This window comes from Cynocephalus volans, chromosome 7 (assembly GCF_027409185.1).
Source record: "Cynocephalus volans isolate mCynVol1 chromosome 7, mCynVol1.pri, whole genome shotgun sequence".
NCBI classification, from domain to species: Eukaryota; Metazoa; Chordata; class Mammalia; order Dermoptera; family Cynocephalidae; genus Cynocephalus; species Cynocephalus volans.
The window spans coordinates 58630898-58702986 of NC_084466.1; the positions used below are offsets into that span (position 1 = coordinate 58630898).

General features: G+C 42.5%; 1 protein-coding gene across 1 annotated transcript; it reads right to left on the reverse strand.

The window, feature by feature from the left end:
• Positions 1-2352: 2352 nt before the first annotated feature.
• On the reverse strand, positions 2353-29078 carry OLFM4 (olfactomedin 4). The gene is made up of 7 exons (XM_063101532.1): positions 28887-29078; positions 24168-24320; positions 17763-17975; positions 16608-16767; positions 8786-9596; positions 6856-6930; positions 2353-2473 (listed from the first exon to the last, which is right to left on the reverse strand). Exons 1-7 carry the CDS (start codon positions 29076-29078, stop codon positions 2353-2355), a joined length of 1725 nt encoding a protein of 574 aa, XP_062957602.1.
• Positions 29079-72089: the final 43011 nt, after the last annotated feature.

Sequence of the window (72089 nt, forward strand, 5' to 3'; positions counted from 1 at the left end):
TTCCATTATGCCACATCCATGTGTTAAGTGCCTGCTGTACTCTGTGTGTGTGTGTGTGTGTGTGTGTGTGTGTGTGTGTGTGTGTGTGTGTGTGTGTGTGTGTGTGTGTGTGTGTGTGCATTCTCCAAACACCCTGGGATTTGAGCAAACTGCCCAGGCCCATGCTTCATCCACATTTCCCTACTTCCAAGAGTGCCTCTCCCAGTGAGGGACCAGGACGAGTTATCAGCTTTCATCTTACTGCTGGAGCTGAGAACAAATGCAACTGTGTCCTCCCCCAAATTTTAATACCTCTATCACAGCTGCCCCTACCGAATAGCTGCATCTTCAATGTATTGTACCTTAAAAAGTTCCATTCAGGCCCCTGGGCCATAAACAGACTAGTCCACCATACCACTTTTCTAGAGCCTTCTTCCAGCTGCCATGGTACAATAGCTTTAGTGTTGAGCAGTGACCACGGCTGGCATCAGGGGCCTGAGGAGGCATCAGAGACTGCGTGTTCTATTTCAACCTGCATTTTTGGTGCAGCTTGATTTTTTTTAGGCTTGCCTTGTTTTTTTTCCAATCGACTCATGTTTCTGCTCGTCACTACATTGCTATGTGAAAGTAGAAGCATGTGTCTCCTTGAAGCTTCCCAAAATAAGACCCCCCAAAATGAAGAGATGAACAAGAGAGACAAAACAAATGGCCATTTCCTACAAGGCATTTATGGACAGGATGACTATATGATGTATTATTCAAACTGGAACCTTTCTGAGAGTGAAAGGGCCCACTATTAATAATTACACCAGGACAACGAGGATTGTCCCAGGCAGGCCCAGATGTCACCCTTCCTAGGCAGAATGTAAGTCTCAGCAAGCAGGGTCCCATATCACTGCTCTTTTCTGTGCAGCATGTAGAATATTTGGAGGTTGTGTGGCGATTGTTGGTTTTAATAATATCTATGAACAACAAGAAGAAAAAAAGCAAGAGTTTTTTCCTGGTGGAGGGATTGGAGAAAGGGGGATCAGAAAAGGTTTGGAAAGTATGTGTTTCCTTCCTTTATCTCTCCTTTTCCTACCCCTTCAACTATCGGGGTGTCCTTCGTCTACTCTTAGCACCCTCTCTCAAAGTCTTTATGCTGCTCATTATTCAAACTTTTCAGGCAAGGTTTTAAAAAATCATTCTGAATAAATTCTCTTTGCCAAAGATATTTGCATTTTAACTGTGAACAAAACCCTAAGGCAAAGGAGTGGCTCTCAGCAGCCTCAAAATCGAACACCAGGTGGGCAGAAGCCTACTCAGTTCTCTTGTGGGGTCTCTTCATAATGAAAAAGCATCTCCCCCTTTTTAACTGCCAGACGGTTTAGAGGGAATAACCCGGCACTCATGCATATTGAATCCCTAGGATTAACTGGTGCTGGGCTTTGTCGATACGAGGTTAGTGAAAGACAGACACTAGGGATGGGTGATGTGCCAGGCTGGCACCTTCACCTACACAGGAGAGAACCCAGAGACCTATGCCTCTGTGATGTCCCAGGGATGTGGGGGCCTACTCCAGAGTCCCCTATCTCCTGTTGACAAAAATGAAGTTTGTTTCCCTGCAGGCAATGATGACAGCAATGCTACCAGAGCTCTGCTGCTGGCCCAGTCTGCAGCCAAGTAACAGCAGAGCAGCACCAAGAGAGAGCTTCCAGGCTACCTCCTAATTGGGTGCATGGAATCCAGAGTCTACTAATGACCATTTGAATACCAGCATCATTAGCTGCTTCACTGTAGAACTACCGCCAGATGTATAACGGCCATATTTACTGATCTGTTTGCAGCTGGTTGTACCTTCCCTGGGCTCATGCCCCATTCGTTCAAATGGCTGTTTCCCCATCTGCTTAAATGAGAGAACTACCAGACAGCACCGGGACATGTTGTCTCACACATGCACCCACCGGATGCGCAGTGCAGGATCAGGAGGGAGAGCAGTATCAAGGTCAGAAGACTGCAACCATCTGATTTTTACTAAAAACAACATTTAAAAAGAAGGATCTTTCTATTACCACCAGAGTATTTTATTTTTCTGCTGGGAGAAGAAAAAGCTCTTTGAATGTTTTATTCAGCAGGAATTAGAACGCTGTTATTACAAACTTTCTTTCCCAAACTAATTCCCTAAGCTTGTGCTGCAAAAATTCCTTCTCTCCAGGGCAGTTCTGCCTCCACCACTCATTGACTTCTCGGATCCTGCTAGGAAATCTGCCACCAGCCTCCAGCAAGCAACAGATCATCTCAGTGGGACTGTGGAACTCATGGTGCAGCAGCCCTGCCCGGAATGGTTCTAAAAAAACCCGTACACTGTGTGGTGTCATTGAAAGGAATACAATGCTACCATGACTTACCAAGATTCTCTCCGGTGCAGATCAGAGCCTGCTGAAGGCCCTGGGGTGGCTCCATCTGCACCATCACCTCAGGAGTTCTGGGGAAAGTGTCAACTCCCAAGAGTAGCCTGTTGGCCAAATGACCCCACAGGTCTGGCAGAGAAAAATACCAGCCAGTATTTTAGGTGATGCACAGGGGGAAAATAGGGGACATGGAAGTTTCTGGATGGTTCCACAAATAAAAGAGACTGTTACTCAGAAGCAAAAAAGAATGCAGGTGGCCAAGGCCCATCTAGAACACTGTTGGGTCACTGGGGAGTGATTCACTGTCTGGTACCATCGTCTCTGATAGAGTCCAACAGAAGGGCGGTAACACTGTGAAAGCCTGTTCCCTTCCAGAAGCTCAATCAGAGAGATCGCTGTTGAAGGAGAAGCTCTCTCCCATTATGAAGGCATGAAGCAAAACCACCACTGGGGTGTGAGCATTAAAGAAAAAAAAGAATAGTGGCAAATGACCAGGAGATAAAGAAGGTGCTGAAAGAAGCAGTCACCAAAGACAAAATGGAAGCAGGAGTAACAATGAAAGCAGGGTCACTGGGTGAATGGTCATGCCAGATCTCGCCAATGGGCACCAGCGTCCATTTCCAACCTCTTCTATCATTCTTCCTGTATCACAGAGGAAGGAAGAGAAAATTACATTTCCCAGTCTCCTTTGCAGATACAGTTTTGGGTGCATTTCAGATTCAGTCAACGAGATCCACTTAGGTTTAGAAGGTGAAAGGCTTTCAGAGACGTGGGGGGAGAGGTGTGTATCAGCAAAGGAGAGTGTTTCCAGCAGATGACTCCATGTTCCATCATCTGGTACCAGTTTGGGGGTGTGCAGATGATGCCAATGGTGTGGCAGATGCACTGTCTTGATTTCTGGACTGTAAGTACTGGAATGACCTCAAGGCTAAACATTAAATGGCAGCCTCTGGTTGCTGTCTTCCAAACTTTACAAGGATTTTGTAAGCACGTAATTCTCTGTATTAAATCCTTTTCTCCTTGTAGTACCTAGAGTGCCAAGACAGACTCTGACTACTTACCAACCCATTTTCTTTTCTCCTGTGCACTGACTATACTACATTTTTCCCAGCCTCCCTTGCAGCTAGGTGTGTCCCTATGCTAATGGATTGTGAGCAGGAATGTTGGACATCACTTTCAGACTGGAGCTAAACCAACCTCCTACATCAGATCCTCTACATTCTTTTCCATGATGTGGAGAAGCACCATGACCTCAGAAACTACATGTGGAAATGGTGGAGACATAAGATGGAATGAGCCTGGGTCCCTGAATCACTGCTTGGAAGAGAGTCACTTTAGAAGGGAAGCTCTCTCCCATCATGGTGGCACCAGATGAATCCACAGCTGGGGTGTGAGAGTGGGGAATAAAGGTGTCAGGAATGAGAGAGAGATTAAAAGAAGCAACAATCAAGGTCAAAATGGTGAAAGCAGTGGTCACTGAAGGGAGGAAGAAAAATCCCGCTGTGGTGCTAAGCCACTGAGATGCTGAGGTTTATCTAATATAGCAGTTAACAGTGCCCCAATTATAAGAAGTTGTTTCTGTTCTTACACTGAACCCTAGCTGATAAAAGTCAGAGTAAGTCACTGGTGATAATGAAGTAAAAGCATTATTGGTCACAACCAAAAAGAACATGAGTTGGCAGAATCTAACTAAAAAGAGAGATTTGTTAACTATGAGGCAATGGATATGCTAATTAGCTTAATTGTAGCAATCATTTCACAATGTATACATGCATCAAAGCATCACATTGTACACCTTGAGGATTTATATTATATATATGAGGATTTTCAAAAGTTCGTGGAAAAATATAACAAAAAGATAACGTGATTCTTTCCATGAACTTTTTGAAGACCCCTCATGCAACTTTTATTTTTCAATTACACTCAATTAAGCTGAAAAAAAGAGAGAGGAAATTTGGAGACTTCAAGTCACTATAAATTTTCTGGGTGGAAGTACATGAATCAAATTCCTTTGATGGCATATAAACCCTGACACCCGTCCATCATTCCATCCTCATCCTCAGCCACCATCCAATACACTGAGCTCCAGCCAGGCCACTTCAAAGTCCTCAAACATGCCACAGGACTTTCTTTAATAGTTCTCAAAGGGGTTGAGGTCTGGGAAATAATCTTCACAGTGGAACTCCTGGCTCCAAGAGGTCCAGGGGTGGCACCTAAGAAGAAGCCTTCTCTTTGGACAGATTGAAGACCATCTATCTCCACAATGGACCTTGATTTCAAGGGCTGTTCCCCCTGAACGAGTTCCAGGAACAGATGCAGATCTCAGAGACAAGTGGGCATATCCTGAGCTACAGATGTGGGGCCTGGCAACTGAACTGACAACTCAAATAGCATCTTTCACTGCTGAGCCAGGCCAGCTGGTCCATTCCACTGGCTGGGAGTGTGCCTTAAAAATGTGCCTGCCTTTTATTTTCTGATGTGTCACAATTCACCCTTTTGTTGTTCTGGAACATTCTGGAGCACAGGAGGCTAATCACCCCTCATAGCGTGACATCCGTTTGAGCTGACAAAAGGCTCAGGCCCAGAACCTCCCTATGTCATCCTGAAGGCAGCCACAGTCACCCTCTGTCCCTCCTCTGTCAGGTTTTCCCTTTCAGTGGTTCATGAATCAAGAAGAGAAGAAAAACATACTCTTAAGGTTAGTGATGTAGACAAACCCTAAAACATAAACATATCTTACTAAAAGTGGAATACAAAATAACTACCCGTCCCTGTTCTGAAGTGACTGATACTCTTACTGACTACAGCAAAGCAAGCAGGAAAACATACACATCTACTTTAGTCCTACCCACAGGGCTTGATGAAAGCCACGCTTCATTTAGGTTGTCAGTGACCAAAAGAAAGGGGAAACAGGCTCAGTTTCTGCTGCTCATGTTGGACTGTCTTTTGGAGTCAAAGCATAGAAAATATCAACTCTGAGGATCAGTCTTGGAGTTGAGGACAAAGACAGTATGTTACAGCTTTTGGAACTCTTTCATGCCAAAATCGCACCTGCTTCAAAAGAGTCACTCGTTGCAACAATTGTTATGGGGGGAAAAATGTAAACTCCAATCCTGATTAGTTTTATATCTTGTCAACCTAGTGAGTGCTCTGAACCTAAAACTCAAAATGAGAAACAGAAATAACTCTTTGTGAAGGGCAGAGCATCTACCAGGGACTTTACTAGACATAATATACACTTAATATCATTTAATTCACCCAACAAGACTCTGAGGTAAGTGCTTTTATCCCATCTTACAGGAAAAGACATTAAGTCTAAGAAAAGTTAAGACACCTGCCCAAAGTCATACCACTCATAAACAGTAGAATCAAGTCAAATCCAGTTTTGCATGAATCTGAATCCTGCACTCATAACCTCTCTACACATCATTAATTAGTATCAGGATTCACCTGGGTAGATGCTTGAGACACAGGGGTAGAAATTGGAGAACAAACCTTGAACAAGGCTAATAGCAAAAAAATGTTTGTGCTTTGGGAGTGTCACCAGGTAGGTTTGACTGATGCTCAGAGTTAGATCCCTCCCACGGCAACTCCAAGCCACTAGCAACCATCTATAAGGGCAGTAGGTCACCACAGCTCTCCACAATCCACTATCTAACCCCAAGAAAAATAATTTTAAAATGCAGGGAACCCCAAGAGCCACTGGTAATGCCCAGTTACCCTCTGGATTAATTTGAACCCACTAGTTCTCTTTTTCAAGAGGAAAGGTAAAAAAGCCAGATTCAATAGGCTACACACTATATGATTCTATATGTCCACGACATACTGGAAAAAGCAAAACTATAGATATAAAAAACAGATCAGTGGTTTTCAGAGGCTGGAGGGTAGGGGTAGGACAAGACTACCAAAGTACACAAGAGAACTTTTTTGGGATGATGGAAATGTTTTATTTCCCAATTATGGTAGTCTTTATATGATTATACATTTGTCAAAACTCATTGAATTGTACACTCAAAATTGGCAAATTTCACCACATGTAAATAACACCTCAATAAAGCTTATTTAAATGTGTGTGTGCGTGTGTGTGTGTGTGTGTGTGTGTGTGTGTGTGTGTGTGTGTATGTAGTAGATAAATTTCAAATGGTGCTAGCTGATGAATCTTAAGCTAAAATTTCCACTGTGTAACTGTGTTGTAGTAAACCACAAGTCTGAATCTTTTGGTCATTCAACCTTCCCAGCAGGGAGATTTCCTGCAGGCAGCCACTGCAGGCTGATACACCATGTCCAGTGGGAAGGTGATTCTGAAGTGAATTTTCAGGCGAAAGCTTCTCTAGCAGTTCAAATAAGAAGCTGATTACTGGGGTTACCTTGGCTTCCTGCCTCCTTTCCCGAATCGTCAGAGGTCATACTGTGTATTTGGTAGAAGCATTCATCTGGAAAGTTGCCTAGAGCCAGATTAAATATAACATCGCTGTTTTTAACTTACATCTCACACGGCATACATATCTTTATCTTCATATCTTGTTGCATTTTGAAGGCCATATCTGTCTCTACACTCAGCCTTAAAAAGAGAGGGAAAAATCTGGCTAAAAGTACTAAATATTGTAGCTGCCACCTGCCTCAAAAAGCTTGGCATGGATTAAAAATGAGAATTTTAGCAAGACTAACTACATTAGCCTAGTCTACGTGTCCTTCCAGCTCTAGGTTACCTGTTCCCCTACACATTTTCTTTCCTAAGAGTACTTCTCTCCCTGATATGGCCAGTTAGTCCCTTTGCTTTCTGTCCAAAACCTCCTGTTTGGAAAAAATCTGAAGGCTTCTGACCCGTATTAATAGCTCATTTGGAAAATGAACCTAAGCCACACAAATATAGTCTAGCATTGGAAATAATCAGTCCAATCATGCAAATTAATAAGTGCATAAGGTCACATCCCAAAAGATAATAGGGCAGTCTCATACAATAAAAGCTGCCAGAAAGAATGAATTTTAAAAGGAAATGAGAACTAAAGAGCCAGGTAGACTTCGGACTCTTTTAAAAGTTTTGATATTATCTGCTGTTAGGCATGTGATCTCCTCACGACTGGCGTTTGAGAGGCTGACATTCTCTGTACCTCACAGCAAGATGTGGACTACCCTAGGAGTTTATTTTAATTTTTTTTAAAAGTAAATAAAACAAAAGATGACTTTTTTCCAAAGTACATTTTAACTGTTTATTAAAAGGAGAGGAGTACAGCGTTTAAAGAACCATTTCTATAGACTAGGATTTGAACATCAAAGGAAAATAGACCAAGACCAGATAATACAGCCATCCAAAAGCACAGAAGCACATACACTTGCAAGATTTTCAACTCCTGCACTGTTTTACTAGATACTTCCAATGGCTTTTCTACATCTCTTCCTGAAAAAAAGGAAATTTACATTTTTTCACAAGTTCCAAACTCAAAGATAAAAATTACATGAAATAAATGATATGACAGTACAAATCTCACATTTGCTCCAAGGTCTTCATTACATAACCAGAGATGCTCTCATTTTATCACTTCCAACTGATTTTCTTATAGTCTTAGAGCCAACTAAATGAAAGTTCATAATGAGACCAAAAAATTAAGTTTATATCTCTTCCATAGAAAACTGGTTATTTTTTCAAGCAGGCAATAGAAGGAGGATAGGGGGAATTGGTTGGTAAGTTTGATACTGATCTGAGTTGCTTTTGAATGAACTTACAAAGTAGAGGGTTCTACTGACTCTTATGTCGGTGAATAATGAGAGAAAAGAAAAATCGAGTGCCTCATCTACAAATCTTTCTGGGATTTATTTGCAGTGTACAATTTAATGTGTAAAAGGGCCTTTCTCCAGGAAACTCAGAACACTTTACAGATATAAGCACTCCAAATTTACTTATCTGCTACATACAAAGCATCTTTCCAGGTGCTAGTGAGAAAAACAAAGTTGGAGATTCGGTCCCTCAAGGAGTTTCAGGTATTAATCTGCCTAATAAAGCCCCAGGTTCTTTTCAGGCATGGAAGAATTAGTGGGTCTACATGGATAGGACCAGTACTCCTGTACAAAGAGTCCCCAGAAGCCATACTGAGTTCTCTTTAAGTTGCTTAATTTCCAGATGTTACCTTACTGCAGGTTTCGTTAAACCTATAGTGCCCCCAGACCTTTAACAATCCCACCCTGGAAAGACCTTATTCCAGTTGGGAAATGTATCCCAAGAGGCAGATGACTCCCAAGAGAATTCATCCAATCACGGCAATATCCTAGGTCTCTAATGTGGTAGAACTATGCACCTAAATATTACTACTAAACAGACACACTTCTAGATCCTCCCGCAGATATCTAAATAATAGAAAAGACTATTTTTTTTAACAAACATTTTATTTATCTTTCACCCTAACACTTAAACAACTTACTGGGGTTCCTTCTGGGGTTCCTGCTGGAAGACAAGATCATAATTCAGAAGGTAACCATCATTATAGACGAAAAGTTTCTGCTCAAAAGGGTGATAGTTAATGCTCTGCACTCTTTCCTGCATCTTATGTATTACAATCTCTAGTCTCCCCTCTTTCCCTGTGTTTGTGTCATAGTAGTAGAAAATCTCCTCTCTTTTGGTGTCCACAGTACGGGTGGCATACAGAACCCCACATACCATGAAGATGTTAGAAACAGCTGGTTTATACTGCTTGGTATACCAAGTGTTTAGCACCTCAAGTGTAGTGTCATTGAGATTACTAATCACCATGTTACCAGTGTTGGCTTCAGTTGAATAAATCACCCACAATCCATTCTCATCCACAGCAAAGGCAATATCTTGCCAATCGACATTAGCAAATGAAAAACGATTATTATAGACAGCATCAGGGAGAGTTCGAGACACAGCAACCGTGTTAGTTGTCAGGTCAACTCTGGCAATGTTCTGGGAGTTGTACCAGTTGACATACATGTTCTTGTTGTAAACTGCTGTACCACTACCTTGGCCATAGGTGATCCGATACTGTCCAGAATTTTGGTACAATAGCAAATCATCCAGCGTGTTGTAGAGTCTGTAATATTCCAGCAGTTTGTTATCTGTATTCAATGGCGCCACCCAATACAGCCCTTTGTCTGGATCCTGGGGAGAGTAATCCCGACCCCAGGCACCAAATTTATAGGAAAACCCTCTCCAGTTGAGCTGAACCACAGAGGGTCTGCTGATGTTCACCACACCACCATGACTGCAGCTCCCTACACAAACGAGAAAATAAAAGGCATTCTTATAGAAAATGAATGACAGGATACAAATAGTTTAATACCTTCATCAATGAAATCCATACATATTTTTCCTGTCAAGACTCAATGACTACAGTGTTTCTGATGGAGAGAAGCCATAATCTCCTTTTGGTTTCAGTCTCATTGAGAACCTTCTGTTGGCTCTACAGAGAACAACCCTCTGTTTCCACAGATGGGCTTTCAATCTGGAAAATAGGAATAATGAAACTGACAAGACCCATACTGAAAAGATTTGAGGATCCAGAGAGAGGAAAGGGGGACTTGGTGCATTTATATATTTTCTTCTTTCAGAAAGCACTTTGCAAATATTATCTTATTTCATCTTTCCCATAGAGAAATCATGAAAATAAGGTCATCCCAGAATCCTACCTATTCCCCTAAATCCAAAAACTGCTATTCACCAGGGCCAGCCCCAGGGAGAATTGTGACGAAAGGGGCAATTGTCCTGGGCAAGTCTCTATGCCTTTCCCCATTCTGTGCTTCCTTGGGATCCCAAGTGCATTTCCACACAAGCTATCAATCCTGCTCCATGCTAGTCTCAGAAGCAGGAGTTTTAAATATAGTATTTTATATCCTCTTGTGTTTTCTTCTAGAAGTTTTATTGCTTTGCAATTTATATGTAAGTTTAGAACCTATCTCAAATTAATTTTTATAGACAGTGTGAAATAGAAATCAAGATTTTTTTAATCTCAGATTTCTAATTGACCCAGCACTATTTATTGTAAAGACCATGCCACCCACCCCCGGTGTATTGCAATGACATCTCTGTTTTATATGAGGTGGGCATGTATGTGGTGTTCATCAATTTCTGGACTCTCTCTTCTGTTCTACTAATCTATTCATGTAGCCTTGTACCAAAACCTTACTGTCTTAATTATTACTACATTAGAAGAGATCTTGATATCTGGTAGTGTAAATTCTCCAGCTTTGTTAGTGGATGGAAAAATTTTAAGTTTAAAGTTATTTAATAAGTTCAAAAGAAGACAAAAAGGAAAGTAAAAGATTAAAAACAAATAAATAAATAAATACAGTATTTTATAGATCTAGAAAGATGGTGCTATAATGGTGGGATTTCAGCCTTGAGATGCCTGCTCCATGCCCCATGGATGGCCCATCACATAAATCACTTGGTGACCATGTTGCTGCAGAATTGCAAGTCCTGCTATTCACAACCCATATGTTATGGTGCCATAGAATGACAGGCAAGAATTTCACCCTTCCCATTCTGACACTGTCACTGTCACAATGTGTACAATCAAGGGGGACCACATTCACTGGTCCATTAAATCTACGTTCCCTGGAACACTTGGGTAAATGACTCAGGCTGGGCAACTGGCCCTTCACCTTGTACTCCCTCTGAAGTGCCTGCCAACCCAAAGTTTTCATGAGCTGTAAAAAACAGAATAAAATTCCTCCAGTGTTTTTATAATAACTATCCAAAGAGTTGAGCACACATTTTCCAGGATCTTAAACACTCTTTTAAAAAGTGGTGAGACAGTTTATTGGTTAACAAAGAAAATCCAACTTTAAGTACATTTGAGGTCATTTTCCCTTGTCCTGCTGCGCAGAGCTGAGCAAGTGAGGGAAGAAAGGAGCAGAACCTGAGTTGCTGTACCTGGCTTTAAATGCTTGGAGGGAATCAGGGAGTCATGGAGGGCACATGAGGTAAGCTGGAGCTAAAAGCAGAGCTTCAAAGAATTGCCTGAGATTAGCACTGCGTGGGTGAGGGGGAACAAGGCTGTTGTTGCTGGGTCTCTTCCCTGTCCCATATGGAAAGATCCATTTCTTTCCTTGCTAAAATGCTTTCCCTCTTCACCCTCCTCATTCAAGGACCGCTCAGGGGTTAAACCATTACTAGAAATCCTGCTTTTATTTTTCCAATCTGCTGGGGTTTTTTGGCCCCAGAATTAAATACATGCTCCTTAAATGCTCTCATAAATCTGCAGTTGGTGGGAAAGCCAGTCAACCAAACAACAGGTAGAGAAATGAAACCACTCTGTACCTAGCCTCAAATAATTTTGCATATCATTAAGCAGAACGCAGTCGCGGGTTTATTTTAATAATGCATGCGCCATTTCATAAATAAAAAAGTAACGTGTGTTCAGCCAAGAGACTGCTCTCCACTAAAGAAATAATAAATAAAATTATAAATTATTATTTCTTCTCCTAAAAGTGATCTCTCAGATGAATGCTTGTTTGCTTTTGTTTATGAAACAACGCATGAATTATTAAAATAAAGTTAGTGGTGTGTTCAGTTTAATGATAACAAAAACTGTTCAAGTTTCCATAGGCCACAAACTGGATTTCCTAGTTAAAACATCTTCCTGAGAACTTATTGATTTGACTACATTTCACTCTGAGGAAATGAAAGTAAGTCACTTTTTTTCTTTCAGGTTGGAAGACTGAGGAATTATTTGCTTCATTGAATCCTGCCTTCCTGGAAAGGAAATATCCCAAACCAACAGAAACAAAGCATTTAAGAAAAATTTATGGTACATATAACTTATTCAAGCATTATCATAGGGTAGAGATAATAAACTATTCTCTCCCCAGATGTGAAAATCTTTAGATATAAAGAAACCAAAATAAACCTCTCAAAGAATACTATTACTGCTACTGCTACTATTATACAATTGATACTATTCTTAGTATAATAGTATAACTAGTAGTAGTAGTATTAATAACTATTCCTATCGATAATGTAATAATGGCTCTTCATTTCATAGGTTGGCCAGAAAATTGAAATTGTACTTGCTATAAATATTAAAATTGTATGAAACTTAAATTTCTTTTCCTCACCTCCCAACCATTACTAAACACTCTCCTATCCATTTTGTTGTACCCCTTTTATCTTCTATCCCCTTTAGCCATTTTTAGAATCCTGGCTACAGTCTAAAGGAAGTGGAAATAGGGATGAGGAAGTGTTGCTGCCAGTGCTAGAGCTGTGGCCACAGTAACAGACCAATGAAAAGACTATGGAGGCTTCTCCCACTCCTGGCAGCAGGCCATCTTGGAAACAATACCAAAACTGACAGCCAGCCAGGTGCTAGCTGCTCCTCAGAGTCCCCATCCCCACTCCCCCATCTTTACTGAGCTTCTCTCCACCCTCCCTTACTTCACACCCCTTCCCTGCCCCTTCCTTCATTTCGAGGTCTCGGACATGCTCCATTCTCTCCTTACCCAGTTCCCATCCCAACTGTACCCTGACACTTAAGCAACCACCTGGTACCCCAGCCATGATCCAAGAAGGATTTTGCATTTTCTGATGGAAGAGAACACAGTACAGAACTGTCAGGAGCAAAAATACCCTTTTAGCTTCTCCACAAGCAAGAAAGCAAGGATAATTTGGTGTTAATCAGGTAGGTGAGTTGTTGGAACTTTCTTGTCACTCCAGAAATCACAGGTGCACCTCTCTGTTAGGGCATCTATGGAAAGCAGCTGGTAGAGTAAAAATATTACCAGGCAGATTCCAATGTGAATCCTGACTCCAATATTTACTAGCTATGTATACTTGAGCAATTTATTTAGCCTTTCTGAGCCTCAGTTTCATCATGTTAAAAGAAAAAAATAATACCTACTCTGCAGGACTTTTAGGAAGAATAGATAGAAGGCATGTAATGTAACTCAGTAAATGGTAACCACCATCATTATAATCAACATCATGTTACAATTGAAAGTTTACGTGACAGTCTCCCTTCCTGGATCATAGTTTCTGGAGGTTTCTTTACCCATCCCGGTAATCCCAGTCCCCAGGGCCAACAGTACAGTGGCACCAAATTATGTTTGTGGTATAATGGAACAAAAGACTAATCAAGTCACTTAAACCCATCTTATACTTATTTATAAAACAATAGCTCTTCACCCTACTACATATCTTATTTTTCAAAAAGCCTGGTGTTTATTCCACAGAACATAATGCAAGGAACCTTCTACACAAGTGTAGACTTGGTTGGCAATCTCTTTTTAATGCAAATCATTAGATATTGCCAGAGTATTCTGAAAATATCTAGGAAAGCCATATCGTGAGACTATAAAATGTTCTTACCTAGCTTTTTAAAAGTATCATGGTTAGCAGCATCTTTTCAAAAAACAAAAGTTATATGCCTGCAGAGAAAACTTAATCTTGGATCTATCAATTCACTTTCTCCCCTGGGGAAGTGAACTTTGTTTAAGTCAAGAGGAGAATATGATTGACTTATAAGAATTAGGCAACTAAAATGATAATAATCATAAAATGATTAAGACTAAATTGACTCTGAATTACTGGATACTGCTACTCAACACTCTGCTTTTCTGTAAGTTTGGGATTTTAGCAGGTTGTCCAATGTCTTTTATATCTCATTCAATCACTTTCTGAGCAGCTACTAAGTACCAGCACAGAGCCTAGCAGCCCCAAGCAAAATGGTGATTGACCCATGAGCAATCCCATCATGTTTTGCCTATATTCAGTCATTTGGATTCAGAGGAAAAACAGAGAGACTGAAGTCAGTTGTTTTAGGAAAAAAAAGTTAATGAGTGGAAGGCCAATTATTCTAGATTACAAACTTCTCTGAAATGAAGCATAAAAGGATGTTATTTGCAGCAAAACCAAATATAAAGCACATTTTAATGAACCTGAAATACATGTATGCGTTCTAAGTTCAAGCTGACCACAGGGTTAGCAAACCACAGCAACAAGGGAGGGATCCAGAGAGTGCAGATTTACTTTAGAGCTGAGACTTGCATATAGTCTTTTCTATTCTGTGCAACTCTGCAGTGAAAAAAGCAGACAGGCCAGATTTTAAAGCCCAATAATAGTGAGTAACTTTAATTAAAGTCTCCACAGGCTCACAACTCTGTGGTGCCTGGGGATTTTCCAATTCTGCATTATCAACCAATCCAAACAGAAAGAAAGCAAGTAAGAGAAATTGATTTAAAAACATGACCAAAAGTCAGTTTAATATAAACATCATAAATATAATATGAACAAAACTGGAGGAGGGCCAAGTGGCTTGGCAGGGATTCAGGTACAGCCAAGGTTGTGGGAAAGTGAGTGAAAACCTGGGTCCAATTTGCTTAAACCACACAACCGGGCTGGGATGGTGCAAAAAAGTCAAAGGGTAAGAGCCTAGAGGAAAGTTCTAGAATAAAAATTTCTAAAAATAATCCAACAGACTCATTCGCTTTCCTCCCTAGATACTAGGCAGTGTATTTTCTCCCCTACTGCTGTTCTTGGGTTACTGACACCTGACACTGTAGGTTCTAAGATGACTTGGGGAGTGAGGTCCCTTGCATCTCAGCTTCAGCTCTGTCACCAACTACCTGTGTGGTCTCAGGAAAAGCAGTGTCCTCCTCTGAGGGATGACAAGACAAAGTTAGATGGCCCTGAATGTTTCTTCCTCCTGCTCTAAAATGTCTTTATTCTAAGTGGCGTATAGAAAACCACGCCAGAAAAGTCTATTCCATGAGGAAGAATTGCTGGGGGGGGGGGGGCGGTATTTGTTCAGGTATTATCAGGAGTTGTATTGCTTTGACTTCTCCCTCAGCGAGCCCCCCATGGTCCAGCAGAACCAGCTCTCATTTCCTACACATGTTCCTACTACTGATCTTAGATCAGATTTAAGCTCAGTTTATTACAGAGGAGAGACCATAGTCTTTGCCCTAAACTTCCTCTTTATGTCATACTAGGACAGATTCCTAACTGTACAGGAAGGGAAAAGAGTCCTCTGAACAAGACCAAGAGGCTCATAACTCAGGCTCTATCTAATTGAAGCCTTCAAGAAACCAGCTACATTGATAAGGACCCAGAAATGCATGGTCTAAAAGGAAACAGGTTGTGAGGATTGGAATTAATAAAAATGACAAAGGCTGTATGCTTTGTTGAAAAGATGCAGTCCCTATTCAGACTGACATGCTATAGAGAGAAGTTCCCTGTGACCTCAATGTCTCTGAAGGACAGGGCTGACTACTGCGGCTGAGAGGCTACCTTTACTTCACCTGGAGGGATGCACTTCAGTGTGTAAGGCTCCAGCACTGCTTCTGTCTACAGCAAGGTTTGCACTTCATTCTCATCATTACTGACACTATCCATTGCCAGTGTATGAGTGCCCATCACAGAGCTCTGAGCTTCCCAAGCGTCGTCTCATTAATCCCACAGCAACCCTGCAAGGTACATACTATTCTCCCATTTTACAAATGAGGAAATTAAGGCTCTTTTTGCTGCGGCCACTTATGTGGGGAGTTAGGGTCTTTGGGATTCTAAAGGCATGCTTTTGTGCCCTACACTCCACTGTCTCCACCCATTGCTGCATTTACAGAGCACCCACGTCTTGCTGTACTAACCCAAGGCTGATTTATTAGAGTGCAAGAGGCCATCCCTACCCTCCAGGAACTCACAGTTCTGGAGAGACTGCAAGACACACTCACAAGCACCGTGATATACAAGGCCATCCCTTTAATTCCCACTGATAGCCAGAACACACAATACAGCAGGTGCTCAGCCTGCACCAAGGGAAGAATAAAGAACAAACTAAAGAGATGGAAGGAGAGAGGGAAGGAGAGAGGGAAGACAGGAGCATTCAAGGCATAAACCCAGCTCATCAGATAAATGAGCCAATCAGCCCTTACAATCCACAGGAAAGCGGATGCCAAGCATAGATTCCAGAGGCTTCCCATGCACCCCCCAAACACCCATGGCTCCTCTGTCACCATAGAGATACTTTCTCTGTTAGTAAATGCAAATAGAAAACTTGTAGCTTGTGGATTGTGTTCTATATCCACTCGTTTGTGCTCTTCCTCTGTGAGCCTCAGAATATGACAGCATGTGGAATCACTTGGGGGTGGGGGGGAATCTAAAACGTGGTGAAGCAAACTCAGAACTGCAAAAATCCTTTCTTCTGTCACCACTGCAATTCCAAATCCCTTCCCCACCTTCCATCACACCTCCTACGGGGCCTGGCTCAAGTGGTAAAAACACAGTGTGCTTACCTGGAGCAGGAAGAGGGGGGCTGAGCAGGCCATTTTCACTTTTAGAGGCCTCACATTCCTTCAGCTTTTTCTTCAGAGCCTCGATTTCTCGGCGAATGGCAAGGACATTGTTTTTGTCTAGTGTCTCAAGCTGCGCTACCAGGAGAGTCATATTCCTTATCTAAGGAAATAAAAATTCAGAGTGACTTTATATTATTGTACAATTTCTTTCATAAACATTCCAGGGCTGAATTTGTCATTTAGTGAAACATTGCTGAAGAATACACCAGAGATTCTTCTGAATGGTTTCATTTGGAAGAATACATTTTATGGTTTAGCGTGAACGCCTGTCAGATTTCAAGCAGATGCGTGTGACAAGGAGAAACGGCAAAGATTTAACAGCTTTAATAATAAAGAACGGGCTCATTCTAAGCATCCACCAATGTCCATTAAAGTTCATTTCTAATAACCTTCCCTTATAAAATCGTGTTTACTCATATTGTATTATAATTAAGTTTCTAATGAATGGTGAAGGCCAGAGAAAACTTAAATTCTAAAATGTGTAACTAGAATTCTCAATTATAATCCATGTCATGATGGTGCCAGTAAATTCTCGTTGATATAAATTACCCAGTCATAACAGTAATGTGATGCTCTTTACCCAAGGGTCTTAAAAGGCTTCATTAAAGCATACTCACAAGAAATTTCTTAAAGAGGGGTGCCAGTATGTGCAGAAGGATTCCAAGAGGGATCATGGATTAGACGGTCATTCAAAAGGAGAAACAGACCTAACAAGTCCACAATTATGTAAACTGTGGATTTCTAGTCCCATAAAGATAAATCCAGAGCAGAAAAGACACCTGATCTAGCTTGGCCATGGACAATTGTTGAAATTGAAGTTACCTCCTTTCTAGAGAAGTTAAAAGGCCATTTGGTTCTGGGGCAGGATTCTGACCATTAGGTGACACCTGCTCCTCAGCCAACCCGTTTCCAATGTGCTTAACTATTCAAGGACAAGCATACAACTAAAACAACATGAATATGCCATTTGCTCATGATAAAGTACAGAATTAGAAGTTTGGAGAGAGAGGGAGTCATATCCTAGTCCTAGCATTTGCTTATAGTTACTGAAGATCATTTATTATTAATATACAGAGAAGTGAGTTCACCCCTTACCTCCACTTCCAGCTGGTCAACAATTACTGAGCTTCCAACAAAACTGCCCTTCAGCTGTATGATCAGTTTCTCCATCTCCTTCACTTCCAGCTTGATCAACTCAAAGTCCAGTTCAGTGTAAGAAATGGAATCCTTTTCCATGATCTCGATTCGAATAGTAAGGTTTAACAGTTTCTTTTCATACACACTGATTAACTGGATATATTCCTTCACCTAAAGGGGAATCAAAAGGCTCAAGTGAACTTCCAGAGTAATATCACACAGTCTTCCTTCACTATCAAGCCGTTGAAGACTATTTGATTTCTGCCAATCATTGTTTTTAATAAAGAAATGGAACAAAAATATATTTAACTAGTTTTTTTTTTAAATCTATCCAAGTACAAACTAAAAATAACTTACTACTACAATTGGGGGTGAATTTTGCACTTACCTAGACTAAAAATAATTTTGCTTCAGAATCAATTGCAAGTATATTTTAATCTCCATTTTCATATTTGAAGACATTAATTCCCCAAACTAATCTGGTTTGAATGAGCATCTCTTGCCACTCCTCTGCCCTCAACACACATGCTCTAGACCAGAGTTTCTCAACCTCAGCACCATTAGCATCTTGAACTGGATCATTCTTTCTTGTGGGGATGCTGTGCTGTGTATCGTAGGATATTCAGCAGCATCCCTGGCCTCTAGATGTCAGTTGTATCCATCCACTCACAGCTGTGACAACGAAAAATGTCTCCGGACATTGCTAAATGTTCCCTGGGGAAAATAATCACCACCACCACCACCACCACCATCCTTCATTTAGAACCACTGCTCTAAATCTAAGTATTTTCTAGAAGAGGGAGAAATTCACTAAGTAGAATTCCTTCTCTGATCATCATATGCAGTGAGTTTTCAGCCCCTTTGCCTTTTACAAAGTGACATAAATATCCAACTTATTAGATAATATGTGAGTGTGTGTGCAACTGCGAAGTGCTCATTTCATTAAGTGCGCACACATTTATTCCAAGAACTGATTATTGCAATCAGACCTTTAAATTACACATTTGTTGCATACATTTGAATGTCTGATCATTAAGTTTTAAAATACTTCCAAAAATTCCCCTGGGTTTTAGTGTATAATTGGAATCTCCAAATGGATATTTCAATAAACACAGTTGGTGGTTCTTTCTGTATCTGATCTCTAAAGGAAATGCCATAGCTTTTTTAAGAACCTGCTCATTAAAAGTTGCTGGTTTTACATTCTTTTTAAAAAATTTGAACATAAGTGATACTTTTACCCAAGCTACATTAATGTCAAGTAGCTGACCCACAGTGCCTAGATGAATTCCAAGCCAGATGTTGGCCTCTAATCCTTCTGATAACAAACGCAGCCCTAACTTCTGTCATTTTAGCCCTTCCACTTAACCCCAATGTGCAAATTAGAGTAGACTCATAGGCCACAGACCTAAAGGAAAAGAGGATTTTAATGAAAGGTGAAAACGCAGCCCTTGGCACTGCTAGTTTATCTCCTCGGGCAACCGATGCTCACTGCCATCAGATTTGTACCATCACTCGGAAGCTGATCAAGATGGTGACATTTTGGTGGATGCTCATATATATATAAAACCTAACAAGTCCCTCTCAGAAGTACACACACAGATATGAGGTACACCCTATAAACATAAAATTATTATTTGTCAATTAAAAATAAAAAATAAAAATGAAAAATTTTTAATTTTTTTGAATAAATTTATTAAAACTCTACAAAAATTGGGCATACTTACAAGTGTGAACTAAAGATGGGTTTATTGCACAGGTCACCTGAGTGTGTTCTGGCTGGGTGGGTCCTCCCTCATTTTCCCCTGGACCCAAGGACTCTTTCTGTGGCCTCGGAGGCTCACTCCAGGGTTTAGGGCCCCTGCACTATAGTGAGGAAGGATCCAGCCTCAGGCTGATGTTCTCAGAGAGTTGGTTTTAAAGAGGGGGAGGAGAAAGAGGAAGTTCCACATATTGCACTGAAATGCTCTAGGGATGCAGAGAAGATGTGGGGAAAGAAGATGCCAGATCTTTCTGCGAAAGGAGTTTGAGAATCTAGGAAACAGTTGCAAGAACTTGATTCTAGAGTACAACTTACCTGGGTGTTATCCCAACCTGGCCACATTCAGCTTGACCTTGAGGCTAAAGACAACCCATCTCTGTGAGTCTCAGTTTCCACCATTGTGAAATGGGATAGCAGCCCAGTATCATGCTGGAGCCAGTTCACACTGGCTCACAAGAGCCAACTGGAACATTTTCAGGAATTTTGTGAGCCAATTGTTAATAATATTATTAAAAATTAAATTATACAAGCTTACAATAGCATAAATTATATTAAAAGCAAAACACTCAAAAAAATTCAGGTGTGAAACCTTGCCCGCAATATAAATAAATAAATAATGTGCCAATCCATTGCAGAAATGGAAGTTTGAAAAATGAATGTGCTTGTTGCCATTTGGCTTTTCCAGCTCTTGGAACAAATGAAATATCCTCAGCTTTCCTAGAACAATTTAGTGGCACGTCGCAGCTGTCGTTCTACCAAAATGAGTGATTCAACTGTTATCTCTGCTAAATAAAATGTGGCTCTTCCAGATTCTCACAGAAAACCGAAGCATAACCTGGACTTTGCTACCTAGGAGAATGTGTGGTGTGCCTGCTCTAGTTCAGCCACAAAATGAAGGATATCTAAAGATCTCTTTGAGGAAAAAACTTAAGGTTCTTTCAGCTGACATTTAAACAAAAGCTCTGTGGCATTCAGGAAAACTGGAATCATCCAGTTATAGGAAGCAGAAGAGAATTTGAGGATGGGCCAGAAAGTCTTCATAGTGCAAACTTTACTAATTTAAGCAAATTATTCATATGAAGCTATCTCATGTGTGGATCTGTGGCATTGAGACAGAGTGGACAATTCCAAGAACATGCTGGCTCCTCCTAGGAGTGCAGTCTCAGTAGAGGCAGCCCAGCTTGCAGGGGTGTGCCTAACCCCACATCTCTGGCACTCAGTGCACTCAGTGCATTTCTCCCTCTTGTAGAAAATACTTAGATTTAGAGCACTGGTTCCAAACGGAGGGAAGGTAGTAGCGGTGGTGATTTTGTCCCCTGTGAACACTCAGCAATGTCTGGAGACATTTTTGGTTGTCACAACTAGGGGGTGGGTGGGTGCTACCGGCATCTAGAGACCAGGGAGAGTGCTAAACATTCTAGCAAGAATATGGAGCCCTGAGGAGACACATCCCTGCACCAAAATCTTTCCCTTGAAGCTCCTTATCACAAGTCTGAGCTTTAGAAAATTCATCTATGTTTGCCTTTCAATCCCCAGCCTAACATTCACAGTTTCCATTTTATTTTGTTTGTTGAGCATTTACTATGTCATTGATAAAGAATAAAATTTGTCTGGGGGGGTTGCTTTGAGGTGGTTGTTATTGTTCTTATAATAAATGTGGTCATAAAATAATAAGGATGTAGTACAGCTGGCTACTAAGCTAAAGAATTAGTCTGGTTCATGTTTCTACCAGTACCTCTAAACCAGTGATTGTAACTACAGCCAGGATATTGAAATAGGTAAATTTACTTTGCAACACACTGTTATTTTCAATATATCTTTAAAAGTAAATGTGACAATGTTCATTGAGCCTGAGGTGACATAAAGGCATGTAAAGCACTTCAAGCTAGATCCACCTGGACTCAACTCTGACTTTAGTACTGGGTGGCAAATCACTTAGTTTCACAAAGCCTTAGTTTCCTATAAACTGGGGCAATGGTATTGAGCTTACAAGATTATTGTAAAGGCTAGAGATAATGTACAGTAAGTGCCTAGCTAATGGAGGCCCTATAAATTACAGAAATTAATAGAAAAACCGTGATTTCAGCATTTTTCAATCTGACCTTTTAATATATTATATTTCACTGCACACAACATTGCTCAATTAACATTGTTTGTTACCTAAATGTCTCCTCAATCTTCTTATGCATGAGGCTCTATTAGCAAATGTGTCACATGAAATAACTTGCCCCAAAGGCCATAAGCCTTCAAAGAGAAAATCCTTTTATATATAATCACAAGGGGACATATCATAAACAAAAAAAAAAGTATGAAATAATTTCGGCATCTTATGCAAAGGCAGCTCCCTATCTTCTCTGTGAACTGACAGATAATAAATCAATGTAAGGCAGTCAAAACCTTTTCTAGTGGCCTCCCAAAATGGGCATTCCCCAGACCCTAGATAAATGGTGATTTACAAGGCAACCTAGGGACAGCTAAAATAATTCACCTGGAAATTCAAAGCCCTCAGCTAAAGGGATAGCGTTGGACTCGAAGGCACTACTGACCTGCTGCACCTCTTCCTGAGCCTGTGCTGAAGGATAACAGCATGGCAAAGAGGAAAGAGAGCTGGGATGATTCCGAAGACCCAAATTCCTGACCTGGCTTACCCAGCCAAGAGAGGAATGTCCTTGGGCAAGTCCTTTACCTTTATGAACCTCAGTTTTCCCATCCCTAAACTGGAGGAAGAACATCTGGCCTATCTGCCTTAAAGGTTTGCTTGAGAAGAGAATAGAACCGGGAGCATTTGGAAAGCAGAAATGAAAGCTGCTGCTATTATCATTGTTATTATCACTTGTTATACTAAATCAATTAGGTAAATATCTTCTTAGGCCTCAACCACAAATTTTTTTAGAGCCAGCTCCTGACACTTTCAAAACTATAAGTTTTCCCACCTACTCTGCACTTCTTCCCTGCCAATTATTAGCAAAGCAGATGTCACTTGCCCCCCTTATAGGATAAAATTAAATGTCCCATTTTCACGAACCTGGCAAGCCACATACTCTCCCTGGAGTGGCATAAGGTTTCAAACTGCCCTTCACACTCCTGCCAGCAAAGATGGCATGCAAATCAGTAGCTTCCACTATTTCAAAGCAAATGACTCTAACTGAAAAGATCTTTACCTAGGATTTTCCTCTACTTGTTATGTTTTTATGCATAACTTCTTATCTGTACTTGATTATGCTGGAATAAGGCTATGAATATTAATGACTGGAATTTATAATTTAGTGCTGTGCCTTTTCTGCTGATTAATTCAAGGACATTTTATTTCTTAAGAAGCTAGGTTTCTAGAGTAGTCAAACTCATTTTCCTGGACACTCATTTAAACTTAGAATATTTATCTACCAATTCAGGTTGAAAGTAAGGTCTCAGCCTCACCATAATTTTTGTCTTAAAGGATAACTATGTTAAATGTTGAGGTGGCTAAGCTTAAATTTCTCAGGAAAACTTATTTTGAATCTTGCAGTAAAGCCAGAGCTCCTTCTAAATTAATGGAGCTGTATTAAGTAATGCATAATGTGATTATAGCCTAGGTTGGACTTCACCTGTGCAGAAAGTAGAAGGCTTTCTAATTGATTTTTAACTTGGCTAAAAAGGTGGGAGAGGTCAGAATTGGAATGCCAAGTCACATTGCTCCAGCCAGCTCAGAAAAAGACAAATCTTTTAGGATAACTTCCTCTGGCACGAGAAAAGCAGTAATCGAGAGGGTCTGAGTCAGGATTTTTACCAAGGATAAGAGACCTATTAGTCTTGGTTCAAATTCCCAGGGAATCTTCAACTTTGGTCTAATGCTGGGCTTGTCTAATGTAATGTTCCTGCTAAGACAATACAGAATAATCACCAGGATAGAGGGAGAGGGAGAGAGAGAGAGAGATGGAAGAGAGCAAATTGTAAAGATAACAAAAGAGAGAGAGAAAGATAAAGGAAAAGAGGAAGGGAAGAAGGGAGGGTGGCAGAGAGAGATTTAGGAGAGTGGAGGAGGGAAATGAAAGGAGAAGGAGAAAGGACCACCTAAAACAAGAGATCAAAGAGTCCAAAAAAACAGCTAAGAAGAAAAGGGGAAGAAAGATTAGGAGGGATTGACAAGGGAAAGGATTGAGGCAAGGGAATAAGAAAGAAAAGCAAATGGGAATGAAATAGGAATAGAAGAAAAGGCAAAAGAGAAGGAAGGTAGAATGGAACTAAAGAGAATGGGAGAGAGGGAAAAAAAGAAAGCAAAGCTGGAGGAAAGATCCAGAAGAAAACCAAGAGGAAGAGGAAACACAAAACAAAATAAAAGTTGCAGGGAGGGCTCAACGCTTCTTTCCAACCAGGTGAGTACCACAGTAACGAAGTGAGTTTATCTGCAGTGTGAATAATTTCAAGCCCATTCTCTGCCTGTGCTCCCATCTTCCCTGCTAGGAAGAGCTGCATAGATGTCCTGTAAAATAAATGCTAAAACCTCCATAGGATACAAACCTGCGAAAGACCATGAAGAGGGGCTGCTTATAAAGTCCTGAACAGAAAAATGTTCTGTATTGTTTGTGTGTTCTTATGAAGAGATTGTTTAAAAAGAAAGTGCTTACTTTAGAAAGCTCTATCTCAAACTTCTGGTAGAGAATGTGAGCTGTGATTTCCAAGCTTTCCACTCTCTCCACGGGAAAGGTGGTGTCCGGCAGGGAAACGAAGCACTGGCAGGTCCCGTGGTCATCCACAGAGCCGGTCAAATTGGAAAACGACTGTAAATGATAATAAGTTGAGTATCAGTAATAAGCTGGGAAATGAGCTTTTAGGCAACTGGAGTGACAAAAATTGGCTTATCAAAGAGACTAGCAAGTGGAGTCCAATATATAAATGAGTAGAATCACAGAAGCAAGCTAAAACCACTGTTTTCACAGGTACTGGTTATACAGAGCATTTAGTCACATCTCCACCCACTGGATTACACCACTAGGCCCCCAGCCTTCAGCAAAAGGAAGAGTCTCCATTCCTGAAGAGTCTTAAAGGAAATTATTACTGTCTCTATGCAAGGCAAGAGAAATAAGGAAGCAATGAGAGTTCTAAGTGTGAATTGCAATTCTACCACTTACTAGAGGTGAGACATCCTTAAGTCTCAGTTTCCTCATCTGTCATATAGAGATAACCTACTTCACAGGTCTGTCCTCAGTATTAGTGGAGTAACGTGAGCCAAGTCACTGCCAGCGGAAGGCAATCAGTAAATATCACTTTCTCTTTCCTTCTGTTACTCATTTTCTTTTCCTTACCTTTACCCCAACCCCAATTCAGTTCCTCCCAATCGGAATGAGGAAACCATCAGGGATGAGGACTGCCATGAAAATACACAACGCACGTTCATATTCTCTCTTTGCCAGGGAAATTGTATCATTAACATCCCTCAAAATGCAAACAAACCAGCCATTTCTTAGAAACTGAATAGTGTATGAGTTTCAAGGTTTTGTGCAAATTTTTCCAATAAAAGTTTTCCAGCTTACCACTTGCAGAAAAGTCATTTTAAAATATTTGATGTTTCTTTAAGATATTCAGGCTCACACTTCAGTGCCACTGCATATTTTAAGATGACAGGTTTGAAAGATCCTGTTTTTCTTTTGTGCCCTTTGAACTTCCCCAAGGGGATCTCAGCACAATTAACATTTTTGTATGACTACTGTCACCTTACAGAGTAACTCTTGGCAGCCAACCGGCTGTGCCTCTTAATGATCTCATCTGAAGGCCAGCCCAGAGCTCACCTGTGGAACGTCAGCCTGAAGGGACTCTTCATGAAACTGCTATGGGCAGGGCAATGGTTTTCGGAATTTGAAGAGACTCAGGTCATGTCTCTCAAAGTTCAGGTCAGCTGAGGTTGTATGCTCTGTACATTTAATGTCTACCAACCTCCATGACTCCTGAACAAACTGGGCCTAGATGCTTCTACAATTAAGAACTATTCCATCAGTGACCTCTGGCCAATCAAGGCTTTTGCAAATACGTCATTTTTAACAAGCAGAAAGAAAACTATATATGTGTGTACCCAAAACTTCCTATGCCAGGAAAATTCTTGACGTTGGCCTCAATTTTCTCTTCCAATCACATCTCCACACCTGCAGGAATTGGGGAATAAGGAGTAGGGACAGTGGGTTTATGCTGAACATGGGAGTGGGGGTGGGGAGTGGATAGGGGAAGGGTCTTTGCCAGGGATGAGTAAGGACTGGACAAGATACTCCAGGAGTCTTTCAGAGAGGCCACCTTCTCTTGGAACCAGCTTTATTGCTTCCTCAAACATGAAATATTCACCTCAAACATGCCAAGGCTTTTACAGAAAGGACCAATATATCATGGACTTTTGAAGAAATAGCTTATTATAATAACTGCCTAGCAAAGAAAAATCTTGCATTGTGTTTTGACAAGGTGAGGTTAATTAGCTGCACAAGACAGGGTTGGACCCTCTTAGAGTTCTCTAAAAAGCTCTGCCAACTCCAGAAACAGTGGATATCATGAAGCAGTCTCGAGATAGTCAACTTGGAACCACTCGCTAACAACTTTTAGTCCTGAAGTTCACCTGAAAGACAGGCAAATAATTATGAGCCCTGCTGACAGCCATTCCACCAGTTTCTGTTGAATATCTCTGTCCCAACACTGTGGACTGCCGGCTTCCATCCTGCTTGTCATCAGCCCAGTGTGCTCAGCTGACATCAAAATGGTCCATAAGTTTGATCAGTGTCTCCCATTAGAGATATTTCTGCTCTTTGCATTCAAAGACAATGAAGCTAATGGTGATGAGTCTCTCTGCAGTGGATGCTTAAACCTCTGTGAGTGTAATGTGGGGAATGGGAGATGAAGGTGTTTGTCCCCTTAGCCTTTAGAAGAAACTGTGATCCCCTTTGTGGAGGGCAAATAGGACCCTGCATACCCCATAAGATACCCTTATACTCTCAGCATGTGTTCAATTAACATTTACCAATGTCTACAATACGCCAGTTTCCGGCATTAGGGACGTGGGTAAGACCCAATTCCTGCCCAGGAATCAGGCCCACTGTCATTATGAAAGGCCCAGGGCTTTTTTTCTAGCAGCTCCATAGCCTGATAACTCATTGTGCTTCCAACTATGCCAGTTACTGTGTGGAGCAGAGCACTGGGTCTTTTCTTTCTCTGTGAAATGAAGACCCTGTAGCATCCCCTTCTCTGGAGGGTGACATCTGAGGCATGAGGAGTGCTCTGAGTGCTATAGGAGAAGGTGTGACTCCCATTTGTGATTTAAGGTTGCAATTGGCTCTAATTAGCAGCCAAGTCTAAGTGCCCACAAAGATTCAAGGCATAAAATAATGATACTCAACATTTTCAAAGTACAGAAAATGATACGCTTGGAACTTGCTCAATGACAGTTATAAAAGGGCTTTCCACCACTTTCCAAAGAGCTCATCAAGCTGACAGCCAGCCACAGAAAATTAGGTTTATAGTGGAATTGACACCTAGTCTGCTATAAAAAAGAAGTTGGCGTTGTGATATCTCCAGAGGGAGATAAGTAAACCAGGAAGGAAATTAAAATTAAAACCTCTAAGTACAATCTAACTACCATTTCTTATCTACTTTTAAATATTTGTTTCCTTAGCAGACAATAGGCATTTTGGATTTCTCTGTTTCTTGACCTATATTTTGTTTTCTATTATTTTAGCTGATGATCTTATCCAAATGCTGGCTTCTGATTGGTGATGAAGTTCAAAATAAGTTATTGTTAACCTCGTTAACCTCACTCCAAAAAAAAAAAAAAATGCTAACCAGTTCTAATCATCTTCAGAAATCATTTAATACCATGGAATAAAATTACACATCTGATATCTGGCTACAAAGAGTCCTTGTGCATATTCATGATTAACAAAATTTCTCCTCTTAAAAATAGGCAATTCTCTTCTATAGTCCCTGAAAATATAGAAAGCTGAATATAGAGAGATGGTGAAGAAGGTGGGAAAATTAATTTTGAACTATGTAAGTTGCTAGCTTAGTGACTTTAAGCCAATGACTTCATCTCGCTAAGCCTCAGTTTTCACATCTCTAAAATGGGACCAGTAATTTTACCCACATATTAGGGTAAGTAAATACCTACTTAAATAAGATAATATACCATATATTAGGTACTTACTAGTCTTGGCATTTCTTAGGTTCACAATGAATATTATTGCTGTTGTTTCTATATAGGCCCTATCCAAACTATTGGTTAATCACCAAATTTTTGTCCCATTTATTCCTGATGGTGAAAACGAAAACAAAAGGCTTTCCCTCCCCTTCTCCCATTCACTCTTCCATTCATACATGCTCATGTAAGCAGCTGTCTGACCTGTAAGCAAAGATTAGACAGGCAGAGGGAGGAGCTTTGGCAGAGATAAGACTCTCTTACCCCAAGAGACACCTTAGCAAGGAGTGGCCTAGGAAGTTTTGAGAGCAAAGCTCCTGCAGAAAGGCCTAGAGGTGAAGTGAGTAACTACTTCTTGCCCCCAAACCCTCACCCGATTCATGCCTATTTCCATTTCTTTAAAGGAGATCCAAAGAGGACTCATCCCCCAAGACACTAGGCTGCTCTGCGTTCTACCTAGGTAGCCTCACTGGACCAATCCCTTTGTAGTGCATGATGTTTTTGTTTTGTTTGCTTGTCACTGCTGTTGTTTGGAGCTGGAAATGGCCCTAAAGATTTCATATAAAGAAAATTGAAAAGAGTTAACACTCCCCCGGGGAATGTCCATGTGTAGTAGCACTTTCCTAAAGACCAATAACTCCTCCCCTTACTTCTGTCACCCATCTCCTTTACAAACTAGGCACAGAGGAACTGTCAGGGCTCCAACTGGAGCACTGTAGCTCTCATGCCCTTGAGGGCTATTATTTATGTCCATGGGTCCCAGCTGGGCAGCAAATCAATGGAACAAACTTTTCTGGAGCTGCTACTATCAGGATCCCTTCTCTAACAGTTCCCACCCAGGACTACATATTAGAATCACCTGGGGAAAGCTTTTTTAAAATATCTCATTTTTAAATATCTACATGGGATAGGACCTGAGCATCTGTACTTTTTAGAGTCACCCTTGCTGCTCATTGTAATGTGCAACCAGGTTGGAGAACGAAGATGTAGTCTCTCTTGCTAACAATTTAATTATTTTACCCACGTTGTAATTTATTTCCAGTGTGCCTATAGTTAACAAAAGGAGTCGTAAATCTTTTAGAGTGCCCAGGTCTAGCCATCCGTGAAATTGTATTCAGGTCCCCGAAAAGCAAGAGGAAAGGAATGAGCGCAGTTCATTCAGACTCTGGGGCCTTCTCACCTGGGTCAGGGAACTGCTGTCACCCAAGGAGCCAGAGCCGGCACTGAAGTTGGAGCTGGAGCCAACACTTGAGAAGGATCTGGAGTTGGAGAAAGGGATCAGGGCTCCCAAATCTCCCACATCCTCCAAATCCCCAGCAGCCAGGCTGAAGAAGAACAGAAGGGCTTGCAGGAAGGGGAGATTTGGTCTCATCTTTTTCTCCTGGCTGGAGCCTCTGGCCTGTGCACAGAGCCCAGGGGCTTCTTATAGTGCCCAGTGGGGATTTCCCCATGGCCAGTTTGTGGAGAAAGAGGAAGCGGCCAGGGAGCATGGACCCGCCCCAGGAGGGTCAGGACACCCAGAACCTGAGTCATGGCCCACACCTTGCCACTGAGCCCCACACTGTGAGCGGCCCTCAGATCTCTATATCTCCTGCCACATATGAAATCAAATGTGCTTTTGCAAGCCTGATATCTAATTTCTGGCTTGGTACTTCCTTGAACAGGATCAAAGTAGCCTTTGTGAATGAGAAAGAGTGTGGAGGCTCCACAAAGGAAAAATAACCCTCAATCCTTTGCCTAGAAGCCACATCTAGTTTCTCTCCCCCATTTTACTGAATGCTGCTTTGCAGAGAAAATTAGGGAACTTGCTTTAAAGACTGAATCTCCCCTGATGGTGTCTGAAGCATCCGCTCTTTAGTTCCAACTGCCCAGGTTGTCTCTGACCTTTCCCTTACGTTGTCTGCTTCTAGACAAAGCTCTCTCGACAGCCCCACTCTGAAGAAGAGACTGGTGATGTTTGGTTCCCTGGAAAACCCGGTAGGGCTGCACTGTCAAGCACTACCACTGCTTGATGTAGGGGAAAGAAAGAACCCAAACACACTAGGATTCCCCAGATGAGCCAGTGCCCACTCTGCTGGGACCCGGAGCTACTCCAGACCCAGTCAAGGAGGCCCCCCAGGGAACAGGTTCTCTCCCCAGCAGACTGTCTGACCTTTGTTGCAGACCCTCTGATGAGCTGGCCAGACGTGCAAGAGCTCGAGGCTCATTCTTCATGAAACTGAGAAACAGGATGCGTTCTCTCACCCACTCCGACCCGGGTTCGGGCTCCATTTGCATCTCTCCAACATTTCACACACCTTTGTGACCTTGGCCTTTCTTCCCATAGAGTGAAAAAGGTATTGGTCTGAATATTAAAACCCAGCTCTGTCGCTCATTAGTCGGTGACCTTGGGCATGTCACTTAACCCCTCTAAGATTGTAACAATTCCTAAATTGTTAGAATTAAATGGAATAACATATAGGAAGTTGCTTATAAGCTTTATAAGTGCTACACAAATGTCAGCTTTGGGGGTTATTGTTGAACTTCCTAAAGCCTGGATCAATATGTCAGGTTGTTAAGTTCAACACCGGAAAAGAAGGCCCGTGCCTCACCCCTCCCACCCCTCCCGGGAGCCTCACTCCATCCCTGCCCCTCCGAGGAGCCCTCTGAAAGACCTAGTTTAATCCCGGGAGCCTCACTCCATCCCTGCCCCTCCGAGGAGCCCTCTGAAAGACCTAGTTTAAAGCGTTCTTTCACAGCCTAACCTCATGGACTTCACAAACTCTCGGAATAAACACAGTGCTAATGTGAGAAACAGAGTCTTAAACCACTGGTAGCTATTCAGATATTGGGGGTGGGGGGAGGGGAATACAAATGGATGAATAGAGCATGAAAAAAGGAAAAGAGATGGGAAAGAAGGGCAAGTGGCTATTTTTGGTGCACCCAAGGCACTCTGGGGCTGCATCCCTGGCCCAATGCCCCACACTTCTCCCTGACTTATAGGGCTGAGTGAACACCTCACCTAGACCAGCCTCCCCAACTCTAGGGTCCATACCACCCCATCATCCAGGCTGATATTGCTGCCCTCACCCACCCTCCATATTGAAACACACCCGTCAAGCCACCCAAGGGTGCCTTCTCAGGCCAATCTTATTCCCTTTTCCACGGATGTGGTGATTAGAGGCAGTTACACGAGACCCAGGAAGGACAGTAGCATTTTCCCAGAAGTTTCTGGAAACAGAGGTTCCACTTCCATTATCTGCTCCAAAGTCAATCTGTAGTGAAGACTGAGGTAGCAACAGGTGATCCATGGCCAGCTGTTAGGGATAAGAGGTATATTTTGAAGCCCCCATCTCTCATATTCTGCTCCATGTAGGGTTGCCAGATTTAGAAAATAAAAATATAGGACACCCAGTCTCAATGTGAATTTCAGATAAATAACTAATAATTTTTCACATTTAATATTTGGGACATATTTATACTAAAATAATTGTAAATTGTCTAACATTCGAGTCGAACTGGATGTCCTGTACTTCATCTGGGAACCCTACTATAGAAGCAGAATGTGGGCTGTGAAATTCATTGTTCCCTATGGGAAACAATTAAGCCTTGGCCTCTTTAGCCAAATGTTCTAGCCACTTAGATGCTGAGTCCAAAGCAGGGAAAGCGTAGGGCATGTGTGAGGATGATAGACTGAATCCATTATCCTGAGAACGAATGCTGTGAATATGGATACAGGGAGGAGAGCATATCTCTACCTCCCATCACAATTCCCCTCTTCCTCCTGATTCCCACCGAATCCAAGGTCACAGGCTGTTCTCATTTGCTAGTAGCCTCTGCCTATAGCTGTCATGAGCTTTCGTTGTCCCTTTTTCAAGGAGCATGTCAGTGCCCTTGTCAGAAAAAAAAAAATCTCATTAACAATGGTATTCTGTAGTCATGACTACTTTTAAAGACTTCTATGGCTAATTCTTTCGAAGACCCCTTACCAGAGGGGTTGCATTCCTGCAGAAATGGGGCAGCAGTTCTCCCAAGCAGGAACATGGCTCAGCCAGAAAAGAACCACCACCCCCACTGTGCTAGTAAGCTGCTTTTTTCCTGTATGCCTCCGTCATTCTCAGAATACAACTTTAATCTATTTGGTAGCTTCAAATGCACAAAAGCATTGTTGACACCTCAGTGATGAGATTATTAATAATAATAGTTTGATCAGTTTCTCTGCAAATACCTTTGTCCTAAGAAATAACAAGCCCCCTTATTATTTGACAGTCTCAAAGACAGGATAAAATTATCAGAGCTGCAAAGCAAACAGTATATTACTTATAACAATGTGTCCTGACTCTGGACCCCCCCTCGAGTAAGGGGTCACTGAAATTCATTGAGACAGCATGAAAGAAAGCTATTATTTATGCACTTTATTAGGGGAACTCCCCTAAGCTGTACTTCTTGAACAGTTGCAACACACAGGGAAGATACTCATATAGATATAGCCTTAATTTAATCCTCCTTTCATTAAAAACCAATGCCAAACACACTGTGGTACTTTCCAGAAGAGAGTGTCTATAGGATATCTGGTGCATGCAAGAACAATAGAGGCTATGTTGAGTTTACAGCTTGACAATAGAGGTTGTGTTGGGGTGGACCCTTTTTATGTCAGTTGACTATGTCCCCAACACCCTCAGATCTCTATTAGCAATACCATGTGTAAAGCAATAATCCTGTGTAAAGATAATAATTCATTAACCCTGGAAAGTGGTCCCTCAGTTAACAACGTGCTCTGTGCAAAGTATCAGGCTCTATGACAAGGAAGAAGAAAGCATAATTTTTGCTAATAAAAATATCTAGTCACTTAGGGGAGGCAGGCCACTTCAGGGAATATACTAGGAACAAAAACAACAAATTGGACACAAAATCAATCATGTGGATACTGAGGAGTGACTGGATAGACTATGGTGACCTCACCCAGCTGGGTATAAATGTGTGAAGAATTCGCCAGGTAGTGAGCTTCTTGAGGATGCAGACTGTGATCTCCTCAGTTTTGAATATCCAGCACCTAGCCCTTGGCACTTGGTGCCCAGAAAACATTAGCAGGCTGGGGAATACATTTAATATATAATTGCATGCATGTGTTGATTTAATAAGAATTGCAAAGGAATGTCTTTTGTAATTCTTGGACAAGATATTATTTTTTTCAAAATTAGTGCTGGAGAAAAGGGAGTGAGTTCTAAGCAAGAGAAATTACATGAGTAAAAATAACTCAGGTAACCTGAATTTTCTCCAGGGTCATGATTATGCCCACGGCCCTGCAATCTCATATAGCAAGCCCTAGCAACTCATCCTCAGATCAGAGTTCCTAAACTCTCAGCCTGACTCAAACCCCAAATCAACATTCTAATTCCCTAAGCATATCCAATATCAGGAATTACCTAGATTTATGTATTCCATTGTGGTTTAAAAGGTTCAAACCCCAGATTACAGATTTTTTGACCAAATACTTATGTTTTCAATCTGCAGCAAAATCATCCATGTTGACAAAATGCAGAACCAAACTAGTAAAAAGGGAAACTAATGAAAACCAGTGAAAACTTCTGTGCAGATACTGAAAGGCAGCAACAACAGAAGTGTTGGAAGGCAGCATATACTAACTTTTTAGGAAAAAGAGACTTTACACCCTCCCCAGAGGATGTTTGGACTAATGAGCCACAACAGTGCTCAGAATTATTTCCGTTTGTTAAAAAACACTCCACCACCACTGGGGGTGGATGGACTCAGGCTTATCTCTAGACCTTCTGGATGGAGTCTGCCTAGAGACATAGAAACAAAGACTGCCCCTAAATTCCTCTTGCCATGTCCTGACTGTTGCATTGAGGCATGTCCTCCCCTCACTCCCACATCCACACCTGAGCTTTTCACACTTCTTGGATATTGTAAATCACCCAGTCATCCCTCAAAGATCAGGTGAGGAGTTTGCTCCAACCACAAGTAAAAAGCATCCTCTTCTTGCTCTTCTGCCCCATCACAGAAGGCTCTGCTTGTCTCACATCCAACCCACCTGTGTTCTAACATCCAGATTCTCAGTGAGACCTTCCTCCATAGTCAGTTGCACATGTCTAGCCCCCTACACCTTTTACTGTGAGAAACAGGCAAACTCTCTACCTCTACGGGATGCTGTCACCTGGAAATTCCAAGTGTGACCACTGCAACCACTGCAGCATCTTCAGATTTAGTCATGCCTTTTCCTTTTCTGTTTCTATTGTTTTCCTGCCCAAATCTTCTCAAACCCTGCTTTATGGACTGAATGTTTGTGACCCACCCAAAATTTAACGTTGAAATCCTGACCCCCAAGTGGATAGTATTGGGAGGTTGGGCCTTTGGGAGATGATTACATCACAAGGGTGGAGCCCTCATGATGAGATTTGTGCCCTTATAAAGGGGACCCCAGAGAGCTTTCTTGCCCTTTTTACACCATGCGAAGACACAACATGAATTTGGCAGTCTGCAACCCAGAAGAGGGCCCTCACCAGAATCCAATTATGTTGACACACTGACCTCAGACTTCCAGCCTCCAGAAAGTTATTTGTCCAGAACTGTGAGAAATAACTTTCTGTTGTTAATAAGCCACCCCATCTATGGTACTTTGTTACAGCAGCTTAAACTAAGACACTCTGCAAATTCCCAATCTAGATGTCAGAATTCTGCACTTACCACTTGGGGGCAAGTCAATGTAGTGAGAAGGGCAAAGAGTCCTAAACACTGAGCAAAGCTACTGGATCTATCAATTCCTAACTGAGTGACATTGAGCCCAGCATTATCTGAGCTTCACAGTACAGTAGCCAACAGCCAAATATGGCTATTGAAAACTTGAAATATGGCTAGTCTGAACTGAGATGTGTTTTAGATAAAAAATATATACTGGATTTCAAAGATTTAGCATGAAAGAAAAGAACATAAAATATCTCATCAATAATTTTTATATTGATCACACGTTGAAATGGTAATATTTTAGATATATTGAGTTAAATAATTTATTAAAATTAATTTCAACTGTCTCTTTTTCCTTTTTTAATGTGGCTGCTAGAAAACTTTGAATTACACTTGTGGCCATATGTTTCTATTGCACAGTGCTACTTAGAGCACACAGCATGATTAGCTATGATGGAGAAGCTACTGGAGGTTACCAGAACATCGGAAGTTATACCAAATTTCTCTTCCCACTCACAGGAGGTTAGCTAACCAGGTGGGTTGCTGCCATGGGATTTCAAATGTAACATTTCTTCACAAGTGTTAGATGTTACAGAAATTCTCTCTAAAGAGCCTCAAGATGAAATTGGGGATTTTTTTTTCTTTGTCTTAAAAAGCTTATTATATGAGAGAAATGAAAACTATGTCAATGTTATTTGGGACAAAGTAAAAAATTATGTCAAGAATTACCTCTACAAGAACTGCCACATGTTGTTTGATTTGTGCCCACATTTTCAAAAATAGAGAGATTTCACATAAATTTCTATGTCTGGGGTTCTTTTGTGGGGGAAAGAAAGATCTTGTAATACCAAGCCCACAAAAGCTGGAGCTGAGAAGCAGCAGCCCCTTTAAATGACACACACTCCCCAGTCTGCCACTGTCCCCATCACTCACACCTGGTCTCTTCCCTTTATGTACTGACCTATCTATAGGCCTACACGTATGCAATTACTGCTTTAAAATTTCAAATTTTAAAAACCTGCTTTTCAGAAGCAAAGAAAGCATTTTTTAAAAAGAATGTAGCAATTTGGATATTGCATTTCCCCCTCTTTCATCAGAAGAACAGCATAATGTTAAAATTTATTACCAAGGATACCATGCTATAACACTAAACTTAGATTTATGAGTTCTGGAAAATAATCAGAACATAACGAAACAAATTTTTGAAACTGCTATTTAAATGGAACAAAATTTAATGAATCATTAAATGAGGCAATGGCCAAACATGTGCAGGAAATTTATGCAAATAAATTTCCCAAAACCACCAAACAACTCAACCTCATCTGTGGTCGTATAAACATAATTGAAGTTGGCTATTGGCTGTCCTTCCTGGTCCTCTCTTAACACTCCTTACCTCACCCAGCTGTGATTTATTGGTATGACTTAGGCCCTGTGGGGCACAGAGAAAAATGAAAACATGGGGACTTTGTTCAAAAATGATTAAGAATTTTAAGACACTGATAGCAAAGCAAAGTGTGAGGTCCTTCTAAAGGGGGAGCCCTGTGGGACTCCCAGGTGGCATGCCCATGAAGCCAGTGATAGCTACAGCGAGGGACACCTAATCAATCTGGGGGGTTAAGAAAGTTTTCTACAGGAAGAAAAATCCCAAAATGAGACTTGAAATATTATAGAAAATTTAAAAAATTTTAAATCCTTATCATCTAAAACTTGACTTTGTAGCATGGAGGGGGAAGAGATTCTCTTTGAGCTGTCACCTGTGCCTATCGAGCAGCAACTAGCAACTAACTGGGTCCTGGAGCCTCAAGGACCCAGAAATATTGTGATGAGAGGGCCTGAGACTTCTCTCATTTAATCTCACTTTCAAGAACTTTGCCCTTCAGTTGATAGTGATGATATTATACAGTTTCACATTTCCTTATAATATGTATATCTTGCTACTATACTTAGAATGACTATTGCTTTGATGTCATCATGAAAATTAATATGTAATATGTATTATTACTTAGTCACAACCCAACAATTACCAAATACAAGAAGTCTACCCCCTATCTTGACCCAGTGTCCTGCTTCCTCCTCCTCAGGTCCAACACCTTAGTTATGCTGTGCCTGTACTTGGTGTAGTTTTGTTTCATATGTGTATGTGTCTATGTGCATGTGTGAATGTTTGGCTTTGTTTATGGTCTTACTGAATTCCCAATTCCTTCATTCACAGAGTGGAGAAAAGAACAATAATAATGCTTATTTCGAAGGATTATTTATTCGTTTGTTTACAAATATTTAATGAGTGTGTCCTATATGTCAGGCACTGTTTTAGGTGCTGGGAATATAGCAATAGAAATAAAAATCCCTCCCCTCGTGGATCTGAAAGTTTAATCAAGACAGACAATAGACAATATAAATAAGTAAAATATATAGTATGTTAGGTGCTGTTAAGTGCCATGGGAAAAAAATAAAGTAGGAAAGAGAAACAGAGGAAAATAGGGGGCAAGGGGTGCATGTTTAAGTAGGGCGGTCAGAGAAGGCCTCAGTGGGAAGGAGACATTTGAGTAACAGGGTCAGAGAAAGGCATGAGGCATCTGGAAGAAAAGCATTCCAGGGAAAAGCAAATGCAAAGCCCGAGGCAGACATGTCACCTGAAATTGAATAGGAGGCCGGTATGGTTGGCTGGGGTGTAATGAGGTGGAAGAGAGTAGCCTGAGGTCAGGGGACTGCCACATTGCATAGGGTCTTTAAGGTCACTAGAAGGATTTTGGTTTTTATTCTGGGTAAGTGGGAGCCGTTTGAGTAGAAGAGCGACATGATCTGATTTATAACTTAACAGGTTCCCTCTGACTGCTCTGTTGAGACTGGACTGTGCTCAGCAAGAGCAGAAATGGGAAACCAGTGTGGAGACTCCTGATATAACCCAGGCAGAAGCTGATGGGGGTTCAGACCAGGTGACAGCAGTGGAAACGGTGAAACATGACCATATTCTGGACAAAACTTGACTTTAGAGATGAAAACATTTGCTGTGGGCTGTAGAAGAAAGAGAGGACTCAAGGCTGACTCTGAGGTCTTTGCTCTTAGCAAATAGAAGGATGAAGTTGGCATTAACTGAAGTGGAGAAGACCACAGAAGTATGATTCAAGTCTAGGGGCTCAACTTGGGAATGTAAAGTTGATGCTTTTCAGACAACCAAGTAGAGATGGTATGTAGGTAGTTGGATATTTGAGTCTGGAATTAATAGGAGAGATCAAGGCTCACAACAAATATTCAGAAATTGTTAGCATATTAATGATTTTTTTTTTTTTTTTTGGCAGCTGGCCAGTATGGGGAACTGAACCCTTGACTTTGGTGTTACAAGGCTGCACTCTAACCAACCGAGCTAACTGGCCAGCCCCCTCAATGATATTTAAAACCATGAGAGTCAGTGAAATCACCAATGAAGAAAAAAGAGAAGACATCTGGGATCTGAGATCTGGGAAGTTCCAAGATTAAAAGTCAGGGAGACGGGGAGACAACAGCCAAGGAGATGGAGAGGGGCTGCCGGGTAGGTCAGAGGGAAGCCAGGCAAGTGTGACGTCCTTGAAGCCAAATGAAGACAAAATTTCAAGGAGGAGAAAGCCATCGCCTGTGTCAAAAGACTCAAGTGGGTCAAGTGAGATGAGAAGACCATGATTTATAACTGGATCTGGCCAAGTATTGGTCATGGTGACCTTTTATGAGAGCTGTGTCAACAGAGCAGTGAGTCTGAAAGCATAACTGAGGGGTTTAACAGAGAAGAAATTGGAGACAGCAAGAGTAGGCAATGCTGAGAAGAGTGTTATTTGAAAGGGCATTGAAGACAAGGACCAAATGCGGCACTGCAAGTGACCAAACCTGGAAAACTACAAGGGCACTATGTAAAGGCTGGCTATGGTTGCCAGAACTGAGACCTACGGCTTTCAAAGTGTCAACCAGGCTTAAGGATTTTTGTGCCCACTTATAGCTGTGGCATCTCCAGAAGACTGTGTTCTCACCACACCTATGGCTGTTTGAAGGAACCACTAAATCCTCAAGAAATCAGTGTTACCCAGGCATTAGTTTATTTTAACAATCCCCAGGTGATTCCAATGTGCAGCCATGTTGAGCACCCCTGAGCTAGCCTCTTTCCCCACCCCTTACTCTCGCCCCGCTGCTAGAGGTAGAAAAAGTTATTCGATGGGGTTGGTGTGCCTCGCTCAGACCTTCCTCTCTTCTCTCTTCAAATCCTTGTGCCTGTGGAGCGGGTGCATTCTGGCCTGTTCTGCACGAGGGGAGGGGCCTACCTGCAAACAAATGAATCTAGAGTGACAAATTTTCCAACCCACTTGCCTGAATACCTAAAGCTACATTCTCTGTCTGTTTAGTAATAATAAAGGTGGTCTTTTTGCATCTAAAAAAATTTTTTAATTAAAAAAATATATATCCTCAAGAAATCAGAGTATCAGAGTTCAAATACTTCTGACAGTGATAAGCACAATCTACTAAACTTTTTCTCCCAACTTGGTTACACAATCAACCCACAAAGCACAGGAGAAGGAAAAAGTCAAAGTACTATACACAAAGGAAAGCTACAGTTACATTTTTTAAAAAGAGTTCTTTGTTCTTCAAGGTTGCGGAGGCTTCCTTGAAAAACTCTCAAGCTAATCAGTATATCTTGTCTCATTACAGTAACAAGGTATTACAAAAAGAGGAATTTCCAGTAAGAAAGTTGTCCTCACCCACTGTTCGTAAGAATGAACAACCCTAATGATATCAAAAGATGTTGCAATTGTTCAAAATGAGCATCTGTCCTGCCCTGTTCAGGATGTCACATTAATATTTTACTCCTGAAAATATGGACACAGGTGCACAATATGCCTGCAAGACAGACTCTGTAGGCTTAAGGCAGGGTGTTCTACCCCAGGTTGCCCCATCCCTTGGGGACTCAGGACTACAGACCACTGACAGCCAGGTTGCCCACCTCAGAGCATTGAGCATGACAGGGCTATGGGGTCACATGTGGAATAAAGCAATGTGAGCTGAGGCTGAGGTGGGAAACAGTCACCTACACTTTCATATAGATCCATCAACCATTCATTCAGCAGATGTAAAAGGCAATACACTGTAGGCCAGAGGCATCCAATAGAAGTAGATTTCAAACCACAAATGCAAGCCTTACATGTGAATTTAAATTTTCTAGTATCCACATTAAAAATAGTAAAAAGAAAGAGGGAAATTAATACGAATAATATATTTTATTTAACAATATATCCTAAGACTTTTCATTCTAACAAGTTGTCAATATAAAAAATTATGAATCAGAAGGCAAATTTTTTTTTCTGTACAAAGTCTTTGGAATCCACTGTGTATTTTAAATTTCCAGCACACCTCAATTCAGAGTAGCCACATTTCAAGTGCTCAGAAGGCACCTGTGGCTAGTGGTGACCAGACTGGACAGTTCAGCTCTAGGCACGAGGATTCTACTGGAACAAATCATGTCTTGACTTCAAAAAGCTTATAGACTGTTAGGGGTAATGAGGACTCAGACAAGTAAACAAGCTACTTAAATCACATCCAAATAGAGTTAAAGGCAGTGTGTTAGTAGCCTGCGAGAAAGTAGCATTTAACCAGATCTCAGAAGGTAGGGGTCAGAAAGGCCACATCAGGAAGTGAAGTCCTAGCTGAGTCCTGAGATTGAAAGGCAGGAAAAGGGACAGCAGACTGATGAAGAACAGGACAGTATCTGCAGAGTCTTGGGAAGAAGAAAGGACGTGGCACCTTCTGGGAGCTTCAAGTCATTCATTATAGCCAGACCACAGAGTTTGAAGCGTTCGAAGCAAAGAGTAAAAAACCAAGCCCTCAAAGTAAAGAGGCTCCAGACCATGAAGGGCTTTGCAAGCCCTAGTGAGGAGATTGGGTTTTCTCCTGAAGGTGATGGGAACCCTTAAAGAATTCTGAGCAGGGGTTCTTGGTTGGCCCATTTTCTAAGCCCATCTACTCCAAGCACCTCTGTTTAAGTGAGGAATAGAGAGCCTGTGGAGAGGAAGTGAGCTGCTTAGAGGTCCCAGCTGGCTGGTGGCAGAGCTGAGGCCATACCCTGATTGTGACCCTGATCCCACAAGACCCTTTGTGCCTGGCAAGATCCAGGTGTGTCTGAGCAGAAGAGGAAACACCATTGCTCCATGCAGTAGATGGAAGTAACAGAGCTGATCGCACCAGGAGGTGAGGCAAGAGGATCAGGAACCAGCCTCTGGGGGATGAAAAGGGAGAAGTGATTGTCCCGGAGAGGAAGTGGGCAGCTGGTTCTGTTCACCTGCCTGAGCCCAGGGGGGTAAGGGGAGAAGCCCCATCTCTGGTGAGAAGAGAAAGCACAAAGGAGAGCAGGGCCTGCAGCCTGGGCTGTTAACTCCAGGCGCCCTCGGGAAATGGGAGCGATGCGCCCAGAAATTCGGCAAGTGAGACAATGAGTCTGGAATTTACCCACATTTGTTTTACAATAAAGTATCATTTCAAATAGACACAACTGGAAGCTGCAGCATATTTATCCTGTGGTTTTCCACACTCCCTGGAACACTGGGTAAGAATACCCCAGTCCGAGGTGCTCAGCTCAGCCACCCCGGGAGGTGGGGAGCACCTATTGACCTATTTCTCAGGATCAGGACTGCTATGTGATTCGTCAAAGGACACCCAGGATGTTGGTGGAGAAGTTCACTGTAGGACCCATGTCTTCTGGCTCCTTGTTCACAGATTGGCAATGAGAGCTAATGATCCGATCTGATAAGAAGCCCATAGGTTCTCTTTTTTTGTTTTGGGGTTGTTTTTTTTTTTTTTTTTTTGGCAGAAACCCATAGGAATCTCTGTTCTACTCCATCAACATCATCGCCTAGCTGTTTCACAATTATGGCTTAATTACTTTGGGTGTGGATATGTTCCTAATTACAGGGCTACCCTTTCAGGAAGAGTTCACCCTTGAAATATCACTCATTAACAGAGATTAAATAAAATCAGGAATGGGACCCAGAAAAGGTTACGGGCAGGAACCAGACTGAGAGTCCAGGAGGGCAGAAAGGGGCTCTGAGGGGGCACAAGAGGCATAAAGGGCAGCTTTGCCATCTTCCTGGAGTTTCCTGGGACCAGGCCTGAGGCCACAGGCAAACACTTACTGAGCGCCCAATATAAATAAGGCACTATGCTCCACCAGGTGGGATATACAAAGTATAAGGTATGTCTCTGCCTTCTCGGTGCTTAAAATCTAGTTGGGAGGTGTATTCGTTTTTCCACTCCTGCTGTAACAAATTACTGCAAAATTAGTGGTTTAAAACAACACGAAGTTATTATCTAATTGTTCCAGAGGTTTGAAGTCTGACGCAGGTCTCACAGGGCTCAAATCATGGTGTTGTCAGGGCTGAGTTCCCTTCTGGAGTCTCTAGTGGCGATTGCATTCCCTTGCCTTTTCCAGCTTCTAGAGGCTGCCCATGTTCCTTAGCTTGTGACCTTCCTCCATCTTCAAAGCCAGCACGGCTGGGGGCAGTTTTCTCACATCACAGCACTTGGACACTGGCTCTTCTCTTCTGCTTCTCTCTTTTACTTTTAAGGACGCTTTTGATTACACTGGTCCATGAAGATGATTCAGGATCATCTCCTCATCTCAAAGTCAGGTGATTAGTAACCTTAGTTCCATCTGCAACCTTAATTTCCCTTTGCACATAGTATAACATATTCATAGTTTCCAGAGATTAAGACGTGGACATCTTTTCTTTAGGGGTGGGAGAACCACATTATTCTGCCTATCTCAGGGAAGTTAAACATTCAGATACAAAATTAACTCTAACATATGGAAAGAGCCATGCAGATCCTAAGTTCAGTGTTCACTTCCTGCTGGGGTCATCAGGAAAGGCTCCTCAGGACAATGAGCTGCAGGGTGAGCAGAAGATCCCAGGATACCCATGAGAGGAGGGGCTTGACCCCTGTGATCCCTCTCATCTGTCTGTTCTAAAGCATTATGTTCCCCAGAAGCATCAGCAGCATGCTTAGCAGGGGTGGAAAAGGACAACCTGTGACTAAGGGCACCTGGGGACCGTCCACTGAGATGGTTTGCTGGGGACAGGTCATGGAGGGCTTGGGATGCCAGACTAAGTGGGGCTTTATCCCCTTGGCGCTGAACAGCAATCAAAGATTGACCTAAAAAACACATCAGATGATGATGCATGGAATATAGGGGTGCAGGGTATGGAGGTGGGAAGGGTAGTGCTCCCAACAACTCAGAGGTGACTGGGGAGAGAATGCGATCATGGTAAGGGGAATGGAAAAGGGGCAGGCCCATGGGCATCTTGCAGGCAGAATGAAGAGGCAATGGCTGCCATGTGAAGAGCTGGCCAAGGAGAGTAGCATGGTGATGGTGGGGAAGCAGGTGGAGAAGATATTTTAGGAGCAGGAGCCTGAGGCCTCTGTGAGATCCCATGAGAAATGCTCCAGCTGGGCCTGGGATAGCATGTGAGGAACTAATATCTGTGATCAAGGGTAATGTGATAAAGGGCAGGGGTATTGAGGATATGACCTTAGGTGATATCCTTTTAGGGCTTGCAGGAGGAAAGAAAGCACTGAAGGAGATGGAGGCCAATAAAGTCCATGAGAAGCACCACCAGGGCAGGGCTGCTCATTGGCTTATGGCCTTACTAAGTTACGAGCACCTTATCGGGAAGGTGCAATACGGGAAGATGCTATCAACCACAATGCTTACCAACAATCATTATATCAAAACCAATCGCAGCCAGAGAACAAGACGACTCTGAGAGGCTACAACAGGTGGGGCAGTGGTGGCAGAACAGCTAGCCAGGGCTCTGCCAAGAAGGGAATGTCCCAGCAAGTGCCTCCAGCACCTATTCCCCACAGGGCAAACCAGGAGTATTACTCTTACATAGAGGGGCCTCCTGAGAAGAGGATGAGGGGACCGAAACCAGCTGGTTTGGAGAGCCTTCCAGCCGAGGCAGGGCCCCTTCCTGGTTTCCCCACAGAGCCTCAGGCTGCTGTTCTGTAACGTCCGTTGGGCAACCATGTGTGTCCACAGTCTCTGGCACAATGTCCCATGTGCAACAGACCAGCAATGCTTGTTATTTGCAGGAATAGATGAAAGGAGTGGACAGAGCCACTCAGAGGATCCCAGCATGATATTTCTGTACACAAAACTACTCTGTGGTGAAAGAAAACACAGTGTATTGTCCCATTATATAAAATTCCAAAAAACAAGGCAAAACTGATGTTTGGTGCTAGAAGTCAGGATAGAGGTGACCCTTGGGGTCAGGGAGGGGTTACTGGGGTGGCCACATGAGGGAGGCTTCTGGGGAGTGGTAATGCTCTATTTCAGGATTTGGAGCTGTTTCCATGAGGAGGCTTGTATGAATGTCAGGAAAATTCATCGAGCTGCACTCTAATGGCTTGTGCATTTTTCTGCATGTATACTACACTTCTATTAAAAAGTTTGCTTCTTAAAAATGCTGCGTAGGAGAGGGCCCTGTGTGTCTGGGTGGGAGGTCAGGAGAGCTGGGACAGGAAGACAGGAAGCAATGCCAGCAGAGAAGAGGAGGAGCACAGAAAACGACCTTGTCCACCCTGCAAGGACCACACTTTGCTTTTCTCCAAAGGAGAGCATCTGGTTGACAGAGAAAATCGACACCAGCCAAGCTCACTAGGCAATGTCAGGGCGAGAGGCACACCTTGAAGCTCACTGCTTGTCCTGTGAAGACAGCACCACGTACCCCAAGTCCCCAGGATGCTTGGTCTCTGTGATGGTCAATTTCACATGTCAACTTGGCTAGACTATGGTGCCCATTTGTTTGGTCAAACATGAATCTAGGTTTTGCTGTAAAGATATTTTCTAGATGTAATTGACATTTACAATCAGCTTACTTTAAGTAAAGCAGATTACCCTGTATAACATGGGTGGGCCTCATCCAATCAGTTGAAGCCCTTAAGGGCAAAGACTGAAGTTTCCCGAAAAAAGAAGGAATTCTGCCTCCAGACTGCTACATAGAAATTCTGCCTGAGTTTTCAACTTTGGACTCATGCCTGAAACATCAACTCCTACCAGAATTTCCAGCCTGCCATACAGATTATGGACTTGCTAGCCCCCACAATCGTGAGCCAATTTCTTAAATATGTGTATATCCTATTGGTTCTGTTTCTCTGGAGAACCCTGACTAATACAATTTCTAATAGGCTGTTCCTCCGAGAGCCCAAAGCATCTTTCTAAGGCCTCCCCTAAAAGAGGACAAGGTGGGGGCCCACTTCAGTTGTGGGGCTGCAGCCTAAAGTCAGGGGCTCTTCTCTAAGGGAAACGAAAGCCACAGCCAGTCCAGGGACCTAAATGCTGGCTTTGTCCCCTTTACTCTCAACTCAGCTAATGTCACCAGGCACATTGTAGCTAGCACCGGTCTGAAAAGGGAAGTACTGAAAGAAGGAAATACTGAAACACGCACATTTCCAGTTTTTCCTGCTAGTGTTACTTAGTGGCTTTTTCAGAGAGTCCCCAGAAACTCCAGATAAACAGCCACATTCCTGAAGGTGTATCCAAACCCACCTAAACTCTGACCTAGTTAGATGCAGCCAAGGGAGTGGACAAAACAAACACGAATGTTTGCGGGTGCTTTAATCTTCTCCAAACGTTGAAATACTGTTGAGATGTTTTATCTTCCATTGCACATGGAGAAGATTAAAAAGCCATGATAAATGGTGTGCTGTCTGGGAGGGAGTGCCATATGTAGGGCAATACATAATTTCCTGCTTCTGGTACCATTCGGGATAATTGTCCTGGTAACGTAAAAACAGGAGGGATATTAATTTATGATTAAAGCACAATTATAAGCTCTGTCATACTGTTAATTTCTTTTAAATGTTCCTCTGAATAATTCTACCTTTGCAAGATGGAATAAGTACACAATTAAAAACTGCATTAAATAAATGAATAACTAATTAATGAATAGAAAGAACTCTGAAAATAAAATGGGCCATGCAGATTCTAAACGATAATTTTAAAAGGCCAGATCTTAATCCTTCAGATCTTTAAAGAAATCACATTTGGGTGCAGATAGACATTATCTCCCTCCAGATTTAGATCTGGAATCATTGTGTTTTTTGTTCCCACACTGCCCAGGGATAGCTTTAGGTATAGGCACTGCAGGCAACCAAGCTGCCACAGAGCTAGCAATAATCGACCAAACTGAACACCGTTCTACTTCTCCAACCTTGACACCATTGCCTCCTCCATAATACCTGAAATTCCACACTTTCCTTTGTCCTCCAGCCAGAAATTCTACCAAGATGATTCTACCATCGATTAGAAATTCCGTTCAAAAATGCAAATGTTCCTGTAAAAGAAGTATTCCTGTAAGGGTTAAAGGTTGATTGTTCATCAGCAAACCAATATGAATCCATTTAATCAGATTGCTTTTCTCCTTACCTCAATGAGACCAGTCTCTTTGGGGGAGTGGAATGACAGAGAGAGGAGCAGCAAAGGGCCGTCATAGGCTGAGAATGGTAGAGCTGCCTAGTGTGGCCTGGTGCAGGAGCATTCTGAGAGCCCAAGACTCCATGATGAGCTGCATTACACAGCCACAAGAGAAGGAAGAGAGGGAACCATGGTCTAAGATTACCTTCTATGTGCCAAATGAAAGCATAGACTGCATGCATTTTACCAGTTTAAGAAATCAAGACTCTTACCAAGTTATTAATAACCCAAGACCACACAGTAATGTGGTAAATGGGAGAGAAAAAATAAAAACCTTTGTCTAACTCTAAAACCCATGCTCTTTCAACCATACCACAGTTCCTCACAGCAACCTTATGAGTTAGATATGACTGTCCCCATTTTTAAAATGTGCAAATCAAGTTTTTCAGATTAAAGAAGAGGCGGTTTTCAGGTATGAAAACATCAGGCATGTTCAGTACCTGCAAATACTCAGGTCCCTGTACTGAGTGTCAGCATGGCAGGAGCTGAGGCTGCAATGCTGTACAGGAGAGTAGAAGGAGGAAAAACCACTAATGTTGCCCACAGACGTAGGAGTCAAGCTCAAATCCTCACCTCCAGACTCTTAACAGGATGTTCTGACCTTGAACAAAGTCAAGTTACCAAACCTGGGAGAGAGTCCAAGCTACACCTGAAAACATTGTTTTCACTTCAAACCAGCTCACTCTAACGGCCACTGATAAGAGCTACAATTAACAGCTCTGTTATCAAAGACGAATTACCAACATAAGACCCTGCAGTTATTAAAATTATCACTGAACTCTGGGAGAGGATTATGAGATAACCTACTTCACCAGGTGCCGGGAAACAATGAGAACCCTGGGCTTGGGAAAAGGCCCAGAACTCGCACCCGAAGAACGTTCTCATGAGGTCAACTGCAGCATCACAGAGTCCAGTGCCCTTTGGGACACTCAGCTTTCCACTTGCCTCATAGAAACTCATGGGAAGCCCTCCCAGGCTAGGAGCCAGCTGGCAGCGTGGCCTGAGTGCCCATCTGGCCAAGCCCTCTCGGCAGCCACCACCAGCCTCTTCCAGTCCTCAGAGCCAACCTGCAACCCACTCTGCTCCAGCCAGTTCTCCCAGTTCTTGCTCTTTCCTGGCTCCTCTGCTCCTTTGACATCCTTGTCTCCTGGGAATTCCACCCCCCAAGCTTCCCAGACCTGCTGGGGTTAGGGGAGGAGTCCCAGCAAGACCCCTTCTTTCCTCATCAACCCCTGGTCCCTTGCCACCGCCCCCACCTGTGTCCATTTCCCCAGTCTCTTCTCCTATCTAAAGCTGGTCTGATGACCTCACTCACAGCCCCTGCCAAGCCTCACTTCCAGCACTTTTCCTGCATTGCAGAGAGCTGCAGCAATGTGTCTCCCCATCCATTCATTAAGCTCCCACTATGTTCTGGGCTCTGTGGAGTGCCAGGTATACAGTGGTGAACAAAAAATCACCTCGGCCTTTCCAGTCTCCCACTAGCTTGTAAAGGCCTTTAAGGCAGGACCCAAGCTGTATTTATCTATATAAACCCAGTCCCTAGTAAGGTGCCTTATACATAGTAGTAGTCAAATAGCAATAGTAAAGCTAAAGGGTATACTTGCAGTTGACGGAGGTTTTTTATTACTGTCTTAAAGTGCTTGGGTATGAATGGCCAAAAGAGAATCAATAGGTTTTTCATTGTAGATAATATACTTGTACTCATATTTGCATCTTAATGAAAACCATTAATCCCTTAAAACTTACTCTCTGACCCTATGAGCCCCCCAAAACCCTAATCGTTAGAATTTTAGTTCCTGGAAGGCCTACGAGGGAGATATTTGAAGGAGAAGCCCCTTCTAAACCACACTACGTTAGTAGCTTTCTCTTCTAGGCCCCGGGTGTCCCATCTAGACTCCCCACGCAATAGCTAACAGAGCGTCCTACTTTGAATTTTTCAGGAATCTAAAGCTTATAAGCCAAAGCCAAATATAACTCAGAGAGGTCTTTGTAAGGATCCACATTGTTTCATAAAATTTGAATTTTGCAAAATGCATGTTTCAGTTTGCCCCAAGCCTCACCATTCTCCATTACCTTATATCTGGCTCTAATTAACAGACTTATGTTACTTGCCTACCCCTATGCCCAGAGGCATTTGGGTTTTAGATTCTCAGACAACACATAACATTTTAAAAATAATTTGATGTCCACAATAAACCTGTGACCTAAGGAGGGGAATGTTATTGTCCCCATTTTGTGATTGAGGAATCTGAAGCTCAGGGAAGAGGTGAATGACTTTCCCATGTTAATCATTTTTTGCAGTCTGTGTCAGCCTGGTTTGTAGGATGCTGAGAGTCTAGAGGTAGTGATGGCCTCTAGGGTCTGGGTTCTTTCAGGAATTCTTAACCTCGTCTCCATGCACCCCTAAAAGTTCTAGAGAGGGGACTTTAAGGGTGTGGATGTGCATATGCTGGGGGAAATGCCTATAGTTCTCATCACCTTCTCACAGAACGTGTAAAGCAGCATGAGGAGATCACCTGGTTGGCAATCATTTCCTGGAGAAGATCTTTCTCTTGCCTACAATGTGCAAAGCCACCTGGCAGGGTCTAGGAGGGTCCCTGGAGGTTTGCAGTTAAGAGAATCATTATCTGTTCTTATCAGTAGTCTGCTGCATTATCTCTGCATCTAGGGGATAAGAGGGTCGCTGGATGGAAGGGGGTCTAGATGGCCTTTAAGAATGTTTCACCTGGAAGAGGGCTCAGGCCCTTGAATTATCTTCCACTAACAGCAACATAAAATATTGCTCAGGAATAGAAGGAGGAGGATATAGTGTCTCAGCAAAATTTATCAAAACCAACAGGAAGTTAAGGCACTGAAAGTTTCCTGAAGATGATGTGAGAGGGCCAAATCTAGAAGGCAAAAATGGTTCCACTAAAATCTTAAAGGACTGGTGGGCATGATAATGTTCTACCATGTTTTTCCTTATGTGCTTTGTGTTTCATGCAAATGAATTATTAAGTCAAAAGAATGAATTTCTACCTGCACAATTTCTAACATCGATCTACCAGTGAGTGGGAGCAAGATGTTCTCGTTGCCTTTGAGAGAATATCTGGACAGGCATAAAAAAGAGCAGCCAAATACAAAAGACCTGGACTAGCAGTGAGAAGAACAATGAAATTTTCTTACATATAAGTCTTCTTATAAGCTTTTATTTAAAGAAAAGATTCCTTGCATCTTAAAAGTGGGGAAGGGCAGTTAAAACCATCAGTTCAGACATGGTCATGCACCACATAATGATGTTTTGGTCAGTGATGGACCGCATATAACAGCGGTCCCTCTTATGAGAATACCATATTTTTACTGTACCTTTCTCTATGTTTAGATACACAAATACTTACCATTGTATTACAGTTGCCTACAGTATTCAGCACAGTAACATGCTGTACAGGTTTGTAATCTAGGAGCCATAGGCTATAGCATACAGCCTAGGAGTGTAGTAGGCTATACCATCTAGGTTTGTGTAAGTGCACTCTGTGACGTTTGCACGACGACAAAATTGCCTAACTATGCATTTCTCGGAATGTAACCCTGTGCTTAAGCAACACATGACTGTTTCTACATTAGTATCCTTTAGGATAAAAATAATCCTATGATTCCAAAGCTTGGATGGCACCCATCCTTGTCATGTGCAAACCCCTCCACAAGTCCTACCAAAATGTCCAGATGCTGAAGACACTTCCCAGAAGAATAACTTTAGGGGTTTCAAGCTCCCTCTCTGGCCAATCCCACCCACCTCTGTGGCCATCATCTATCTACTAGCTCAGGCCAACACCCCAGAGGCATCTTTGACTCCTCCCTTTCCCTGGCCCCACATTTAATCCATTAACAAATCTTCTGTATGACCCTTCCAACCATTACCTCCCTGGCTACCTGCCCAGGGCAAGCCCTTTCACCACCTCTGGTTTGGACCACCACGACAGCTTCCTGCCTGGTTTCCCTGCTTCTCTTTCCCATCTGTTCTTCTCCTTGCAGTCAGAGTGGTCTTTTAAAAATGTAAAGTGAGGGCCGACCCCGTGGCTCACTCAGGAGAGTGCGGCACTGGGAGCGCAGCAGCGCTCCCACCGCGGGTTCGGATCCTATATAGGGATGGCCGGTTCGCTCACTGGCTGAGCTCGGTCACAAAAAAGGACAAAAAAAAAAAAATGTAAAGTGAATCACACACTTCCTGTACTCAACATTCATTGCTCTTATCAACTCTCACCTAAGCCTGCAAGACCTGACATGGTAGCATCTTTTTACCACTCCATCTTCATCTCCCACCTGCGCTCTGATTCATTTCCTTTATTGTACTTACCATTATCTGGTATGATCTTTTCCATTCATTTTTTTCAGCAAATAATATCTAGTGACCATTGAGCACCTAATATCTAGTGATCAGGGCCTATTCTAGGTGCTGGGGAATACAGCAGTGAACAATACAGATTAAAACAAAAACAGAAACAAAAACAAAAGAGCCTTCCCTTGTAGGGCTTACATTCTGGTGTAGACAAATAGAGGAATTAATTTATCAACTATCTTTCCTTCTAGAATGGAAACTTCTTGGGGACAGAGACCTTGACTGTCTCAGTCACAGCTCTATCCCCTATACTTAGAAAGCAGACAAATTGTAGATTCTCAATAAATATTTAGTAAGTGAATAAATAAAATAAAGTTTCTTGATTCAAGACTAGCTTTGTCCTCTGTTCAGAACAGAATTCTGATTACACTTCACCCTGACATGCAGAAGAGCATCCAGGAAGGAACCCCTGAGAGAACCCTTCTCACCTGGTCCTCATCCTACACCGGGATGCCCTTCCACACAGTGGCTCCACCCACAAGCCCCCTTCTGAGCTTGGACAGTTGGTCTGGCTAAGAAGGAAGTTGATTCTCCTAAGTCAAGTGTCCTGGTCTCTCCCCTGCCTTACAGGAAGCCAGGCGGAAACTCCCACCTTGGGGTCCTGGCTGCCCAGGTCTTGGCCACAGTGTCCCCTTCCATCCTCACCATCTCCTGAGACAGAAAGTATCCTAGATGGTCCTGCCTGCTCTGGTCTGGGTGGGATCTGCTCTCTCCTTCAGGTGTTTTCAGCCAGCACCTACAGTTTGCTAAAAAGGCTTCCCATTTGAAGTGAGCCAATTAAATTGGTTGCTGTTTCCATCATCAAACCTCCACTTCCACCACCACCATTTCACTCTGGAGAACCGGAGGCATCCCACCAAGACTCCGATTAATGAGTGGAGAGCGCTCTTCCACAGAATAGGTTAAAGAAGCTAGCTTGAGAAATAAAGCCTAGCACCTTCCTCTGCCAGAGCTTAAAACACTTCATAGGCAGCATCTAATTAATCTTTACTGAGTCCCCAAAAGGAAAAAAAGTTTTTTTATTATCCTCTTTTAGCGGCAGAGAAAGCATGGAAAATCATGTGCCTCCACAGAGCCGACTTTCCAAACCACAGGGCTGCTACCTCCACAAGCCAAGTACAGACCATTGGATAACCCTGCCCCACCCTGGGAAACTGCAGAAGAGGAAGGGACACAAGACAGAAATCAAAAGACCCCTCCTGCTGTGACAGGAGAAGGTGTCAAAGAAATCCCATGTCACGCAGCTCTTTTGACTCTACCTTCGCACTCTGTCCTTGGGAAGCGCCAGCATGCTTTCTTTGAGATGTAACAAGCTTTCATACCAAAAGATTCTTTTTTATCTCCCTGGGAAGTTGGGATACCTGGAGACCGTGTTTTGAAATACATATATTGACAACCAATTACACAGCTCTGCTTCTGCGGTGTAGCTCCTTTGTCAGATCCCTCTCCAGTCCCCATTATGATCTGCCCATATCTTCTTCATTTTCACTGGAAGTCTCCCTCTCTTGGGGTTTCTCAGCAGCTCACTGCCCCCAGGGAGAAATGACTCTGAGCATAGGACGAGGCAGAAGCCGGGAGAGTCTTAGGCTTCCTCTGGCTTCTGGAGAGAGCTAAGCAGATAAAGAGTAGGCAGGACAGGTGCCCCAGGAGAGTGATTTTGCTAAGAAAGCTGATCTCTGGAGAAACCTGTCCTGTGTCTCCTCTGTCTACTTCAAGTTGCCTCTCCAATATCCCTCAGGAGATATGCCAGAATCCTCTTGAGTCTATTCCATGTTCTAGACATGAAAGGTCACATAACTCATACAAGTGTGGTCACAGGCATTGGTGGCTTAATGTGATGGTCCAACAAGGGACGATTTAATCTGGGCCTTCTGGAAAGCATATCACAACCTGGAGATTCTTTTTTTTTTTTTTTTTTACAGATTGAACTTTTTTTTTTTAATTTTATTTTGTCGATATACATTGTAGCTGATTATTGCTCCCCATCACCAAAACCTCCCTCCCTTCTCCCTCCCCCACTCCCCCCCAACAATGTCCTTTCTGTTTGCTTGTTGTATCAACTTCAAGTAATTGTGACAACCTGGAGATTCTTGATCTAAAATTCAGGAATTTATAAACTCCCTGAAATTATAGGCAAAGTTGTTCATACAAGTGAATATGTACATTGTTCTGGAGAAAGTGTTCACAGTTATCATCTGATTATCATAAAGTTCTATCCCTCAAAAATGTTAAGAATTATATATTCAAAGAAGTGACTCCAAGTGAAATGTTTCAACACTCTGACCCAAAAATTGAGGGAGAAGTGAGGGACAAGCAGGTCCTTCTGTTCCTTAACAATAACAGGTGGCATGCATGGGAGGCTTCCCAGGTGCCAGGAGTTGTTCAAAACACTCTCCGTTTACACATTCATTCAATCCTCATAATAGTCCTGTAAGGAGCTACTATTACTAACCCCATTTTACAGATGATGAAACCGAGGCACCAAGAGTCACAGCAAGTAAGAAGTAAGCCTGGCTGTGGAGTATGTGCTGTCAATAACAGCGCTATGCATGTGGGTGTCTAGCTGCAAGCTCCATGACTGTGGGCTCTTCCTGGTGCCTTCTCTTCACCCAGATGACATTGAACCATTTGCTTCTCCACCAACAAAACTGAACTCTGTATGCTCACTGCACCAGGAGAGACAATGGTTTTGGCAAATCTTTTCCCAGAAACTATATACATGAGATGATCTATTACAAGCAAGTGCTTTGTGAGCTGCATAGTGCTTTACAAATGTGAATTAAGGTGATAACTATGGTCCACGTTTTGCCTGATAAAGTATAATTTTTAAAAAGTCATCCCAAGTGCTGTAGGATATTTCCAATTGAACCAATCTGCTTTATTTGCTGTTGACCACATTTTACACTTACCAGTCACTCTTCCCAAAGTTAATTTAAATGCATAAAATCTGACATCCCTGTTTAGAAATACTGGAGACATAAAACTCCCACAACTAGAACATCTGGCCTCACAGTGCCACAGATGTGTGTGCCACACATTTAATGGTTTGGTTTTGTTTCCAGTGTTCTGCACCCAGTGGGTGTTCAAATATTTTGTCAGTGTCAGTGGTGACATTACAAGAGATTGCATTTTTCCTAATGCTGTTTCACTTAGTTTCAAATTCCAAAATTTCTAATCTGATCCTATAAGGTAGTATTCAACAGTAATTACTGAAATAAAAATGCTCTTTGTCTGATTGGAATTTTGCACAAGATCTCAAAACTTCACAGACATAGAAAATACAGCTCCAATCCAATTCAATGTATCTTATTTTCCAGGGTTAAGACAATATGCAACAAAAATCGGGTTACAAAAAGATCAAACTATGAGAACAAAATTGAATTACTCCGCTTCTTACCTCAGTATTAAATCTATTTAGGATGGCTTTCAGATTTCTTATTCATTTGTTCATTCATTCATTGATCAAGCATCTACCGAGCACTTCCTATGTGCCAGACACCATCCTAGACTCTTGGACCGCATTCATAAACAAAACAGGCAGATTCCAGTCTTTGCAGAGCTTACATACTAAGGATGGAGTCAGAAAATAAAAAATAATAAGTGAATCATTTGTACGTCTTCCTTTGAAAAGTGTCTATTTCGGTTCTTTTGCCCATTTTTTAATTGGATTATTTGTTTTTTACTGTGAAGTTGTTTGAGTTCCTTGTATATTCTGGATATTAAACCCTTGCCAGATGTATGGTTTGCAAATATTTTCTCCCATTCAGTAAGCTGTCTTTTTAGTCTGTGGATTGTTTCCTTTGCTGTATGGAGGCTTTTTAGTTTGATATAATCCCATTTGTTTATTTTTTCTGCTGTTGCTTGTGCTTTTGGGGTCTTATTTGTAAAGTCTTTGTCCTGCATCCTGAAGCATTTCCCCTATGTTTTCTTCTAGAAGTTTTATAATTTCAGGTCCTATACTTAAGTCTTTAATCCATTTTGAGTTGCAAGTTAAAAAGTAGTAAATGCTCTGAAAAAGCAGAGCAGAATAAGGGGGGGTCCAGATAACTAGGAGGTTGGGGGGGTTACAGTTTTAAAAAGGGTAATCAGAGTGAACTTCATTGAGAAGGTGAGAGAGCAAACACATGAAGTTGGTAAGGGAGTCAGCCACGTGGGTATCTGGGAGAAGAGTGACACAGGCAGAAGCACTAAGGTAAAAGCGTGTCTGCTGCCTTTGATAAACAGCAAGGCAGGATGGGCCAGGGATGTGGTGGTGGGTGATGAGGAGGTTGCGGGGTGGGGAATAGAGGGGTGGAGTCAGAGGGCCTGATCGTGTAGGGCTTTGAAGACCATCCTAAAGGCTTTTGCTTTCCTCTTTGTGAGATGGGAAGCCACTGGCAGGCTGAAACCCCAGAGGAGGCGGGATCTGACTTTTATATTGAGTACTCCCCTCTGGCGCCTGTGTGAAGACCAGATGGTGTATGTACATGTAGGGTTGGGAGAAAAATCAGGAAAAGATATAGGACGAACGATTAGGACACTGCTGAGGGTACCCAGGCAAAGAGAGGGCGGTGGCTGAACTAGGGAGGTAGCAGTGGGATTTCTTGATGGATTAGATATAGAATACAAAAGAAAGAGAAGAGAAGATTTGGGTCCTCAGCATTTTATTACCAAAGACACAACCAATTCCTCAGTTCTCTCAATGAAGAAGCAGAGAGAGCACTGGGAAGCAGGGATGGACTTGGCTTCTAATGGCAGATGTGAGCTGTCCAATGACCTGGGTACAGTACCCAAGAATGTCCTTTCCTGCCTGCAGCTCCGCCCCAAAGAAGACCCCGTGGATCTTTATTCTCTCTGCCCCTCTTCCTCCCCTTCTTTCTACAGACCCAGGACGCCCAGACTTAAAGGATGTCGAGCATATCTAGATTCAGTATTTTTCTTTTCTTTTCTTTCCTTTTCTGGTAGCATTTGTCCTCCTCTTTATTCTTCAAGCTTCTAGGAGTGCTTGGAGTCCTGATCTTGTGGCAGTAATGAACAAAGGTATCATTCATGGTTTCAGAGATGCTGATTCTACTCCCCGTCAGCTCTCAACTCTACACATAGAATGGGTTAAACACAAATTTCATGGATTAAGAAAATGTCATGGGTTTTTCTGAACATATCTCTAAAACTGGTTTAGTAGGTGGCATATTAGTTACAATCTAACACAGGCCCAGAAATTCATATTTCTCCTTTTTACAAAAGGCACCTCATTAAATCACTGTCTAGTTCGTAACTGGCTTTATTGGGACATAAATTCATTTCACTAAACCAATAAATGTTAATTCTTTACCCTGGAGATTCTAGCCAGTCTGGTTTTATCCTGCTCAAGCTCCTGAGGCTGCCATCAATTACTCATGTTTGGGTTTATATGTCATCATGGAATCACTTTAGCTAGAACTAACGGGAAATGAAAGGACAATAAAGCTGAGTCTCATTCCAAAGAGAATATGCAGAAGAGAGCATTCACCTGAACCCCATTATTCTTTTCTATAAATTAAAATACCCTGGCATTCTGCAGCAGCAATCCATTATATTTAGATTCTCTGTAAAAGCCGGGGCAGGTGACCAGTGGATACTAATGAAGGCAGCCGGAGGGTCTGGGGAGGCCAACAAGCTCGGACTCTGAAGGTTTAGGCTTGAGTCTTGCTTTGCGATAACTGAGTGTGACTTTCAGCCAATTGCTAATGTCATAGAAACAATCTCATCTGCAAATTAAGCACCATGATACCAGTTTCACAAATTGGAGGGAAAGTACATGAAATAGCTGGGCGACGGGGGTGGAAGAGAGCCACCCGGCTCAGAGAAGGTTGCTTCTCTCTCTCCAATATTAACCTGGCTCTTGGGGCAAATTGCTTGCCCCTGCAGCCTTCCACTGTGGTCTTAAACAAGTGATTTAACCTCTTTGTGCTTCAATTTTCCCATTTGAAAAATGGGGCTGATCCTATCTGTCCTCCATTTTACCCTCGCAAGGCACACTGATACAGATCGTCTCTGTAAAGTTCGCATCATCTGACCGGAAACAGGGTCAATTTTAGAAGAATGTAATACCACTGAAGCAGGATCCCATTTTTAAAAACAATGGCATTATCTCTTCAACCAAATGTTCTTTCCTATGATGAAAGGTTTCTCTTTAAAGCCGTCAGCTCTTTTTTCCCCTCAGATGGAAAATGGCTTCCTCTCTCAGAAACATATATAACTTCAGAAGCAAGGGGGAAAAAAGCAGAGTTGGCAAAAAGTAGAGGTGAATTGAATGCCTCTACATCCCATTCAGGATAAACTGCCCTTGGTGTAAAACAGTCAGTAACATTTTACAAGGAAAAAGTGCAGGGAAATGACTGCAGTCCCAGGACGGTGCTCCTGAAGGCTTTTTATAAACCACGCACGCTGCCTGGACGCCTCTGTGCCTGCTCCTCCCGCTCCAGAGAGATTGCATGAGCGGTCTTCAAACCAGCCCTGCCAGCAGCACCAGCAGGCTCCGGCCAGACCCCACTCTATCTGCAGGCCACAAGCCTCAGGTCAGCACCAGCACCCTTCCTGAGGCTGAGGAAGCCCTAGAGCCGGACTTAGAGGTGCAGGGAGCCTTCATGCCAGGCCCCAAGCCAGACGCTCAACAAAGGGAGGCTGCAGGATGAAAGAGGACTGTCAAGGGCTTGGAGTCACATTGGGAAGCCAATTCTGCCATTTACAAAGTGTGACCTTGAACCATTTCCTCCTCCTCTAACAGGGAGATTTATAAAATCTGCTAGGTGTGTTGCTGGGAGCACAAAGAGCTGTGACATTATGAATGCACTTAACACATAGTTAGTATTCAATATCTTTTAATCTTTTCCCTTAGTTACTGGGGTTAGCTCATCTAGTCCTCACCAGAATGCTGCCAAGTAATGAGAAATTTGTAAATAAGGAAACTGAGGCACAAAATGACTTGCTCAACAGCTGCCATCACTCTCCGACTACACATTCATCCACTGCACAGAGTTCAGCCTCTTCATCTAATAAAAAAACTGAGACTCAAAAAGCGAATGGGTTGAATGCCTTCCTCAAGTCTCTCCACAGATCCAGGTCAAGGCTACATGTTTCCAGCTTCATGCTCTTTGCATTAGCCTAGAGACTTAGAGATCATCTTTATTTCACAGATAAGGAAACTGAAGTCCAAAAGAAGCAATGACTCGCTCAAGGCCACAGTCCAAATATTGACAAAGGACCTTGAGATTTTTCAGAGTCCTTTAATGTGTCCTAATCTTTATTCTTCAAGCTTCTAGCAGTGCTTGGCGTCCTGATCTCCTGGGAGTAATGAACAAATGTATTGTTCGTGGTTTCATCGTTCATATGAGCTCATAGCCTATGGTTCTTTAATTGATTCACTGAGAACCGCGTCTGTACCAGACACAGTCCCTGCTCTAGAGGAATTTATGACCAAGTGTTAAAGAAAGATATCCACAGGCAAGGACACCTGAGTGGCTGGTGCTTCCACAGGGGTAAGCCCAGGATGGGAGGGAGCATACAGGAAGGTCACCTAATCCAGCCTTGGAGGATCAGGATTGGCTTCTTCAAGGAAGTTAGACCTAAAGGATGAGTAGGTGCTCGAACAAAATGAAGGGAGGAGAGTGTCCAGGAAGTGGAAACAGGGGGTCAATAGTCGGAGGTTTAAAGAGTGTGGCCTATCACGAAAATTGGAGTATGAGGGGAAAGCCAAGAAAAACAAAGCTGAAAAGATAAGCTTTGTAAACTGCTTAAAGAGCTGGAACTCAATGCTTTTAAGACAGATGTTACTTATTACACAATGAACTATGTTGAAAATATATAAGAGCCAATGAAACATGTTTCCATTCACAGTAAAGCAGAGCTTCCTAACAATTAAAGCCATCCATAAATAAAGTGAGCTGCTTAGAAAAATAATGATTTCCCAATCGCTGAAGTTGTTCTCAGTATATTCCTGAAGGCCACTCCTGCTTTGGTGGAAAGATGGACCGGATATTGGGTTCTTTCCAAATCTAAGGCTCTGTAAGCTTCTGGATCTTTGTTTAGACTGCTGGGATGTTCTGTGGCTCCCATGTAAGTGCATGGGTCCCTAGCTATCAAAAGACAGGCAAGAAAATACAGGGAACTTGAGTTGTCACCTAGTCTATCCTCCTGATTTTATTACATGAAATGGATGAGACTCTGGAAATTACATTATTTCTCTAGATAAACTATTCTAGTTTATATCCTTTATCAGAAAGATTTTCTTTTTCTTCCTCCTAAATCTCTAGGCCTAACTCTTAAGCTCATGGCTTCTAGCTTTATGCTCAGTGAATATGAAGAACAATCAATCATATCCCTCATTATACCAATTCATATAACTAAAAATGTATTACTAAGGCTTCTCTTCTCTGAGCTGAGAAATTCCAGTTCATTTCCTGTTCTCTTTAAGCGTTCTTTCTAATGATTACTTCCCTGAGTTCCTCTAAAAGTTCTCTAACACTGAGCACAAAACTTATAATGACTCCGTTTTCTATAACAGTGTTTCCCAAGTGTGTGTCATGGAACATTTATTAATGGTTGTTTTTGTTTTTTAAGTGCTCTATGACCAAATAAATTTGAAACATTCCAGACTAAGTAAGGTTGATAAGACCCTCAGAGCCCTCAATATGTGTTCTGAATCTCCTAGACTGTGATATAGCCTGTTGCATCTCCCGGACTTATCAACACAGAGACCTCCTTCAAAGCATCTCAAAGACCTATTGTTCCACAAAACACCTTTTAGGAAGTGCTCTTCTCCAAAACAATGTCTAAAACCCATACCCACTCAACAGAGCTCTGCATACTGAAACCTCCATCCCTATGACCAAGCTTCCCTCACCTTCCCTGCAGGAAATCTCGTCCTCAGCTGGGCCACACTCACAGTCTCACCCTCACCTCCAAGCCAGATCCTTTCCAAACTTCAATCCCAGCTTGAGCTAAAATAGTATAATGGAGTTATTATGAGAGATGGAGGTGACTAGAGCCTCAACCAATGCAACAGCTTCAAGAGATAGATGAGATGACTAAGAACAAAATGGTTGTCTTGCCCAAGCCCCACAGCCAGGCAGCAAAATTGCCGAGACTCAGACTCCCAGTTCAGGGCTCTTTATGCTACATCAATGGGCTGATCTGCAGGCCAGAAACTCACTGAAAAAGACATATTCCTGAGTCCTATTCCAAGCCTCCTACATCAGACTTTCTTGAAAGTCTATTTAGTAGAAATCTTACAAGATATCTTGATATAGTACTCCATCAGGTTTGGGAACCACCAAACTACAAAGCACTGTCTCCCAAAGCAGAGTCACAGGTGTAGTCCAATCTGACACATGCTCCCAATTTATTGAGTATTTGGGGCAAGTCAACTCTCTGAGCCTCTGTTTCTAAATTGGTAGAATGAGAATGCTCTAAGATCCCTTCTAGCAATTTGATTCTGTCATTTCTAAGTGCTACCTTTGTTATGCTCAAACTTTATCCATCTATTCCAGTTGGCACTACTCTCTCCAGCGCCTGAGCTTTTATACAACTATTATTAAGGGCTAAATTATATTATATAATATACCATCTTAGAATAATATTTTTGAAATGTCTGCAATGTGGCAGGTACTCTACAAACGTTACTGCTAATGCTTGCAACAATCCTAAAGGTATTAATATCCCTATTTTCATATAAAGAAACTAGGTGTATACAATATGATACAAAATTTCCAAGGTCGTGCCACATTAATGCTGGGGAACCAACCATCTGAACCAGGTTGGACTGATTACAGATGCTGTGCTCTGTCCACAATGCCATGCTGCTTGTGCATGTGAGTCATGTTTCCTCACTAAAGATGAAAGCTCTCCTCATCACGCAGCCCCTACAACACTAGCACCTAGCTGAGCATCAAGGAGGCACTCAATAAATATTTGTTGACTTGATTAGTGGATTAACTATCTCCTTCTACCTGGAGCACAGATCACATCTTCTCGATGTTCTGAAAACATGCTAAACCCAGAGACCATCTGCAAGTTTTCATTTAGCTCAGAGCAGAACATTACACCTGTGTAGACTGCACCTGTAGACTTAAGCTTAATTAATAGGCTTATCTTGGATTGAATGAGTCACAGATACAGTACCTTATGCAAAAGGCGCGGGGGAACATGTTGATGTGGAGGGGGCATGTTTCATTTTTCTTGTTTCATACTATTAAAACCATGTTAATGAAAGTGTGTTATTAGCAGTAATAATAATAAAGATGAAAATCCTCCCTCTCCTGATCCCCTACAAATGTTGTTTTTCATTTTGAATCCCAAATCCTCCAGGGAGAAGTGGGAGGGAGTGTCACAAATCCAGATAATGATCTTGGGTATTACACTGTTCATTTGGAGCTCTGATTTAGCTAAGCTGACAGATGTTGGGGAAAAACATGTCTAGCCTGAAAACTCTCTGGTGGCTGCCCAGCTGTGGCTGCAAAGAAGAGTGAGATTTTTCCAACAGAGCTTCACATTCATTTAAATTCAGGATTTGACATGCAGAATCACCCTGCTCTAAAGGTAGAAGTTGAAGTGCCGTGATGTTAGGAACTGACTCCAGCCTGATGCTTTGGGGACTGGCTCATGTCTAACCACACAGCTTGCTCCAAAAGCCTTGAAATTACTGTTGCTGATTATGCCCTGCTGTCTTGACAAAACCTGTCTTGGTCATGACACCGTTACCATTTACACCAGAAAAGAAAAAAACACCTTCATGTAAACCACCATCATGTGACACTTCCTATGGTTCCCTCCCCAGAGCAGTTAAGAAGAGGAAAATATTTAATTCACCCTTAAATAATACCAATTTCCCTAATGACAGTCTGAACTTGTGTTTTTTCCAAAATAAATAGGCAAGAAGCACTATGGGAAAAGACCCACTCTAGAGAGACAACTTAAAGGGTGACCTTTGATGTCCTTGGGCCTTAGTTTTCTCACTTGAAAATTTTTTAAAAGCCATTTTGATCTCAAAGAAGAAAATCTGCTGATTAAATATGACAAGTAAGGCTGGCTCCCTCTCAGCAACAGTCCACGGAAGTCAGCCCTCAGCTCAGCCTTCAGAGAGCAGAGGTGAGATTAAGACATTGCACGAACTTGTCACTGGACCCCACTAAACAAATGAGCCTGGATTTTGGAAACCCATAGCACAAAATTTACAGCACTTAAATGGCCACATGCTTTCTAAGAAACAGAAGACTTCCTGTAATCTAGAACACATGGTTTAGAGTTTCGAGTGCTAATTTTTATCACACCAAAGGCCATAAGACAAGAGTGAAGGAGGTACTTGAAGATGCAGTTTAATTAATTCATAAAAAAGAAAAAGGCATCAATAGTTAATTTGTCACTGCAGATGAGTCCTAACTACCGGTTCTTGGATACTAGCCCTAAACATACTCTTGGAAATACCAACATCCTCACTCCTGAACCCCTCCCCAGTAAATAAATGCATATACAAACAAGGTTTGAAAAGAGCATTTTAATGAAAGAAGAGTTACTTAGAGGTCAATGATGCTAGTGGGACAGAAGGGGTGTGGGAGACCACTGGCCCCTAGCCCTCAACCCTGGGCCGTTATTTGGGTCTCAGGGCTACCCTCTTGCAATGCTATTTCCTTCTCAGACTCTGGGCCCTGCCTACATTCCAAATATTTTAAAAGTCAGCCATCTCATCTAAATGACATTAACAGATTCATTATACCAGCAGCAGCTCTGCTATAATCCCATCATAATTCACATGTGTCTTGATACAAAATGGGAGAACAAAGGTATTGCTCCATGGTCAATTGTCCGTGAGAATGCCTAGAATCTACATTGCATCTTTATTCTAAAATGGCTTCCAAGTCATCAGGGGACGGCATCTACATCTAACATAGCCATGCATAATGCTTCTAAGGTAAGGGAGAGCTAGCATAATCCCATCACCTCATCTTTTATGAGCCTAGGGACAAAGGCTCCCACGCAGAAAGTTAATGTATCCTGCTCAAGGTCAACCAACTCATTTTTTCACTCCTTCATTCAACAAGCATTTTGGTGCATCTTCTTTATGCCAAGTTCTGAGAATAGAAGGATGACTAGAACTCTGTCCCTACTTTCTGAGAGACTCCCAGGCTATCAGATGAATGGATTTGTAAAGAGATTGGCATAGGGAACTGATGAAGTTATAACTGAGATATACACAAGGAACTATTGGAATAGAGGAAAGAAAGCTCCTATCTACCTGGAGAGAGAAAAAATCTACAGTAGAGCTTAAATCTTAGAGAACAAAACAAATCAAAAAACTGGCCATCTCTCTCTTAGACTGGTGGTTCTCAGCCCTGGCAGCACACTGGAATCACCTGGGGAGGTTTTCCAAGTGCTACTGCCCAGGCCTTTCCACAGATTAATTGAATCAGGGTCTCTGGTATGAGGACTTACTTTTTTTTAAAGCTTCCCAGATAATCCAATGATATATCAGTCGAGAACCACTGTATTAGCCTAGCCCAAGGCCATCTCCACTGAAGACCTTAGCTTACTTATATAATAGTGCAATGTTATTTATCTCTTTATGTGTGCACTCCATGTCATCTTCATCAGCCCCTTCAGGACAGGAACCATGGCTTTCAACTGTTCCACACCACACATCAATCCCCATGGGAACAAGCATGCCATAGTTCCTGAGTAAATATTCAATGAACACATCTACTTCAATGCAGGAGATAACAAAATGATGCTTGCACTTGTCCATGAATGTCTTACGTTCATAACTCTGAGGTTGTGCCAACACAATAATGAAGTATAACAGGTAGATTTAGTTCAGCTGGATCAGAAAGATGTGTATGATTAAATGCAAAGATAATCATTGACTTGATGACCAGCCACCATCTGCTAATGAGTTTTTCCTCTGGAAAAGTGGAAAACAAAAAACATTGCCCGAGATGGCATGCTGCCATCTATCAGAGGGCAAAGGACCTCAATTCCGGTGAAATGGAATTTTTTTAACTTGAAGTTGACAGCATCCAGCTCTCAGCTGGCAATCAATGGGTACAGAGGGAAATGAATTCAGGCTTTTGTTGGATTAACTGCTGGCCTTGTAAAATGGAAGCCACTGGGAAGCTGTGCCAAGTTTGGAGTCCACTAAATCAGTCAGAAGTTTCCAGCACGGAAGTCTCCCTGACAATGGCTGTCTGGGACAGCCGGACAAATGGGGCTGCTGGCTGAAACCTACCTGCTGCTCAGTCAAGTGCCCATGCCAGCTCAGCTTCTCTGATGCCCAAGACACAGCAGAACTTTTCTGACTGAACTAAATCCTCCAAGCCTCATTAAATCACGCTTTAGTACCACATTGTTCAGCCATCACCACTCCCAGTGTTGTATGTCAAACCTGTACCCTCACCGTCTCGGATAATAAATGTTTTATGGTGTTGCTGGATGATTGCTCCATGTCCCTTTTATTTTCAAAATGGCACATAATAAATCCCCCCGGGGAGGAAAGACTGATTTGATGGAAAACACTGCACCGGGTAGAGCCAAAAGCAATTAGGCTCACCCAGAAAAGATAGCACAGCTGGTGGGGGTTCTGGAACCATGTCATTTGCAAATGTTTCCTCAGCCATTCATGAAAAAGCACAGCTAGCAGGATGTGGCTCTATGCCCCCAATAAGTAGCCTGTGGCACAGTCGGTCCAGATGATTTAGTCCCCCACATGGTCAGTTTCAACCGGGCTACAATGACTAATACTACATTCAGCCAAAGATACCTTGTAGGATGATTAGATGGACACATATATGGCATACTAAAGAACTGACAGCTCCTGGTCACCACAGGAGAGCGAGGGGACATGTTGTCATTCTCGGCACATCCGTACCTTCCCTGTGAAGGCAGTCGTGTGAGTCCCATCATTTCATTGTCTGATAGCGTAACTGCCATTCCCTCTCAAAAAGCCCCATTTAGCTTATAAAGGAGGAACCTGTTATCTATAGTCAAGAACATATGGAATTCTGACTCAACTTCAGTTGATATTTTGATAGCCCGATTCAATTATGTTAATAATGCATAGGCTTGGGTTTCAATCTAACCTAGTTCAGTCAATTTCTAAAAAAATGAAACTTTGATGCCTTTTTGTAAAAATTAGCATTTGATTTTGGTTTTAGGTGTGATACAGTATCACACCTAAATTGGTGCAATAGATTTTATTTTGGCTTTGGAGCTTTAGTTAAGTACTTTATGATACTCAAACTCCATATCTTGGATATGACCATGCTTGTGAGTTATATCCTCAATAGCATGATCACTGCCAGTAGATTCTGTGTATAAATTAGCCAATGTTAGTGTTGCTCCCAACTTAAGGGTTACAAGTGGATATCTCTATGTCTATTTATTAAATTCAGGTGTATTTAAATTATTTATTTTTTATTAGAACTGTGAGGTCACCCTTAAGATAACTTGCAGATATATGGATTATCCAGAAAACTGTCTATTTTACTTCTTAGCATAAAATGCAAATGTCAAACATCTTCAAAGGGTGGACAGATGCATTTATTTGTGGTCACTAATAGTCACCTTTAATCAACAACACCATCTTTTTAAGGAAACAAACAAGTTTGTCTTGTAAGAGATAGTTCATTAATGAGGTTATTGCTCTTCCCAGCCAGGACATTAGCCATCAACTGGAAAAATGGACCTTCTTTGCTAAGGTCCTATCAGTCAAACAAAAGCAAGAATTTCTCTATCAGAAGTCTCGTCTCAGAAAAGAGATCCAGAAGGTTAAAGATGTTTGACTAGACGTGCTCAGCTGTCCCCTCTGATGCAAAGAAAATCTGAAATGATGAGTGGATAGTCATCACATGTTGAAATGTTTTCTGGGAGAAAACATCAGAATTCTTCAGAAGGGTGAGAAAGACCCTCTGAGGTTCAGAAACTTGTGAGAGCAGCACGGAAAAACAGATGAAGTACCCAACTATGATTGGCTTGGAGCCAGGGGAGACTCCTTGCTGCAGGAAAATGGTAGGCAAGGGGAGTCCCCAACAGGCTCTGCGTGCAGTGCAAAACCTGCAATGCAAGCTACAAGGGAGCAGCATGGCCCTTTCAGGCCATGAGCCCAGTGTGAAGACCTGCTTAGAGCCCATGCAACTGCATTAATCCAGATAGGGCATTCACACTGAGTTCCCCCATCCCCCAAGTCACAGGCTGCCACAGGACCTTACCACTGATCAGAGCAAACACTAGAGTATATTTTGCCTTGGGATGAATAACTCCAGCATCTCTACAGCCCAAAGGCCCCCTCAGCATACCATGAATCTGGCACTTGAGTACTGGGAACAGGTGGTCCAGCACAGTGTGGAGGCTACCTCCAAGGACAGAGGAATTCAATGCTGACACATTCCAGAGCATGAGAGCCAGCAGAAAGGGACCCTCTGCCACTGCCACTGTTGGCAGCCCTGCTCTCTTCAGCAGAGCACCCATGCACCTCTCCTGGGGGTACAGAGTCCCATCTGTAGTCCCAGCAAGCCTGCCCAGGGTCACTCACCTCAGGTGGGAAACTATAGAGCATCTCTTTTGGGGTCACAGGGTCTTGCCCACGAAACCAATGATCTCACTTGGAGTGGCCCACTCCAGCTGAAGTGCTACAGAGTGAACCAGCATCTCTCTTAGGGGCATAGGGCAAGCCCACGGCCTCAATGACCTCACCCACACTCCAACAGTGGGGCTGCAGAGTACCCCAGGGTCTCTCTTTGGAGTGCAGAGGAGTTTCAGAGCACCCCAGTGTCCCTCTTGGGGATGCAGGGTCCTGCTCACAACCCTAGCGACCTCACCCAGAGTGTCTCACTTCATCTCAGGACCTGAAGAATGCCCCAGCACTTCTCTTGAAGGCACAGGGTCCTGCCAAGGCCCATGCAACCCTTGCCCATGTTGCTGACTTTAGCTAAGGAGTTGCAGAGTACCCCAGAGCCTCTCTCAGGAGTCTAAGATCTTGGCAGCAAACCCAGTTACCCCACCCTGGGTTGACAACTCCAGGTGAGAAGACTCAGAGTGCCCCAGAACCTCTCCTGGGAGTGCAGAGCCCCACCCAAAGCCCTGCAACCACACACACAGTTGCTCACTTCAGCTGAGGAGCTGCTGAGTGCCTCATTACCTCCCTTCAAGTACCAGGTCCTGGTCACAGCCTCAACAATCCTGCCCAGGGTCACCCATTTAAGGGGAGGAGCTTCACAGCATCCCAGCACCTTTCCTGGGGATGCAGTATGCTAGCCACAGCACCAGTGAGCCCACTCAGGGTCACCCACTTCAGCTGAGGAGCTGCAGGGCAAGCCAAAACTTCTCCCAAGAGCCCAAGACCTTGACCATGACCCCAGTGACTCAGCCCAGCACCACCTGTTCCAGCTAAGGAAACTCAGAATACCCCAGCACCTCTCCTAGGATTCTGAGGTCCCAGCCACCTCCCCCCAAGGTTGGCCACTACAGCTGAGGAACTTCAGACTGTCCCAGTGCTTCTTCCAGGGGTCCAGTTCCATTCATTATCCCTGTGATATGCCTGCCATAGCAGAGGAGCAGCTAATGGCCACAGCACCAGAACTCTGAAGTCTTGATGTTGACCACAGTGACCCCAGCCAGGGTTGCCCACTTCAGCTGAGGAAGCTCTGAGTGCACCAGTGCATCTCCCAGGAGATTGAGGTCCTGCCTAGAGCTCCAGCAACCCCACCCAGTGTCACCCACTCCAGCAAGGAGTTGCTGAGCATCCCAGTGCCTAGGCCACAGAGGCACTCACAGACAACTCCAGCATTGAATACAGTCAAAGAAATCACAGAGACTATACTATTACACTCACCCAGAACAAAACCTAAAACATCCTACCTGACTGACACTATAAAACACATCTACAGGAAAGAGTCTCTCCCTTCAAAAGCTACTCCAGAAAATTAGAAGTGACTGTTCCACAAAATCCCAGACATCGATACTGAGATACAAGAAACATGAAAAATAAGGAAGCATAACCTCTCCAAAGGAATACAGTAATTATCCAATATCAGACCCCAGAGAAAAGGAAATCTATAAAATGCCTGAAAAGGAATACCAAATAACGGGCAGCGCCGAGAACACGGAAGGCAACAAACCAGAGACAGAGCGAGCGCCCGACCTGGCACAGCACTGTGAGTGATCCCTGGCACAGCTCTGTTCGGGGGGTGAATGCCCACGCGGCTTCCGCCTGCACCACCAGGCCACTCACTGCCCCGGTGCTGCCTCCATTTTCCCAGGTGCGGGCAGCTCCGCCCTGCTCGGCCATCACTGAGCCCATTTGCTTGGCCTGGCGCAGGGCTTTCCGGACCCTGCGGGCCGACCTCCTCTCCCACTCCCTCCGCGGTTCTCTGGCAGGACTGGGGGTGTGGGGCGTCCCGACCAGTTTTGGGAGGGCTAGGAAGTACGGGCGGGCCGACTGTCACTCCACCACACCCTGGACTCCGGCCCCGGTAAACTTCCTGTTACTGGGAGGCAGATACCATCTCTGCGACCACCAGTTTGGAAAAAAGCCTAACGAATTTCTGGTTGGGAATAGTGCGGTAGGAGAGTTCCCAGGTCCGCTTGAACCTGCCGGAGAGCAGGCTGCAGGCGGGCACTAGACTCGGTTTATACCGGGGGGATACAAAGGTGAACAAGACCCGAGAAAGATCTACACAGTGCTACAAAGGCACCCAGAGAGACCGGTCGTCTGTGCCTAGCAGAAACCTGGTAGACTTCCTGGGCGAGGCGGTGCTGAGCAGGGTCTTGAAGGCCCAGCTGATAGACGAGGGGTGCAGAAGACACGCCCCAGCCCAGCACAGTGTGCACAGAGGGGGGAGACGTGCGGCCAGGGAGGCGGAGTCTCGACAGAAACCACACACCCGGTGGGGTCGCCACTGCACGATCTAACAGCCTGGGCCAGAGCACACGGAACGGGGAGAAGTCCTGTACAGAAAGTGAAAGCTCAACAGAGATCACACACCCTGTGGTACGTGATCCACCAGCCCAGCAGAGTACAAGCTGACCAGAAAGGTGGATCCCCGGAGAAGCCCAAGACCCGAGGCAACCACACACACAAGACACTAGAGGCCAACGGAGCAGTCACGGTGGGAGCCATACCAAATCGGCAACCACAGCAACATCCTATTAGTCATTAGTCTTAAACCGGTGGACTGTGAAACCCCCTGCAACAATGAATAAACACCAAAAAAAAGACACCAGAAATACAAAAAATCAAGAAAGTACACCACCAAAAGTTAATAAATCTCATACTCTAGATCCTATAGAACAAGAAGCCCTTGAAATAACTGACAAGGAATTTCGAGTGATAATTCTAAGGAAACTGAATGAGATACAAGAAAACTCAGCTAGACATCATGATGAAATGAGGAAAAGTATACAGGATCTGAAAGAGGAAATATACAAGGAAATCAATGTCCTGAAAAAAAATGTAGCAGAACTTGCTGAACTGAAGAAGTTATTCAGCGAAATAAAAAACACAACGGAGAGTTTAACCAGCAGGCTTGTCGAAGTTGAAGAGAGAACCTCTGAACTTGAAGATGGGCTGTTTGAAATAACACAAGCAGACAAAAAGAAAGAAAAAAGAATCAAGGACATGGAAGAAAATCTGAGAGAGATATCAGACAACCTCAAGCGCTCAAATATCCGAGTCATGGGTATTCCAGAAGGGGAGGAAAATGGAGATTCCATTGAAAACATATTCAAAAAAATAGTGGCAGAAAACTTCCCAGGTATAGGAAAAATCACAGATCTTCAGATCCAGGAAGCTCAACGATCTCCAAACGTATTCAACCCAAAAAGGCCTTCTCCAAGACATGTCATAGTCAAATTGGCAAAACTCAGAGACAAAGAGAGAATCTTAAAAGCTGCAAGAGAGAAGCGTCAAATCACCTATAAGGGAGCCCCAATCAGGTTAACATCAGACTTTTCATCACAAACCCTAAAAGCTAGAAAGGAATGGGATGATATTTTCAAAATACTAAAAGACAAAGATTGCCAGCCAAGAATACTCTACCCTGCAAGGCTATCCTTCCGAAATGAGGGGCAAATAGTATATTTCTCAGACAAACAAAAACTGCGGGAGTTCACTACCACAAGACCACCCTTACAAGAAATCCTCAAGGGAGTACTGGGTTTGGTTCCTGAAAAATAACTACCACTGCCATAAAAACCTAAGAAAAATCTAAACCCGCTAGTACAATAAAAATGGCATTCATGAAGAGAAAACAAGCTAACAAAAACACTATCTACAACCTAAGGAACCAACAAACAAAGAAACCAAACAGTAAATCAGAAAGCAAGGAACAAAAGACACCTAAGACAACCAAACAACCAATAAAATGCTAGGAATAAATCAACACCTTTCAATAACAACTCTTAATGTTAAAGGCTTAAATTCCCCAATTAAAAGACACAGACTGGCTGACTGGATCAAAAAGCAGGACCCAACTATATGCTGCCTACAAGAGACCCACCTCACCCATAAAGATTCACACAGACTAAGAGTGAAAGGATGGAAAAAGATTTACCATGCAAACAGAAAAGAAAAACGAGCTGGAGTGGCTATTCTTATATCTGACAAAATAGACTTTAAACTAAAAACCATAAAAAGAGACAATGAGGGACACTACTTAATGATAAAAGGACTGATCCATCAAGAAGACATAACAATCATAAATATGTACGCACCCAATGTTGGAGCAGCCAGATTTATAAAACAAACTCTATTAGACCTAAAGAAGGAAATAGACACTAATACCATAATAGCAGGGGACCTGAACACTCCACTGTCAATATTAGACAGATCATCTAGGCAAAGAATCAGTAGAGAAACACAAGATCTAAACAAGACTCTAGACCAATTGGAATTGGCAGATATCTACAGAACATTCCACCCAACAACCTCAGAATATTCATTCTTCTCATCAGCACATGGATCATTCTCCAGGATAGATCACATATTAGGTCACAAATCAAGTCTCAGTAAATTCAAAAAAATTGGAATTATCCCATGTATCTTCTCAGACCACAATGGATTAAAACTAGAAATTAATAACAAACAAAACTCTGGAAACTATACAAACACATGGAAATTAAACAGCATTCTACTTAATGACATATGGGTCCAAGAAGAAATCAAGCAGGAAATCAAAAAGTTTATTGAAACTAATGAAAACAATGATACATCATACCAAAACCTGTGGGATACTGCAAAAGCAGTATTGAGGGGAAAATTTATTGCATTAAATGCTCACTTCAGAAGAATGGAAAGATGGCAAGTGAACAACCTAACACTTCACCTTAAAGAACTAGAAAAACAAGAACAATCCAATCCTAAAGTTAGCAGACGGAAAGAAATCATTAAGATCAGAGCAGAACTGAATGAAATTGAAAACCAAAAAACAATTCAAAAGATCAACGAATCAAAAAGTTGGTTTTTTGAAAAGATAAATAAAATTGACAAACCATTAGCATGGCTAACAAAAAAAAGAAGAGAGAAGACTCAAATAACAAAAATTAGAAATGAAAAAGGCGATATTACAACTGATTCATCTGAAATACAAGGAATCATTCGAGACTACTATAAACAACTGTACGCCAACAAATTTGAAAATCTGGAGGAAATGGATAAATTTCTGGACACACACAAGCTCCCAAAACTGAACCGTGAAGACGTAGAAAATCTGAACAGACCAATAACAACAAAGGAGATTGAAGCTGTTATCAGAAGGCTCCCAACAAAGAAAAGCCCAGGACCAGATGGATTCACAGCAGAATTTTACCAAACATTCAAAGAGGAATTGACACCGATTCTTTACAAACTATTCCAAAAGATTGAAACGGACGCAAATCTCCCAAACTCATTCTATGAAGCAAACATCATCCTGATACCAAAACCAGGTAAAGATATAACCAAAAAAGAAAACTACAGGCCGATATCCTTGATGAATATAGATGCAAAAATCCTCACTAAAATACTAGCAAACAGAATACAGCAACACATACGAAAAATTATTCATCACGATCAAGTGGGATTCATCCCAGGGATGCAAGGTTGGTTCAACATACGTAAATCAATAAATGTGATACACCATATTAATAAACTCAAACACAAGGACCATATGATCATCTCTATAGATGCTGAAAAAGCATTTGATAAAGTTCAGCACTCATTCATGACAAAGACCCTCTATAAGTTAGGTATAGAGGGAAAGTATCTCAACATAATTAAAGCCATATATGACAAACCCACTGCCAATATCATCCTGAATGGGGAAAAGCTGAAAGCTTTTCCTTTAAGAACAGGCACTAGACAAGGATGCCCACTCTCACCACTCCTATTCAACATAGTGTGGGAAGTACTAGCCAGAGCAATCAGAGAAGAGAAGGAAATAAAGGGCATCCAGATTGGAAAAGATGAAGTCAAACTGTCCCTGTTTGCAGATGACATGATCCTATATATCGAACAGCCTAAAACCTCTACAAAAAAACTGTTGGAATTGATAAATGATTTCAGCACAGTAGCAGGATACAAAATCAACACACAAAAATCAGTAGCATTTATTTTCTCCAATAGTGAACATGCAGAAGGAGAAATCAAGAAAGCCTGCCCATTTACAATAGCCACCAAAAAAATAAAATACTTAGGAATTGAGTTAACCAAGGAGGTGAAAAATCTCTATAATGAGAACTACAAACCACTGCTGAGAGAAATTAGAGAGGATACAAGAAGATGGAAAGATATTCCATGCTCTTGGATTGGAAGAATCAACATAGTGAAAATGTCCATACTACCCAAAGTGATATACAAATTCAAT

Excerpts from the sequence above, each read along its gene's own strand:
- OLFM4 (XM_063101532.1), bottom strand. The coding sequence starts at position 29,078 with ATGAGACCAAATCTCCCCTTCCTGCAAGCCCTTCTGTTCTTCTTCAGC. Across the intron at positions 24,321-28,886 it reads ACAGCAGTTCCCTGACCCAG|TCGTTTTCCAATTTGACCGG; the intron begins GTGAGAAGGCCC and ends TATCATTTACAG. Across the intron at positions 6,931-8,785 it reads GAACCCCAGAAGGAACCCCA|GCTGAGTGTAGAGACAGATA; the intron begins GTAAGTTGTTTA and ends TCTCTTTTTAAG.